Source organism: Somniosus microcephalus, chromosome 10 (genome assembly GCF_052327205.1).
Source record: "Somniosus microcephalus isolate GS21.2 chromosome 10, FLI_Smic_1.0, whole genome shotgun sequence".
Classification (NCBI taxonomy): Eukaryota; Metazoa; Chordata; class Chondrichthyes; order Squaliformes; family Somniosidae; genus Somniosus; species Somniosus microcephalus.
In genome coordinates this window covers 122,859,951-122,932,039 of record NC_140996.1, presented here as the reverse complement: position 1 = coordinate 122,932,039, position 72,089 = coordinate 122,859,951, and the positions used below count along the sequence as shown (strand labels likewise).

General features: G+C 47.0%; 1 protein-coding gene across 3 annotated transcripts; it reads left to right on the top strand.

Moving 5' to 3' along the window:
- Positions 1-25,903: 25,903 nt before the first annotated feature.
- On the top strand, positions 25,904-56,653 carry med17 (mediator complex subunit 17). Of its 3 annotated transcripts, none has more exons than XM_085998783.1 (12): positions 25,904-25,922; positions 30,503-30,669; positions 31,182-31,392; positions 38,539-38,675; positions 39,993-40,077; positions 41,892-42,044; positions 48,448-48,578; positions 49,093-49,277; positions 50,170-50,307; positions 50,800-50,917; positions 55,456-55,615; positions 56,124-56,653. In XM_085998783.1, exons 2-12 carry the CDS (start codon positions 30,577-30,579, stop codon positions 56,330-56,332), a joined length of 1,620 nt encoding a protein of 539 aa, XP_085854909.1. In that variant the 5' UTR covers positions 25,904-25,922; positions 30,503-30,576; the 3' UTR covers positions 56,333-56,653. The 3 variants fall into 3 exon arrangements, with proteins under 3 accessions (XP_085854909.1, XP_085854907.1, XP_085854908.1); XM_085998781.1 differs by lacking the exon at positions 25,904-25,922 and adding an exon at positions 25,958-26,241; XM_085998782.1 differs by lacking the exons at positions 25,904-25,922; positions 41,892-42,044 and adding an exon at positions 25,958-26,241.
- Positions 56,654-72,089: the final 15,436 nt, after the last annotated feature.

The window sequence follows — 72,089 nt, the reverse complement described above, 5'->3', positions numbered from 1 at the left end:
CAAGTAACACTGAGTCCCCGGAAACCCTTGCAGGACTTGTTCCATCGCTCTTTGCCATATCACCGGAGCCGATGCTACTCCGAATACCAATCGATGATACTGGTAAAGACCTTTGTGAGTGTTTATCGTGAGATACTTCCTAGAGGACTCTTCAACCTCCATCTGCAAATATGCTTGTGCTAGGTCAATTTTTGTAAAACGCTTCCCTCCAGACAGTGAGGCGAAGATGTCTTCTATCCTTGGAAGAGGATATTGTACTGTGTGAAGGACAGGGTTCACCGTCACCTTGAAATCCCCACAGATGCGAATCTTCCTTGGCTCTCCGGACTTATTGCTTAACGTTTTCTTCATGACAGGAACGATGGGTGTCGCCCACTCGCTCCAGTCGACCTTAGACAACACGCCCGCCTTCTCCAGATTCTCCAGCTCTGCCTCGACAGCTGGACGAATTGCATATGGTACCGGTCTCGCTTTGAAAAACTTGGGAACTGCATTCTCTTCTATTTTTAACGAGGCGGTTACGCCTTTAAGCGTGCCCAGTTCTTGTTGAAATACCTCTTTGGCGTTAGCTAAGATTGTTGACAATCGTCCAGGAGTGACGTCTTCATCTTTTTTACCGTCCACCGTCATTGCATGAATGGAATGCCAATCTAAGTTTATCTTCCTGATCCATTCCCGTCCCAATAATGGTGGTCCACCATTTGGCAGTATGTAGAGATACAATTTCCGTATTTTCTTGCCATTGTATTCGACAGGCACCCTTATTTTTCCTCTGGGGTATACTTTTTGCCCCGTATACGTCGTCAAGACGATGGATGTCTCTCTCAAGGGTATGTGTGAAAATAGCCGCTCATAGTCTCGTCGATTCATGACGGTTAGCGCTGATCCTGTATCCAATTCCATTTTAACTTGGGACCCTGCTATCGTGAGGGTGACCCAAATGGTTCAGTGATCCTCTTTTGCGATTACATTGTGAAGTTTGAGACAGCTTAATCTCCTGTTCTCGGATTCACTATCGCTCATCTGGTCTTCGGAACTACTGTCCGTCATCTTTTGTACTTTCTTGTACGGTTCCTTAGTAGCCTTTTTGTTGTCGCTGGTCTTCTTCCCAGACCTACAAACTCGTGCAATGTGTCCAATCTTCCTGCATTGTCTGCATATTTTGTCTTTGGACCAGCAGTCCTTCTGGTCATGGTTAGTTCTGCCGCAGCGATAACATTTTGCAAATCCCCGTGTCATTTCGTGGGTGCCGTATTCCTGTGGTTTTTGTTGAATTTCTGCAGCTCCCCTGGCTGCTGCTTCATACGATACTGCCACGCTGAAAGCCTTATCTAGCGTCAGCTCTTTTTCTGCGAGTAACTTCTTCTGTGTTCCTTCATTCAGGAATCCACAGACAAATTTGTCCCGTAGGGTATCTGCCAGTCCTGCTCCAAACTGGCAGTGCTTTGATAGCTTGCGTAGTTCCGTAAGATACTCAGCATTGCTCTCATCTTTGTGCTGAGTTCTCCTGTGGAATTTAAATCTTTCTGCTATCAACAGCGGTGCAGGGTTTAAGTGCTCCTGTAGAACAGCAACAATTTCATTAAAACTCTTCGCCTTCGGTTTGGCTGGAGTAATCAGATCCCGCAATAGGCCGTACGTTCTAGCGCCCATTACGTTTAGCAATATTGATGCCTTTTTCCCCTCCGCTATTTCATTTGTCTCGAAATATACCTCGACTCTTTCCACATACGTGGTCCAGTCCTCTAATGTATTATCAAAAGCAGTGATACAGCCAGTCTTCGGCATCTTGCAAATCTAAAATGGCGTCTCCCGCGCTTTGCCTTCTTCCCCGATTTAACAAAATGGCGCCTCCCGCGCTTTGTCTTCTTCCCCGCTGTTGTTAGTGCTGCTTTCCACGGTTTCCTGCGCGTTAAATATTAATTCGGTTTCGTTTATTATCTTCCCGTCGTGGAGCGGACCCTCTGGGACACTTCCCTCCCTCTTCTGAGGTCCGAACGCTGCCCAGCTTTGAAACACCGGCTCTCTCCTTGCTTCCCGACTCGCTGCCCGGCCCCGTTGCAGCCCAGGAAGGATCAGAGCACTACCTGCCACCAGCCCGATTAGCTGGGAAACCACGGACCGAGGAACCCAGCCTGGCTCTGGAAAGTCGCTCCTGCAAAGCCTTGAACCCGATGATTGACGGTCAACGCCCGTTCCTCGAGTTTCAATGGACTTTTTTTTTCTTCTTCCGACCTTCAACGTCGTCGGAGCTGCTGCTGAGTTGCAGGTAAGTTCGTTTCTTTACTCGTCACCAGTGTTAAGTCCGTGAATGATTTAGACACGGACTAGCAGGAGTGAAAACAACAGGGCCTAGAAATTGAGTTTGCGCTGCGCCAGGGCTTTAGCGCCGGAAGTTAGCGCCGGCGATAAGTCCCTTTGCGCGCGCCAAAAATTCAGTAGTGCCGCGCCCAAACGGCTGCCGGCGCTACTGAAGGGTTTTAGCGCCTGAAAACTGGCGCAACACGCCGCATTGCGGCGCTATTCCGGCGCTGCGGTGCCCGCTGCGGTGCGGCAGGCTCGGGACGTGCAGGCCTCCTCCTTCCGTTAAGGAGGAGCTGCCTGCACCCGGCCGCGGCCCGCGCAAATCTCTTCAAAAATGAGCCCGGCACCTCGGACAAGTGCCGGGCTTGCATCTGTTCCGGGGGGGGTGGGGGAGAAGTCCGGGGAGGGAGCTGCGGGCAGGCGGCCGGCGGGAAAGCGGCCGGCCGCCGCGCCTCCTTAAAGCGCCGGCGCAGACTCCGCCAACACTCGTTTGCCGGAGTCTTAGTTGCGGCTGCCACTGGCGAGGCGGCCGCAACTGAATTTCGGCTTGGGGCCGGGTTACCACGGCAACCGGGACGCTGTGCACACCGATGACGTCATCGGTGCCGGCGCAGCGCAACCGGTCTACCGCCGCGGAAGGGCCCCAGGCAATTTAGGAACCGGCGCCAATTGCAGCGCTAGGCCCTCTAGCGCCGCAAAATCGGTGCTAAGGGCACTGAATTTCTAGGCCCAGATGTTTACTGGTGGAAGTCCATAACGAATCTAAACAACAGAGGCTCTCTAGCGCCTTTTATACAGGGGTGGTCACTGCCGGTACTGCAGTCTGAGACCAGTTATTCTCTTAAAGGTACATACACAACAGTTCCTGTTTGATTTTTTTATTTTAACCTCTGACCTGACCCCAACCCACCATTTTTGGGGAGTTAAGATTCAGCCCATTATTTCTTGTAGGAATGGAAGAGTGGAGGGAGGCTAGGCTGGTCAAGTATCACAGGAGACATATGACACACCTACTGCTACTTCTCCAGAGTATACAGATCAACGAGTTTCTATCTCCAGCTGATCCAGGAGCCATGCTTGCGGAGGCTACACTTTATCAGGAAAGCTAATGAATTATGACATATACTGCCATGTAGTCAGTAGTCCATCGCAACCCTTGATATTGCACTGCCAGTGGCTGTGAGAGTCACCACTAATAGAATTTGTGTACTATGGGGTGATTCCAAGCTGAAACTAGAATTCTCACACAGCACATTATTGGAATTTTGAAGGCACACTTCAGATACCTGGATTGGTCTAGGGGTGCTCTGCAATAGAGTCTGGCTAGGGTCTCGAATCGTGATGGTCTGCTGTATAATTTTACCTTACAAAGAGCCTTTTTTCTGCAGCCTGCAATTCCTGTGCTGTTGCATAAGCAGCCTGGCCCTACCTTCTTTCTGTCACGTGCAGGCATCTGAGGGGGCTGGTGGGAGTGATACTGTCCTGAGATACAGCAGGATCATGAGTGTATTCTACAATCACACTAGTACTGGCTCTACCTAGACACTAATCAGTGGGGAAAGCAGGCTTAATGGTACCAATCAGATGAGCGAAGCACTGCAACCCTTTGAAGCTAGAAAAGATGATCCTTTCCAATCTTGGCCTAGGCACCCTAGGCCTATACGGCAGCAGTCTGAACATGCATAGCAGAAGGTAATTTGGTCAACTTGGCCCAGTGATGGCATGCTGGCCTTTGAGTAGATTGTAAATTCAAGCTTCACTCCAGAGATGAGCACGTAATCTCAGCTGGCACTTGAGTGCAGTACTGAAGGAGTGCTGCACTGTCTGAGATGCTGTCTTTCAGATGAGATGTTAAACTGAGGCCCCAGCTGCGTGGACAGTTGGATATATATGATCCCACAGCATTTTTGGAAGAAGAGTAGTGGAGCTCTCCTGGTGTGCTGGCCAGCATTTATCATAAGAACATAAGAAATAAGAACAGGAGTAGGCCAATCAGCCCCTCGAGCCTGCTCCGCCATTCAATAAGATCATGGCTGATCTGATCCTAACCGCCAATCTACTATCACAGAACCATCTCCTGAATCTAACAGAATTAGACACACAAAATAGGAGCAGGATCAGGCTACACGGCCCCTGGGCCCGCTCCGCTACCCACAGGGCCATGACCGATCCGAACCTAGACTCATGTCCAAATTCCTGCCCGCTCCCCATAACCCTTTATTCCCTTTACTTCTAGGAAACTGTCTATTTCTGTTTTAAATTTATGTAATGATGTAGCTTCTACAGCTTTTTGGGGCAGCATATTCCATGGACCTACCACCCTCTGAGTGAAGTAGTTCCTCCTCATCTCAGTTTTGAAAGAGCAGCCCCTTATTCTAAGACTATGCCCCCTAGTTCTAGTTTCACCCATCATCGGGAACATCCTCCCCGCATCCACCCGATCCAACCCCTTCACAATCTTATATGTTTCAATAAGATCGCCTCTCATTCTTCTGAACTCCAATGAGTAGAGTCCCAATCTACTCAGCCTCTCCTCATATGTCCATCCCCTCATCCCCGGGATTGACCGAGTGAACCTTCTTTGTACTGACTCGAGAGCAAGTATGTCTTTTCTTAAGTATGGACACCAAAACTGTATGCAGTATTCCAGGTGCGGTCTCACCAATACCTTGTACAACTGAAGCAATACCTCCCTATTTTTATATTCTATCCCCCTAGCAATGAAAGCCAACATTCCATTGGCCTTCTTAATCACTTGCTGCACCTGCATACTAACCTTTTGAGTTTCGTGCACCAGAACCCCCAGATCCCTTTGTACTTCAGTACTTTCCAGTTTCTTGCCATTAAGATAATAACTTGCTCTACGATTTTTCCTGCCAAAGTGCATAACCTCACACTTTCCAGCATTGTATTCCATCTGCCAAATCTCTGCCCACTTACTTAGCCTGTCTATGTCCCCTTGCAGGTTTTTTATGTCCTCCTCACTCACTACTTTCCCTCCCATCTTAGTATCATCTGCAAACTTTGATATGTTACACTCGGTCCCCTCCTCCAAATCGTTAATATAGATTGTAAAGAGTTGGGGACCCAGCACTGACCCCTGCGGAACACCACTAGTTACTGATTGCCAGTCTGAGAATGAACCATTTATCCCAACTCTCTGCCTTCTGTTAGATAGCCAATCCTCTATCCATGCCAGAATATTACCCCCAATCCTGTGATTTTTTATCTTAAGCAATAATCTTTTGTGTGGCACCTTGTCAAATGCCTTTTGGAAGTCTAAATACACTACGTCCACTGGTTCCCCTTTATCCACCCTATATGTTACTTCCTCAAAGAACTCCAGCAAATTTGTCAAACATGACTTCCCCTTCATAAAACCATGCTGACTTTGTCCTATTAAATTATGATTATCCAAATGTCCTGTTACTGTCTCCTTAATAATGGACTCCAATATTTTACCTACCACAGATGTTAGGCTAACCGGTCTATAGTTTCCAGCCTTCTGTCTACTGCCCTTTTTAAATAATGGCATTACATTAGCAGTTTTCCAGTCTGCCGGGACCTTTGCTGAGTCCAGGGAGTTTTGGAAAATTATTACCAATGCATCCACAATCCCTACCGCCACTTCCCTCAAGACCCTAGGATGTAAGCCATCAGGCCCAGGTGATTTATCCGCCTTGAGTCCCATTATTTTACCGAGTACCACTTCCTTAGTGATTTTGATCGTGTTTAGCTCCTCCCCCCCCTATAGCCCCCTGTTTGTCCAGTGTTGGGATATTCTTAGTGTCTTCTACTGTAAAGACTGATACAAAATATTCATTGTGTTTTTGCCATCTCCATATTTCCCACCATTAATTTCCCGGTCTCATCCTCTAAGGGACCAACATTTACTTTAGCCACCCTTTTTCTTTTTATATAACTATAAAAACTCTTACTATCTGTTTTTATATTTTTTGCTAATTTACTTTCATAATCTATCTTCCCTTTCTTAATCAATCTTTTTGTTATTTTTTGCTGTCTTTTAAAGTTTTCCCAATCCTCTATCCTCCCACTAGATTTGGCTATCTTATATGCCCTTGTTTTTAGTCGAATACTATCCTTAATTTCTTTACTTAGCCACGGATGGCTGTCTTTTCTTTTACACCCTTTTCTTCTCAGTGGAATATATTTTTTTTGGAAGTTGTAAAATAACTCCTTAAATGTACACCACTGATCATGTATCGTCTTACCCTTTAATCTATTTTCCCAATCCACTCTACTCAATTCCGCTCTCATACCTTCATAGTCTCCTTTATTCAAGCTCAGCATGCTTGTTTGAGATCCAACCTTCTCACCCTCTAATTGAATATGGAATTCAACCATGTTATGGTCACTCATTCCAAGTGGATCCTTTACTTGGACATTTTTAATTAATCCTATCTCGTTACACAGGACCAGATCTAAGGTTGCTTGCCCCCTGGTCAGTTCAGTTACATACTGCTCAAGAAACCCATCCCTAATACACTCAATGAACTCATCCTCAAGGCAGCCCTGCCCAATTTGATTTGTCCAATTAATATGATAGTTAAAATCCCCCATAATTATAGATGCTCCCTTATTACAAGCCTCAACTATTTCCTGATTGATACTCCATCCAACAGAGTTGCAACTGTTCGGAGGCCTATAGACTACGCCCACTAGTGTTTTTTTCCCCTTATTATTCCTTACCTCCACCCAAACTGTTTCATTATCCTGATCTTTTGATCCAATATCATTTCTCTGTATTACAGTGATTCCTTTTATTAACATAGCCACCCCACCTCCCCTTCCTTCCTGCCTGTCCTTCCTGATCGTTAAATAACCTGGTATGTTTAATTCCCAGGCATTGTCACCCTGCAGCCATGTTTCTGTAATGGCCGCAAGATCATACCCATATGTAGTTATTTGTGCCATTAATCATAATCATAATCAACTTTATTTTCATTGTTAGTGCACAAGTGCAGTACAACGAAATGTAGGCTTGCGGCTCCCGAGAGTGTACATTTAGATTAAGACATTTAAACATTCAACATTCATTTGGCTTGTAATACATTAACATAAACATAACCATAATAAAGTGCATTGGCAGATGTGCAGGCTTTAGAGTTTATTTGTGGAGTTCAGTAGGATGACAGCCCTGGGAAAGAAGCTGTTTCTAAATCTGGTCGTTCGGGTGTGAATGCATCTGTAGCGTCTCCCAGATGGCAGGAGGGTGAACAGACTGTGGCTGGGGTGGGTAGGGTCTTTGATGATGGTCCGTGACCTCCGTAAACAGCGTTTCTGGTATATGTGCTCTATGGTCGGTAGCCGGGTGCCGGTAATGCGTTGGGCAGTTTTGACTACCCGCTGCAGGGCTTTCCGGTCATAGTAGCTACAGCTGCCATACCATACTGTGATACAATTCGTCAGGATGCTCTCTATTGTGCAGCGGTAAAAGTTAGAGACTCGTCTATTTTGTTACAAATGCTACGTGCATTCAGATAGAGAACTTTCAAATATGTTTTGTGACACTTAGTTCCTGCTTTTGCCCTTTTTATTACTTTACCTTTTACTCCATACCTTCTGCCCCTTCCTGACACGCTCTGGTTTTTAATTTCCCCACTGTACCTAAGTCTAGGACCTTCTCTGTTGTCATTTTCATTATTTGCTCTCTCGGAACCTCCCCCCCACTAGTTAGTTTAAAGCCCTCTCTACAGCCCTAGTTATATGATCCACCAGGACTCTAGTCCCAGCACTGGCCAAGTGAAGCCCGTCCCAACGGAACAGCTCCCTCCTGCCCCAGTACTGGTGCCAGTGTCCCAGGAAGCAAAACCCATTTCTCCCACACCAGTCTTTGCGTCACGCATTTAACTCTCTAATTTTATTTGTCCTAGCCAAATTTGCTCGTGGCTCAGGTAATAATCCAGAGATTATTACCCTTGAGGTTCTGTTTTTTAATTTGACCCCTAGCTGCTCATACTCCTTTAACAGAATCAGCTTCCTAGTCCTATCTACGTTGTTTGTACCAACATGGACCATGACAACTGGATCCACCCCCCTCCCACTGCAAGTTTCTTTCCAGCCCAGAGGAGATGTCCTTAACTCTGGCACTGGGTAGGCAACACAGCCTTTGGGACTCTCGCTCTCGGCTGCAGAGAACTCTATCTATCCCCCTAATAATACTATCCCCTACCACTACAACATTTCTATTTACTCCCTCCTCTTGAATGGCCCCCCGTTCCACGGTGCTGTGGCCAGGTTGCTCATCCTCCCTGCAGTCCCTGCTCCTGTCCCCACAGGGAGTAAGAACCTCGAACCTGTTGGTCAAGAGCAAGGGCTGCGGCTCCTCCAGCTCTACCTCCTGGATCCCCGTACCTGCCTCACTCATAGTCGTATCGTCCTCTCCCTGACCATGGGCTACATCTGAATTAATTAACTGCATAGGTGTGACCACCTCCTGATACACAGAGTCCAGGTACTTCTCCCCCTTCCTGATGTGTCGCAGTGTCTGAAGCTCAGACTCCAGCTCATCAACACGGAGCTGAAGTTCCTGTAGCAGCAGACACTTGTCACAGACGTAATCACCGTGAGCCTCAATGGGGTTCACCGGCTCCCACATCTCGTAACAGTAACACATCACCTGCTCCATTCTATGTAATTAATTAAATTTTTTATTGTTAGTTATGGACACCCTCTGCCCGATTTTGGATGCTAGTATCCCCTTTAATTAATTGGATTTAAATTAAATCAATCCCTCTAGTTACACCAGTTAAATGGTTTACCAACAATCACTCTGCACCAGAAAGGCCTTATTAACTACAACCCACAGAGTTAAAGTTTGATAAGAGCACCTAACACCCCACTTACCCTAACTCACAGCACTCTTTGATGACTCGCACTCAGTGCTTGCTCGCACTAGGACTGGTCTTTTTATACTGTTTGTTTGTTTACAGCCAAATGAGTCACCCCTGCTGATTGGTTAGAAAACTGGTTTCCACTGCCTGCTGTGCCAATTTACTCCAACTGCAGTGTAACCTTGTTTTACTCTTCTTAAACCAACAGAATCCCAAATATTTAACTTTACCCCTTTACTTAAACTGCTTAAAGTAATCTTATCAAGAATGATTTAAAGAGAAATAACAATTAAAGAACTCTCACTCTTACCCAAACTCACAGCACTCTTTGATGACTCGCACTTACCCTTTAACTAATTAATTAAAATTAAATGAATCCCACCAATTTCACTACAGTTAAATGATATATTTAAGGGCCCTGGTTTACAAACTGTCCCTGGTACACCACAGCAACCTTAAAAACTATAAACCACAGACTTAAAGTTTTAAAACGAGAGAAATACTCCAACCAATCACCTACCTGTTTTGTGGTGACGTCACACCTTGAACACTTTTTACCTCTCTCCTTGCCGGAGATTGGTACGCCTACCTGAGCCTCTGGGGCCTCTTGTAGTCACTCTGCCGCGCTGTTCCGCCTCCACCCGCTGCCGATGCCGCACTGAGGCCTACCTGAGCCTCTGGGGCCTCTTGTAGTCGCTCTGCCGCTCGACCCCACCTCCAGCCGCTGCTGATGCTGCACTGAGGCCTACCTAAGCCTCTGGGGCCTCTTGTAGTCGCTCTGCCGCACAGCTCCGCCTCCACCCGCTGCCGATGCCGCACTGAGGCCTACCTGAGCCTCTGGGGCCTCTTGTAGTCCCTTAACCTACATTACTAAAAGAGGTTATCTGGTCATTTATCTCAATGGAATTAGTGGAACCTTGCTGTGCGCAAATTGGCTGCTGCGTTTGCCCACATTACAACAGTGACTACATTTCAAAAGTACTTAATGGGCTGTGAAGTACTTTGGGACATCCTGAGGATATGTAAGGCGCTATCCAAATGCAAGTTCTACCTACCTTCCGAGTAGGAGTGTCTGCTGCAGGTCAGCCTGGAGCTGCTACGCGCTCGAGTGGCCTGCAGTGCTGTGAAACCATCCATGTGGAAGCCGATGTTGGCTGTGAATTCCTTGACATTCCCTGCCATTTGCATGATGTTCTAAGAAACTAGCAAGAGAGAATACTCTGCAAGCATTCCTCTTAAAAGTAGACCTGTGGAGTCTGGGTCCTGAAGCTCCATCCCCAGCTTGACCTGCCCACTCTCCTCTGTGTTAGAACGGGATTCTGAGAGTATGATGTTTTTCAATAACCACACGGATGCTGTAACTTAACAATCAACAGGTATTTACTGGAGGAGGGTAGTCTCAAGACTGGGGGTACAGAGGCATGCGCAAGGCTTATATACAGGTGTGGTCACTGCCGGTACTACAGTATACAGGAGCTGTAAAAGTAGTTCTGTCTTAAAGGTACATACACTACAATTCCTCCCCTTTCAGATTAGTAGTACCCCTAATATTCAAATAACAATTAACACTTTAACATGTACATTAAACAACAATAGTCCATTTATAGATTCAGTCTTTGGGGTGGCTTCCTGATCCTTTCGGGATAGCGCCTTTCCTGAGGTTCTTGTTCTTGGTGCGGAGGCGATTCTGGCCCCTTTTCATGGGGTAGTTCATCGGTTTCCACTGCTACTGGTTCTGAGGTAGATGCTACCGGTATGTCGGGTTCATCCCCAGGTACTCGAGACATGGGGTTGACGCGTTCCTGTGACGCTAAGATCTGATCGACGTGGCGTCTCACAATGTTCTCCCCGACATCCACTGTGTACATTAATGGCCCCTGCCTTGTGCATATCGTTCCGGGTTGCCATTTCTCTGTTCGGTAGTCACGGGCCAAGACTGGTTGTCCTACATTGAAGCTCCTTGTCGGCTTCTCATTGATGTGCTGGAATTGTTTATCCTCAACATTTCTTCGCACATTTGGTCTGAGCAAGTCCAGACGAGATCTCAACCTTCGGTTAAAGAACATCATGGCCGGGGTCTGGTTGGTAACTGCATGTGTCACGTTTCGGTAGGCTAATAAGAAATTGTCCACCTTATGCTGTAGTGGAATTTCATCGTCGCACATGGCCTTTATCGCCTTCTTAAAGGTTTGTACGAACCTCTCAGCCAATCCATTTGTGGGTGGATGATACAGGGCGGATGTGTAATGCCTTACCCCATTCCTTCTCATAAATTTTCGAAACTCTTCGGACACAAACTGTGGTCCATTATCAGAGCAAATCTGCTCTGGCAAGCCGTTTCTGGCAAATATGGTCCGTAGGACTGCAATCATTTTTTCTGTAGTGGTTGAGGACATTTTTATCACCTCAGGCCACTTCGAATGAGCATCCACTGCTATTAAGAACATTGAGTCCATGAATGGACCAGCGAAATCAATATGCACCCGTTGCCATGGAGAGGAGGGCCACTCCCATGGGTGTAGAGGGGCATGTGGTGGTGCATTTTGGACCTTCTGGCATCCTGAGCAGCTCTTGGTTAGGTCTTCGATTTGTTGATCGATTCCCGGCCACCACACATAAGCCCTAGCAAGGCTTTTCATTTTCACTCCTCCCAGATGACCTTCATGTAGCTCATTTAGCACTCTCTCCCTTAACAGCTGTTCTCTTCTGGATGAGAATGCTGGCAACAGTGAGTCGCCATGTGTTGGCCATCCCCTCACCGTCAAATCATATACCCGAGACAGCGTCGGATCATTGCGGGTCTCCTTCTCTATATCCGCGTTCGTTACTGGCAATCATTCAATTATTGACGAATAAAATATCTCAATAGGGTCCACTGCTGGTGCTTCCTCCACAGTAGCCAGTGGCAGGCGCGATAGCCCATCAGCGTTTCCATGCTGTTTCGTGCCTTTATATTCTATTTCATATTGATTCGCCCCTAGAAACAGGGACCATCTTTGTAACCGTTGTGCAGTCATCACTGGAACGCCCTTCTTAGGATTAAAGATGGAGACAAGTGGTTGGTGGTCAGTCAGCAAGGTGAACTTCTGCCCATGCAGATAGTGGTTGAATTTTTTTACTCCCCATACTAGGCTGAGGGCCTCCCTGTCAATCTGGGCGTAGTTGCGCTCGGCTGAGGTTAGTGACCGAGACGCAAAGGCTACTGGCCTCTCCAACCCATCTGGGAATTTGTGTGACAGCACCGCTCCAATACCATAGGGTGATGCATCACATGCCAAACGAGTTGGTAGTGCTGGGTTGAAATGGGCCAACACCTCTTTTGATGTGATCAATTCTTTACACTTCTGGAAAGCTCGTCTACGTTCGTCATTCCACTTCCATGGTACCCCTGTTTGCAGTAGGGTGTTCAGTGGGTGTAATACCGTCGACAAATTCAGTAAGAACTTGTGGTAGTAGTTTACCAGCCCGAGGAACGACCTCAGTTGTGACACATTTTCCGGTGCTGGAGCCTTGACTACTGCCTCAATCTTTTCAGGGGACTTATGTAACCTCTCTTCATTGATGACGTGGCCACAATACGAGATCTGTTTCTGGAAAAACTCGCACTTGTGGCGATTAGCTCGTAGCCCATACTCCTTTAATCTGGTGAGCACCTTCGCCAAGTTGGCGAGGTGATCACTGTCATTTTCGCCCGTGACCAGGATGTCATCCAAATAACACTGGGTCCCTGGAATCCCTTGCAGGACTTGATCCATTGCCCTTTGCCAAATAGCCGGAGCCGATGCTACCCCGAACACCAGCCGGTTGTATTGATAGAGACCTTTATGAGTGTTAATCGTAAGGTATTGTTTCGAAGCTTCTTCTACCTCCATTTGCAAGTACGCCTGGGCTAGATCAATTTTGGTGAAGCGTTTACCTCCAGATAACGAGGCGAAAATATTCTCAATTCGTGGAAGCGGATATTGTACCGTGTGAAGGATTGGGTTCACTGTCACCTTAAAATCCCCACAGATGCGGACCTTCTTTGGTTCCCCAGGCGTATTACTCAACGACCTCTTCATTACAGGAACGATGGGTGTAGCCCACTCGCTCCAGTCTACTTTGGACAGTACTCCTGAACGTTCCAACCCTTCCAGCTCTGCTTCGACAGCTGGTCTGATCGCATAAGGCACTGGTCTGGCCTTAAGAAACTTTGGGCTTGCATTTTCCTCTATTTTAATCATTGCTGTTATGCCTTTCAGTGTTTCGAGTCCCTCCTGGAACACTTCTTTTGCGTCAGTTAGCATTTTTGACAGTCATCCATGTGTGACGTCGTCATCCTTTTTGGCCTCAACCTTCAGTGCCTGTATGGAATGCCAATCTAATTGTATCTTCCGGATCCATTCACGTCCTAGCAGTGGTGGTCCTCCATCTGGCAATACATATATATCCATTTTAGGTATTTCCTGGCCTTTATATATCACTTTCACCCTTATTTTTCCTTTGGGGTAGACTTTTTGCCCCGTGTACGTCTTCAAGACAATCTCTGTAGCTTTCAAGGGTATATGGGAAAATAGCCGCTTATAGTCCCTTTGGTTTATGACTGTTAGGGCTGATCTTGTGTCCAATTCCATTTTCACTTGGACTCCGTCTATCTTGAGTGTAACCCAGATAGTCTGGTGATCCTCCATTTTGGTTACCTTATGTAGTTTCAGACAACCCAGCTCCTTGCTTCCGGAGTCTGTGTCACTTTTCTGTTCGTCTGAACTACTGTCCATCACCTGGTATACCTTTTTGTACTTCTCCTGTGGAGATTTCTTACTGTTGGTTTTCTTCCCAGACCTGCAGACTCTTGCTATGTGTCCTGCTTTTCCACACTGTCTGCACACTTGGTCCTTGAACCAACAATCCTTCTGGTCATGTGTTGTTCTGCCGCAGCGATAGCACTTCCCTGTTCCATAGGACATTTCATTGGTGCCATATTCTTGCGGTCTCCGTTGTATCTCTGCAGCGCCCCTTGCGGCTGCTTCGTGTGATACTGCCATACTGAAAGCCTTGTCCAGCGTAAGATCCTTTTCTGATAGAAGCTGTTTCTGGGTTCCTTCACTTTGCAGCCCACACACAAACTTGTCCCTTAACGTATCTGCTAGTCCCGCTCCAAACTGGCAGTGTTTCGATAGCTTGTGCAGTTCTGTTAGGTACTCAGCATTGCTTTCGTCTTTGTGTTGGTTCCTTTTATGGAACTTAAATCGTTCTGCTATCAGCAGCGGTGTGGGGTTTAAGTGGTCCTGTAGGATTTCTACTATGCTTTCGAAATTCTTGCTCACCGGCTTCTCTGGGGTTATTAGGTTTCGCAGTAACCCATAAGTTTTTGCACCCATGGAATTTAACAAAACCAGTGCTTTCCTAGCATCTGGCACTTCATTCGCCCTGCAGTACTCCTCAATACGTTCCACATATGTCGCCCAATCTTCAACTTCATTGTTGAACGTAGAGATACTGCCACTCTTCAGCATCCCTGGGTGTGATTTAACTGTCAAAAATGGCGTCTCCCGCGCTTCCCCTTCTCCGCTGGCACAAAATGGCATCTCCCGCGCTTTCCTTCCTTCCTGCGCTCGCCCTGTTCAGCCCTTGAGCCCTGGCCATGCTCTGCGCGTTTTTTTTTTCCGTTTCCGCCGCTCGGTCCTGAACCCGGCTGTTGCTTTACCCTCTCTCTTTTTTTTTTTTTCTCGACGCCGCTCAATTTTCAACCCCCGGCTGCGCCCTGTGCACTTCACCCTCTGTCTTACCCCATCAACGCTGCTCGGCTTTGTCTCCGCCGTCGGTCGGCTCCAACCGCCGCTGTCCGGGAAGGGTCTGCACTGTACCTGTCGTCAGTCTCTTGCTGATCGTCGTGGTTGGGGAACCAAGCCCGGCTCTCCACAGCCTCCCCTGCGATGTTCACTCTCTGCCGGACAACTGGGCGGTTGCTCGTGGTCGACGCCCTTGTTTCTGGCCTCGACTTTCTTCCACTGCCCTCCCGGAGCGAATCCTCGAAGGGAAATGCAGAGTTGCAGGTAGATTCGAATCGACACTCGTCGCCACTGTTAGATCCGTGATTCTGAGAGTATGATGTTTTTCAATAACCACACGGATGCTGTAACTTAACAATCAACAGGTATTTACTGGAGGAGGGTAGTCTCAAGACTGGGGGTACAGAGGCATGTGCAAGGCTTATATACAGGTGTGGTCACTGCCGGTACTACAGTATACAGGAGCTGTAAAAGTAGTTCTGTCTTAAAGGTACATACACTACACTCTGGCTCACTTGTTTGCTGCCCCTCAGGTGCATAGCTATGGACTGATACATGGCAGGGAGAGTGTGAATGATGGTATTTGCAATGTAGTGCTGGAAAGGCTGCTAGCAGTGGTCCAAGGAGATTTTTGCTGATCATTTTTTCTTGCAATCTGACATTCAGCGGCTGCGTGACATGAAGTGCAGTCGAACCCAGGTGTCAGTATGCAGACTATAATGGGTGATGACAGGTGTGTGAAACAAGCAAAAATATTTCATGTAAAGCTTTCTGTGGAATCCATGCACGCAAGGCTCTGAGTGAAGGAGCACTTGAAGGTGAAGGTTGGTGGTGTAAGGGGCCTTGAGGAACTTCCTGGACATAAATGGTAAGATCTTGAAGCATTTAAGCACTGAGGGGAGAGGTGATTGTAAGTGGTTAGTACAGTGCATTCTTGGAAGGTGTGGCTGACTTTTCTTGCCTTGATCAGATCATTAAATTTCTTGTGACGCTGAGTAACCCTCCAGGGGATCTTTCATACAAATACGACCTCCCTCCACTATGCTGGATAATTCCCTTGACCAGCCTCCTTCCCTGAAGGATTCACAAGTTGAAATGTCAATGTTTGTTTTTGTTTCAGATTTCTAGCTTCTGCAGTTTTTTGTTCATCCAAATATTTATTTTCACAGAATCACAGAAACCCCACAGTGCAGATAGAGGCCATTTCGGCCCATCGAGCCTGCACCGACACATATCCCACCCGATCCCCGCAACCCCTACACCAACACATATCCCACCCTATCCCCGTAACCCCACGTATTTAATCCCCCTAACACTAAGGGTTAATTTATCATAGCCAATCAACCTAACCCGCACATCTTTGGACTGTGGGAGGAAACCGGAGCACCCGGAGGAAACCCACGCAAACACGGGGAGAATGTGCAAACTCCACACAGACAGTCACCCGAGGCCGGATTCGAACCCGGGTCCCTGGCGCTGTGAGGCAACAGTGCTAACCACTATGCCACTGTGCATTGTTTAAGAAAATGCTGGAAATCTGAAATAAATGTTGAAAGTGAGCAGCAGATGAGGTAGTAACTGAAACAAGATAAATTAACGTGTAGGACAAAATCCTTTTATTAAAAATGGCGCAGACTTGGTCAAGCCGAAGAGTCTCTTTATAGCAGAAGCTCTCCTGCCTCACTGGGCATGGAGGTCATCATCTCGTCTTATGCTGATGGTATGCTCCTTATGATGGGGGATTGTGTTGACTTGTGGAAGATGTGTGCATGCCAACGAGCAGCTTGCAAAGATCAACTGGGATAAGTGCTCTGGAATTTTGGTGGGTCAGCGGCAGGTAGACTCCTTACGAGAGGAGATCTGATGCATTCAGCTGGAGCACCTTTTACTTCCTATACCTGGGCGTCTACCTGAGCCATGCTGAGGATGTCTGGATGACCAACTGGACCAAGTTGCAGACAAAAGTCTGCATGTCTCAAGATGCTGCAAGGAATGTTCCAAATGCTTCCTACAGGGCAACAGTCCTTGTCATCAACCAGCTGGTGACTGCCATGTTATGATACTGGCTGATCATTTTGACCCTTCTGTTATGTTCATTAATAACTAGACATTCTTATTATGAACACAGCTAGCTTTTGCTAGTTACTTTATTGAGCCATGTGGACTAGGTACAGCATCTTGTAGAGGCTTCCATCTTGACTGCTGCCTTGTGGGTAGCCTAGCCTCATGGGTAGTGTAGTCTTATACATACAGCTCTACTGCTCCACCTAGTGTCCACCACAGAATGACATGTTATTGATCACTACACCTTCTGTGTCAATAAGTTTCTGGAGCAATTGATTTATGTCTTCTGGGACAAAAGAACATAATGAGTGCCTGAGTTACTGCCATGCCTGCGTATACAGTTAGTGACTTTCTGCCTTCAGACCCTATGAGATACCGTTATGTTGAGAATCCTCCCAAGTAGTGTATACTGGTGACATCTTTTGTTTTCTAGCTGTGGGCATGAATTATGACAGGCAGCTCTTTGACATAAAGATTTCCTCACCTGAGCTGGCTGTCTTCAATTTGGATCTGCTGTCATTCTAGAGCCCGGTTGTTTCCATTTGAGGCTTTCTTGTGACTTAGAAGGCAGCGATATTCATAGAACCGCTGCACTGGATCCTCTACATATCCATGCCATGTACTGGCACGAGAGGAGGGAAGGGTAGAGTCATAGCAGCACAGAAGGAGGCCACTCGGCCCATTGAGTCCATGCTGGCTCTCTGTAGAGCAATCCAGTCAGTCCCATTCCCCCGCTCTATCCCCGTAGCCCTACACGTTTATTTCCTTCAAGTGCCTATCCAGTCTCCCCTTGAAAACATCGAGGCCTAGAAATTCAGGTGGTAGCGCCAGCCGCTAGCACCTTAAGAGGGCGATAAGTGGGGCGCGAAGCGGCTAGCGCCCGGGCGCGGCGTGATCTGTGCCTCTCGCGAACTTGAGTGAAGATTTAGCAGCGGCGCAAAACCGCAACGCCCACTCAGCTGCATGCGCAGATCATGACGTCATTTCATGGTGCAACGCCCTTGGTGCGCCCCAAACCGTAACTTCAGTGGCGCCCCCCTTCTTTCCGCCTGGTGCTCGCGGCGACTGGTTGAGTGGAACGGTTCCCAGTCGCTGTGGGGCTGGGGGGGTGCTATTTAAAGGGGATTCTTCCTGCATTCTTTGTGGTAGCCATTTTGAACCACTCCTTCTGTGTGAGAGAGAGATTTGGAAAGAGACAAAGGGAGAGCGCTTTCTGCTTTGACTCAGCGCTTGCACAGGTACTTCTGGCTTCAGGCCAGAGCTTTGCAGTTGGATAGATTTTTCAGTGCCATAGCCTTGAGTGGCCACATATAATGGGGGCTGCAATGGGTGGAAACGTTGGGTTTCTGCATTGCATTGAAAGGGCTCAGAGACGCCGAGAGAGAGTGCCAATCATGGCCAGACGGAGAAGGGCCAACAGGCGTCGGCACAGGAGGCCTTACCCTCCCAGGGTATACCGCCAGCACTTCTCCTACCTCAACATGTCTGAGGAGCAGTGCATTCGGGGGCTTCGATTCAGAAGGGAGGTGGTCACTGAGATCTGCCACCTGCTTCAGAGAGATCTGCAGTCTCAGCTGAGGAGCAGGACGTCTCTGTCAGTGGCAGTGAAGGTGACAGTGGCTCTCAACTTCTATGTGACCGGCTCTTCCAATCCGCTACTGGGAACATTGCCAATGTCTCCCAGTTTGCGGTGCATTGCTGCATCCGCCAGGTCACGAATGCCCTCTTCAGAAGGAGACGTCAGTACATTTCCTTCCCCATGACCCTAGACAAGCAGCAAGAGCGTGCAATGGGATTTGCAAGAATAGCGGGCTTCCCCATGGAGCAGAGCGCCATTGACTGCATGCATGTGGCTTTGCGGACGCCTCTAGAGAATGCCGAGGATTACTGCAACCGGAAGGGGTACCATTCGCTGAACGTGCAGTTGGTGTGTGACCACAGGCAGCTCATACTAGCTGTCAATGCCCGCTTTCCAGGCAGCAGCCATAACGCCTTCATCCTGCGCCAGACTTCAGTGGCAGACTTTTTCGATGCCCCAACTCACCCAGGAGGCTGGCTTCTTGGGGACAAGGGCTATCCTTTGTGCACCTGGCTGATGACCCCGCTCCGTGCGCCCACCACCCCTGCTGAAGAACGATACAATGACAGCCATCAAGCGACCAGGAACATCATTGAGCACACAATCGGCATGCTGAAGCAACGGTTCCGCTGTCTGGACCATTCCGGGGGAGCCCTACAGTACTCGCCTGAGCGAGTCTCCCATTTCGTTGTAGTGTGCTGCATGCTGCACAACCTGGCTATCCTCAGGACTCAGCCACTGCCAGCAGACATTGGAGCACCACCAGAGGAGGAGGAGGAGCACCAAGACGGGAGGGAGGCACAAGGTTCAAGGGCCGTCCGTCGGCGGCTTATTGCAAGTCGGTTCTAGGCCCCCTCTGAGGAAATGGCTTGTGCCATTGAAAGAACATGAATGGAGCCGCTCCGCAAACCCTGAGGCAGTCAAGGCAACAAATAGTCCAAAGTGCAAACATGCACAATCTGAATAAAGACAATTTTTTATTTAACAAACTCTGGGCCCTTCCCGCATGACAAACAAATACAGAGAAACCCCCCAAAAAACAGTCAGACACATAACTGGCTCTCACAACCTGGAGACAATGAACAAAACAGTAAAACAAAAATGACCATGATCCTCGGCCTTCATAAAAAACAAAAACAACATCGTCGGCCTTCATAAAAAACAAACACAACATTGTTGGCCTTCATAAAAAACAAACACAACATCCTCGGCCTTCAGAAAAACGAACACAACATTTTGCCACACCTCCTACATTTTGGCCTGCGAGGGTGATCTGCCTCGCTTACGGGGTTAGCCCCTTCCCGCCCTGCAGCTCCTTCGCAATGGGACCCCAGTGGCTGCAGCAAGGCTGGGGGAAGGCTGCTGAGGGTCAGATAGTGAGTCGGCAGATGCCCTTGGGGGACAGCCTGGACCAGCTCTGGGCCTGGAGGGCCCGGCTGCTGACTGCTCCAACTCTGCTTGGGCTCCTCTGCGCTCACTGTAGCAGGACTGGAGGCCACACTCACCCTCTGGGGAGAAGGCCGCCAAGCTTCCCTACCCCTCCCGCATTGCTGCAGCCCGCTGGGCCCCGGAGCTTCACCCTCCTCAGACCCTTCCCCCCTGCTCCCCTCCAGGGAAGACGTGTCCCCATCATGGCCATGGGCTGCCTCGGCTGAGGGTGGCACTGATGGTCCGGCTTCCTCTTCCTCCTCCTCGCCTTCCGATTCACTCACAGTGCCAGCTTGAGGGCCCGCCTCCTCGCCTGGTGAATCAGCATCTGAAAGCAGGGACGCACAAGAGTTGCTTTAGAGTGAGGACAGGGCGGCAGCGAGGGAGGCATGAGTGCTGCTATGCACTGCATTGGCTTCGAGAGTGACAAAGGATGCTGGTATGAGGTACAAGTGGAAAGAGAGAGGTCAAAAAGGTGATGACCTTACCATTGCTGTCCAAAACGGGGTCGGCATCTCCAGTGGCGACGGGGCCAATCAGCCGGCCTACCATGATCCACTCCACTCGCCGCTCCAGGTCGCTGAGGTCTTTAAGTTCAGCACGGCCTCCCCCGGTCCGTTGCTGCTGCCTCCTATTGTGGGCCAGCTTGCACTGCAAGAGAAAGGATGGGCTCTGAGTGCAGTGTGAAGCCCTGATCTTGCCTGCACTGCCTCCCATGGTCAAATAGCCCTGACAGTGTCAAGCCCTCATCTTGCCTGCACTGCCTCCCATGGTCGAATAGCCCTGACAGTGTCAAGCCCTCATCTTGCCTGCACTGCCTCCCATGGTCGAATAGCCCTGACAGTGTCAAGCCCTCATCTTGCCTGCGCTGCCTCCCATGGTCGAATAGCCCTGACAGTGTGTAAAGTGGTGATTGTGCATGTGATTTTCATGAAAGTCCCATAGGTGTTGGATGAGGGCTGGGCATTGGGGCTTTCAGGACCCTTTGGCCATAAAGTGAGGTGCACATGCAGGAATGAAGAGGATACTGGAAAGGGTACTCGCCCTGACAACCCGAGTGAGGTCGTTGAACTTCTTTCTACATTGCGTTGGTGTCCTGGGGACCATGCTGCTGGAGGTCACTCTGTGTGCCACCTCCCTCCAAGCTTTTCTATATTCGCTGGGCAGCGGCCTCCTGCCACTGTCAGGAAAGAGGATAGATCGCCTGCGCTCCACTGCACCAACCAGGACCTTCAGGGCACCCTCACTGAAGCGCTGCGCTCGCTCCCTAGCCTTCTCCATTGTCCTGGGTGTAGCGTTGTCGAAGCAGGTCTGTCCAGGCCTAGAATCAGGGCTCCAGTGTGCAGGGCGTGGCTGCAAACCAAATCGAACCTCCCCCTTTAAGAGCAGACCGGCGCCAGCATGTCTGCCTGCAATCGATAACTCGCCGCACCTGCGCTGTGCCCGCCCTCGGTGGTAGCGCCTCGGCCCGCCGGCTTAGCGCCTTATGATAGTCGTGCACCGCCTGCTTTAGCGCAGCAGCAACCTCTTGGGGCGATACAACTCAATTTTGGCGAAGGTGGCGCTAAGTTGCGCCGGGTGCTAAATTTAGCGAACGCCCGGCTGTAGCGCCCCAAATGTGGCAATACTGAATTTCTAGGCCTGAGTGTCTCTGCTTCCACCACTTCCGTCGGCAGTGAATTCCAGGTCATCACCACTCGCTGCGTAAAAAAGTTTTTCCTCACGTCCCCCCTGTATCTCTTGCCCAATACCTTAAATCTGTGTCCCCTAGTCCTTGTACCATCAACTAGTGGGAACAGCCTTTCCCCGTCTAGCCTATCCAAGCCCGTCATAATCTTGTACACCTCTATCAAATCACCCCTCAACCACATTTGCTCTAATGAAAACAAATCCAGCTTCTCCAACCTGTCCTTGTAGCTAAGATGCCCCATCCCCAGAACCATTCTGGTAAATCTCCTCTGCACCCTCTCAAGGGCCTTCACACCCTTCCTAAAGTGTGGTGACCAGAACTGGACGCAATACTCCAGTTGTGGCTGAACCAGCATAACCTCTCTACTTTTGTACTCTACCTCTATTTATGAAGCCCAAGGTCCCATATGCTTTGTTAACCACTCTCTCAATATGTCCCACCACCTTCAGGGACCTATGCACATTAACACCCAGGTCCCTCTGTCCCTGCACACTCTAAATCTGTGCCATTAAGTGTATATTGCCTCTCCCTGTTCCTTCTGCCAAAATGCATCACCTCACACTTCTGTGTATTAAATTCCATCTGCCATTTGTCTGCCCATTCTGCTAGTCTTTCTATGTCCTGTTGCAGTCGATTGGTATCATCATCACTGTTTGCTACACCCCTAAGTTTGGTGTCATCGGCAAATTTAGAAATTCTACTCTGTATTCTAATATCCAGGTCATTTTTATATATCAAAAAAAGCAGTTGGCCCAACACTGACCCTTGGGGAACACCACTGTCTACCATCCTCCAGTCTGAAAAACAGCCATTTACCACAACTCGCAGTTTTCTGTCCTTAAGCCAATTCCTTATCCAAGCTGCCACTGACTCACCTATTCCAAAATCCATGTAGACAACATCCATTGCATTCCCTTCATCAATTCTCTCTGTTACTTCATCAAAAAATTCAACTAGATTAGTCAAACATTATCTGCCTTTTACAAATCCGTGTTGGCTCTCCTTAATTAGCTTAAACCTCTCCAAGTGCCTGTTAATTTTTTCCTTGATTATTGTGGGGGAAGATGAGCCTTTACTGCAATATTCACAAGAGTTAGAGCCATACTGGCTAGTGACGATTCTGGCTGGATGTCACTAGATGCATTCACTGGATGTATTCCCAACGACCTCCTGAAAATCAAATTTGCAAATGGCCTTGACTGTTGGGTGTCTTGAGGTGTATAAAGTGGTTCTATTTCATTTCACCTCCATTCAGACAGACCTGCACAAGACCTCAAAAGCCCTGTTGAATACCTCTGTTTTACTCTGTACTATTCCATGTTGTATGGAAGGAATTCCTGCTGTTGCATACTCTTCACTTCCTCACCTTCATTTTCCATCAGGCTAGTTTTTGGCAGAAGGTTCTGCCACCTGACGTGGGTAAGCATTCCCAGTGGAAGGCTCTGTGGTTGGGAATCCTTCCTGGGACCTGAGCCCACGGGGTGTAGCATATGGCATAGCGTGGTGGCTTCCAACCATTATTTGAGAAAATGCACAAACATCCTGGTCACCTGCTTGTGGGGAAAATGCTAGAGTCCATTATAAAGGATGTAATAGCAGAGCAGCTGGAAAACAGTGATAGGATCGGACAAAGTCAACATGGATTTACAAAAGGTAAATCGTGCTTGACTAATCTACTGGAATTTTTTGAGGATGTAACTGGTAAAATAGATAAGGGAGAACCAGTGGATGTGGTGTATTTGGACTTTCAAAAGGCTTTCGATAAGGGCCCGCATAAGGGATTAGCTTGTAAAGTTAAAGCACATGGGATTGGGGGCAAGGTATTGACTTGGATAGAAAACTGGTTGGCAGACAGAAAGCAAAGAGTTGGAATAAACGGGTCTTTTTCCGAGTGGCAGGCAGTGACTAGTGGGGTACCGCAGGGATCGGTCCTTGGACCCCAGCTATTCACAATATATATTAATGATCTAGACGAGGGAACTAGATGTAATATCTCCAAGTTTGCAGACGACACAAAGCTGGGTGACTGTGTGTGCTGTGAGGAGGATGCCGAGAAACTCCAGTATGATTTGGACAGGTTGGGTGATTGGGCAGATGCAATATAACGTGGATAAATGCGAGGTTATCCACTTTGGTGTCAAAAACAGGAAGGCAGGTTGGCCCAGAAATTCGGGTCCCAACGCGTGAGTACGGACGGAGTACTCACGCGTGGACCCGATGGAAGTGCCGGTTTCTTGCATGCACTACGCATGCGCGGGAAACCGGCATTTCCGATCCTCTGAACAAAGGGGTTCAGAGGTCGAACGCGTGCGCGCAGGAGTCTGTGTGTGTGCGTTGAACTTCCTCTTTTTTTAAAGGTTTGCCCGTGCGTGAAGGCCTCTACATTTTACACATTAAAAAACCAGACGTAAGGACTTCATTTTAAAAGGTAAGTGGTCAATTAATTAAAATTAGAACATTTTTTCCACAGGTTTATTATTTTTAAATACTTTACAGTAAGGTAAGTGTATTTTTAGCCCCGATTTTTTATAAAATTATTTTTTTCAAAAATTTAAATTATTGTTTAAAATAGTTATTTAATGTTATTTATAGTTGATTTAAATAGTGTGATTTTTTTTCAAATTTATTTTAAGGTTAAGTACTGCTTTGGGCGCCCGGAGTTTTCATGAGTTTGACAGGTCTTTCTGTCAAACTCATGAATGGACTTTTCCCTCCTCCGATTGGTTGCCCAGTGCTCACGTGATCCCAGCCGACGCATCGCACTAACTACGCCGCTGGATCACGCAAGCACAGCGCGCTGGGAGCTGGACCGGGCCACAGGGAGCAAATGCACGCAGGCCCAGGCCTCAACTGCCGGCGCGCTAGGTAAGTGTAGGTCGGGGGCTTGCACCCGCGGGAAGCCCCCGACACGAATTTCTGGGCCATTATTATCTGAATGGCAATAGATTGGGAGAAGGGGAAGTGCAACGAGACCTGGGTGTCCTTGTGTACCAGTCGCTGATGGTAAGCATGCAGGTGCAGCAGGCGGTTAAGAAGGCAAATGGTATGTTGGCCTTCGTAGCGAGAGGGTTTGAGTACAGGAACAAGGATGTCTTGCTGCAGTTGTACAGGGCCTTGGTGAGACCACATCTTGAGTATTGTATGCAGTTTTGGTCGCCTTATCTGAGGAAGGATGTTCTTGCCATGGAGGGAGTGCAGCGAAGATTCACCAGGCTGATACCTGGGATGGCAGGAATGACGTATGAGGAGAGATTGGGTCGATTGGGCTTATACTCGCTGGAGTTTAGAAGAATGAGAGGGGCTCTCATTGAAACTTATAAAATTCTAACAGGACTGGACAGACTAGATGCAGGAAGGATGTTCCCGTTGGTCGGGGAGTCCAGAACCAGGGGTCACAGTCTAAGGATAAGGGGTAAGCCATTTAGGACAGAGATGAGGAGGAATTTCTTCACCCAGAGAGTGGTGAACCTGTGGAATTCTCTACCACAGAAGGCAGTAGAGACCAATTCATTAAATATATTCAAGAAGGAGTTGGATATATTTCTTAAGGCTAAAGGGATCAAGAGATATGGAGAGAAGGCAGGGACAGGGTACTGAATTTGGATGATCAGCCATGATCTCATTGAATGGCGGAGCAGGCTTGAGGGGGCGAATGGCCTACTCCTGCTCCTATCTTCTATGTTTCTATGTTTGAGGTTGCAGCATCTATTTCATTATTTGAAGGGGCTGCTTCTCAATTTTTGGCTGCAATTTTCTGCCATAGTGCTCGTCATTGGTCTCCCAGTGCATGGGTGAGCAAGTTGGAGGACCCCTTGGTGGGTCTGCTCCTAGGGCTGGCGGAAACTGCCATATGTAGGCCACGATGTGTGGCATTGCTGGGTCTGATCTCCATACTGCTTGCCCATCTTAGGTGACCACAGAATACAGTATCCACTGGTTGGCCTGAAGCTTTCCGTAACAGGTCAGCACTGCAGGATGCCAATTGCCTGAGCGACCCAAACTGGAGAATGGTGTTTTAAATTTAGGGGAATGTAAATTTTAGTGTGGATTATCTGATATGTAATTAGTGACAGTCTCCCAAATCTATATGGCTACTTATAGAATGTTTAGTGTCATTTGGCATAATACTGTGACTCCATCGGCTTTTTAAAAATAGGCTCTCCTGATGTAGCCTACAACTGGATGTCTTGCAGATGCTGACTGGGGGCTTTGTTGTCTTTCACGTTAATGAGGTGGGTTCAGGCTGGGCTTTAGTGACGTCACGGGGAGAGCCGCTTGTGGATGGTGCGCAGGCGCTGCCTGGCGGTGCAGAGATGGCGGCCGGTCCACCAGTCACCATCAGCATCGAGGCGGCCTGTGAGAACCAGGTGCAGGAGGTGGCTCTAGATGGGACGGAGGCCTATGTGCAGCCGCTTTCTATGTCGGAGAATCTGGCCAAACTGGCGCAGAAAATCGACTTCAACCGGAGCGACTCGGAGGGCGAGGAGCAGGAGGCCGGGGCTCAGGTCGGGGAGGAGTGGGGGCAACAGGACAGCGACGACGAGGAGGAGGGTGAGTGAGTGAGCCTGGGGGAGGAACTGCAGGGGCGGGGGTTGAGGGGAAGGAACTGCCGGGGGGGTTGAGGGGAAGGAACTGCCGGGGGGGGGGTTGAGGGGAAGGAACTGCCGGGGGGGGGGTTGAGGGGAAGGAACTGCCGGGGGGGGGGTTGAGGGGAAGGAACTGCCGGGGGGGGGGGGTGTTGAGGGGAAGGAACTGCCGGGGGGGGGGCTGAGGGGAAGGAATTGCCGGGGGGGGGGGTGCTGAGGGGAAGGAACTGCCGGGGGGGGGGGTGCTGAGGGGAAGGAACTGCCGGGGGGGGGGGTGTTGAGGGGAAGGAACTGCCGGGGGGGGGGTGTTGAGGGGAAGGAACTGCCGGGGGGGGGGGGTGTTGAGGGGAAGGAACTGCCGGGGGGGGGGGTGTTGAGGGGAAGGAACTGCCGGGGGGGGGGGTGTTGAGGGGAAGGAACTGCCGGGGGGGGGTGTTGAGGGGAAGGAACTGCCGGGGGGCGGGGGTGAGGGGGAAGGACCTGGGGGGAGGGGGTGGTGGGGGGGGAGGCAAGGACCGTGGGGGGTGAGGGGGGTCAAGGACCGTGGGGGGTGAGGGGGAGGACGGGGTGAGGGGTGTGTGTGGGGGGGGGAAGACCTGGGGAGGGGTTGAGACTGGGGGGGGGTAGGACCTGGGGAGGTGAGTGGGGTGGAGTGAGAAGAGGAAAGGGATCTGGGGGGGCGGGAGAGAAGAGGGAAAGGGATCTGGGGTGGGGGCGCGAAGAGGAAAGGGACTGGGGGCAAAGAGACCAGGTGGCAAAGAGGAAAAGGACTGGGTTGGGGGGGGAGAAGGGAAGGGGAAGGGACTGGGGTGGGGAGCGAAGGGGACTGGGAGAGTTTGGGAGAGGAATTCCGCTCTCTGTGGGGTTACGGTTGTCTGCGGGCTTTGCAGTTACGGTAACTCTGTCTCTTTGATTTTGCGCTTATTTCATTCAGTTCGTGCTGTGCCCGAGACTTGGCAGCAACTCGGCCTGTAGGGAAACACATCATTCAGCTGCAGAAACATAGAAACATAGGAGCAGGAGTAGGCCATTCGGCCCTTTGAGCCTGCTCTGCCATTCAATGAGATCATGGCTGATCATCCAAATTCAGTACCCTGTCCCTGCCTTCTCCCCATATCCCTTGATCCCTTTAGCCTTAAGAAATATATCTAACTCCTCCTTGAATATATTTAATGAACTGGCCTCCACCGCCCTCTGTGGCAGAGAATTCCACAGGTTCACCACTCTCTGGGTGAAGAAATTCCTCCTCATTTCAGTCCTAAATGGCTTACGCCTTATCCTTAGACTATGACCCCTGGTTCTGGACTCTCCGGCCATCAGAAACATCCTTCCTGCATCTAGTCTGTCCAGGCCTGACAGAATTTTATAGGTTTCGATGAGATCCCCTCTCAATCTTCTAAACTCCAGTGAGTATAAGCCCAATCGACACAATCTCTCCTCATATGTCATTCCTGCCATCCCAGGTATCAGCCTGGTGAATCTTCGCTGCACTCCTTCCATGGCAAGAACGTCCTTCCTCAGATAAGGCGACCAAAACTGCACACAATACTCAAGGTGCGGTCTCACCAAGGCCCTGCAGAACTGCAGCAAGACATCCTTGTTCCTGTCCTCGAACCCTCTTGCTACGAAGGCCAACATACCATTTGCCTTCTTAACCGCCTGCTGCACCTGCATGCTTACCTTCAGCGACTGGTGCACAAGAACACCCAGGTCTCTTTGCACTTCCCCTTCTCCCAATCTATTGCCATTCAAATAATAATCTGCCTTCCTGTTTTTGCCACCAAAGTGGATAACCTCACATTTATCCACATTATACTGCATTTGCCATGTTTCTGCCCAATCACCCAACCTGTCCAAATCGTACTGGAGTTTCATGACATCCTCCTCACAGCATGCCCTCCCACCCAGCTTTGTGTTGTCTGCAAATTTGGAGATATTACATCCAATTCCCTCGTCCAGATCATTAATATATATATGTATTATGAACAGCTGGGGTCCTAGGACCGATCCTTGCGGTACCCCACTAGTCAATGCCTGCCACTCAGAAAACGACCCGTTTATTCCAACTCTTTGCTTTCTGTCCGCCAACCAGTTCTCTATCCAAGTCAATACCTTGCCCCCAATCCCACGTGCCTTAATTTTGCACGCTAATCTCTTATGCGGGACCTTATCGAAAGCCTTCTGAAAGTCCAAATACACCACATCCACTGGTTCTCCCTTATCTATTTTACCAGTTACATCCTCAAAAAATTCCAGTAGATTAGTCAAGCATGATTTACCTTTTGTAAATCTGTGTTGACTTTGTCCGATCGGTCACTGCTTTCCAAGTGCTCTGCTATTACATCTTTTATAATAATGGACTCCAGCATTTTCCCCACTACCGATGTCAAGCTTACTGGTCTCTAATTCCCCGCTTTTTCTCCACCACCTTTTTTGAATAGTGGGGTAACATTAGCTACCCTCCAATCCATGGGTACTGTTCCAGAGTCTATCGAGTTCTGGAAGATGACCAGCAATCCATCTACTATTTCTAGGGCCACTTCCTTAAGTACCCTGGGATGTAGATTATCAGGCCCTGGGGATTTATCGGCCTTCAGTCCTATCAATTTTCCTAACACCATTTCCCTACAAATACTGATTTCTTTCAGTTCCACCCTTTCATCAGACCCTATGTTCCCCGGCATCTCTGGGAGGTTATTTGTGTCCTCCTTTGTGAAGACAGAACCAAAGTATGAATTTAGTTGGTCTGCCATTTCTTTGTTTCCCATTATAAATTCCCCTGATTCTGACTGCAAGGGACCTACGCTTGACTTCACCAATCTTTTTCTCTTCACATATCTATAAAAGCTTTTACAGTCAGTTTTTATGTTCCCTGCAAGCTTACTCATTCTATTTTCCCCTTCCTAATTAATTCCTTTGTCCTCCTTTGTTGAATCCTAAACTGCTCCCAATCCTCAGGATTATTGCTTTTTCTGGCCAATTTATATGCCCTCTCCTTGGATCTTATGCTATCCCTAATTTCCCTTGTTAGCCACGGTTGAGTCACCTTTTTTGTTTTATTTTTATGCCAAACTGGGATGAACAAATTCTGTAGTTCATCCATTTGGTCTTTGAATGTTTGCCATTGCCCATCCACCATCAACCCTTTGAGTGCCATTCCCCAATCAATCTTACCCAACTCACTCCTTAGAGCATCATAGTTTCCTTTATTTAAATTCAGGACCCTAGTCTCTGAGTCAACTACTTCATTCTCCATCTTAATGAAGAATTCGATCATATTATCGCTCCGACCCAAGGGGCCTCGTACAACAAGATTGCTAATTAATCCTTTTCTCGTTACATGATACCCAGTCTAAGATGGCCTGATCTCTGGTTGGTTCCTCGACATATTGGTCCAGGAAACCATCCCGTAAACACTCCAGGAATTCCTCCTCCACAGTATTGTTACTAATTTGGTTAGCCCAATCTATATGTAGATTAAAGTCACCCATAATGACTGCTGTGCCCTTATTGAACGCTTCTTTAATTTCCCTTTTAATGCCATCCCCAACCTCCACATTACTGTTGGGAGGTCTATATACCACTCCCACTAATGTTTTTTTCCCCTTAGTATTTCTCAATTCAAAACTTTGTTCTCCTCTTTGTATTAGTGTTGCCTGTGATAGTATAAATAAGGCAGCACACCTGTTCTCTTTCTGTGCTAAAGCATTCTATGATTCTTTGATCATTTATTAGGTGTCAGTTTTGGCTCCGTGGTAATATTCCCACCTCTGTGAGACACAAGGTCGTGGGTTCAAGCCCCACTCAATACTTGATCACATAATCTAGCTGACAATTCAGTGCAGTACTATGGGAGTGCTGCACTGTCAGAGGTGCTGTGTTTCGAATGCAATGTTAAACTGAGGTCCTATCTGCCCTCTCTGGTTGATGTGAAAAATCTCGCCGCACTATTTGGAGAGAGCAGAGGAGTGCTCTTGGTTTCCTGGCAAACATTTATCCCTTGACCAGCAGCACTGAAACAGCTGAAATGGTCATATATCTCATTGTTGCTTGTGGGACCTTGTGTGCGCAAGTTGGCTGCTGCGTTTCCTACATTACAACAGTGACTACACTTCAAAAGCACTTAATTGACTGAAGCACCTTGGAACATCCTGAGCTAGTGAAAAGTGCTATATAAATGCAAGTTCTTGCTTTCTTGAATATGTTTGTTTTCTTGTGACTTTTAGAAATACTGAAGTTTCAGCCCTCCTTGTGGCCTTGGGATGCAGTCAGAAATAACTTGAGAAGCACACTGACAGAGATGTGTGTGCTTTATGATGTACTGAATGTCCTCAAGGAGAAAAAGTATATGACCTTAGACCCTGTCTCTCAGGAACCACCCCCTTCAAAACAGGTATTTACACTTTACAATGCAGCAAAATGACAGCAATTGCCTGACTGAATAAAGTTATATTTTAGTTTTTGACTCCAAGTCACATTAATACAAGTGGTTTTCCAGTCAGGCAGTGAAGTATCAATTTGCTACCTTTACTGTATAATAAAAGGTGAGATGAGCTTCTGCAACAAAAAAAGATATATTGTATGATATCAGATTTTTGATGGTTGAGGTAAAAATCTGTAGATAGTAAAAGTGTTCGGTATTTTCCGTTGAGAGCATTTTCTCTTCTGTACATTCCTCGAAGTGATTTAAAAACTTTTCTGAAATGCTTATCCCCTTTAATCTCAATTGGTTGTCTTTTAGTTATACAATATTTGAACATTTTAAACGTCATGAAAGGTCTGGCCTTAAAGGGTATCAATTTTTTAAGGGCAATTTCTCGCATGAGTGCTTTTCTCCTTGATGCATATTGTCTCACCCTTAACTGCTATGTCATCAGTAGCCCTATTTTGCTGCTTTCCCATCAGGGTTTGCAACTGTGTGGGAAAAAGAAATCCTTAGCAGGAGCTGCTCAGATTCTTTTGAAAGGAGCAGAAAGATTGAATAAATCTGTAGCTGAAAACCAGGAGCATAAACGTCAAAGAGACTTCAACTCGGAGCTGCTCAGATTACGGCAACACTGGAAGCTAAGAAAAGTGGGTGACAAGATCCTTGGGGACTTGAGTTATAGAAGTGCAGGTATGCAGAATTTCAGTATGTAAATAATTCATCTATTCAATATGGAAGGTATTTGTCTTTTCTTCAAAACCAGAACTATGAGATGTGCAATAATTCTAAGAAATAATAAGCCTAAAGGAGTAAAATACCAGAAAACACAAGTGTAAACTGTCAAAGTCCTAGCTTGTGACGAGGTACCTCACACGCCACAAGTGTGTATCAGAAAGTGCTGGCTAATTTATATTAATGGACAATAAATTGCAGACACGGCACATGATTTCCTGATGTTCACACACATAACTTGCACCATGTGAGGATTCTGAAAATCTACTCTATAGACTATTATGGAGAGATGGGTATGATGGGAGTGTGTAAGGGTATTTGTCGGGTAAGTGGTGAGTTCCTGGTATTTGATTTTATTTCTTATTCTTCCACTCTGATTTTTTTTCCCCCTGCCATATATAAATAAAATACTTTTATTGATTCATACTTCCAGACCACTCGAGCCAAATTCCCCAACCTACACTCGTCCTACTGTCATAAATCCAACTTAACACTTGTATTTCAACCAGCACGGAAACTGGCACTTGCACAAATATAAAACTTTCTTAAATATTTTTAGGATATTCATATGCAAGATACTCCAAACAACTTATGTTCCGTACTTTATATGTACAGGTAAACTACCCTTTATCCGAACTTCCGAAAACCGAAACCCTCTAAAAACCGAAGGTTTTTTCGTTCAGTGTAAGTCGTGCGCACGACTTTACGCTGAACGAAAAAACCTTCGGTTTTTAGAGGGTTCCGGTTTCGGAAGTTCGGATAAAGGGTAAGTCGTGCGCGCGGACCCCCCCCCCCCCCCCCCCCCCGCAGACCCCGACCCCCACTGACTTACGCTGAGCGTCAGCGTAAGTCGTGCGCACGGCCGACCGCGGACCCCCCCCCGGCCCCGACCCCCGCGGACCCCGCCGACTTACGCCGTGCGCACGACCCCCCCCCCCCGCCGACCCACCTTCCGAAATCCGAAATTCTCCGAAAACCGAAACACGGCTGGTCCCGAGGTTTTTGGATAAAGGATAGTCTACCTGTATTATTAAATATTTACATTTTTGTATCGATACATTTTAATATTAATTAATTTTATTCATAAACCTCCACATTTATATAGCAATCTTCCAGTATGCAGTTGTTTGATTTCCTAATTACTTGAATTCATTTTATTATTTCAATATAATTTCACTATCCTTCGCACTATTTTACATTAATTTTCCTTTTTAACCAACATTCTCGTTATTCCTAACAAGTTAAATATATCAACACAATAGTAGACTATTACCTGACATCGGAAGATGAGATTAGAAATGATATAACCACATTTAAAATAAAAAGAGGAGAAATATTAAATAAACTAATCAAACTCAAATAGGATAAAACCCTTGGTCCGGACGGATTACTTCCGCACATTTAAAAAAATCTAGGAAAGATAGCAGAGGCACTATTAGACATATTTAATAATTTGTTAGAAAAAGCTGTAGTGCCAGAGGACTAGTGGATAGCTAAGGTAATACATATATTTAAGAAGGGAGATGGAACATGTCCAGGTAACTATAGACCAGTCAGCTTGGCATCGGTGGTAGGAAAAATAATGGAATCCCTACTAAAGGAAAAAATAGAAGAACATCTAGAAACAAAAAATATGAATAGTCAGCATGCATTTCAAAATGGAAAGTCTTGCTTGACCAACCTCATTGAATTCTTTGAAGAGGTAACAGGGAGTGTAGTCAAGGTTAATGCAGTAGATGTAACTTATCTAGATTTCCAAAAGGTCTTCTACAATAAGGTGCTACATAATAGACTAATGAATAAGGACAGAAAATACCGAGTCGGGGACAAGTAGCAGAATGGATAGCTAGCTGGCTTCAAGACAGAAAGCAGAGAGTAGGGGTAAAGGGTAGCTATTCAGAGTGGCAGAAGGTGGAAAGTGGGGTCCCACAAGGACCAGTGCTGGGACCAGTGTTCACAATTTATATTAATGATTTAGACTTTATTTCTGTATTTCTATTAGTATTTTTATCATTGCTATGCCATATTTATTCCAATGTTGGGAGGACCCGTAATAATCAACATTTTCATTGTGCAGTACACACGTTTGCTGCATATATGACAAATAAAATTGAATTGAATCAAAAACACAATTTCTAAATTTGCGAATGACATCAAATTGGTGAGGATAGTCAATACTGAGGAGGACTGCAACAAATTACAGGAAGGCAGGCCAAGCTAGGAAGGAGGCATTGCTGGATCTGGTGCTAGGAAATGAGGTGGACCAGGTCGACCAAGTGTCTGTGGGCGAACACTTGGGTACGAGTGATCATCGTATCATAAGATTTAGATTAGCAATGGAGAGGAGCAAGGAACAATCTAGAGTGGAACTTCTAAACTGGAATCGGGCTAACTTCACTGAGATGTGAAAGGATCTAGCCAGGGTAAAATGGAACCAAAGACTGACAGGAAAAACCAGACCAAATACAATAAGTTGAGCGGGGAAGTGAAGATGAAAATAAGATTGGCAAAGAGAGAATATGAGAGTAGAATGGCAGTTAACATAAAAGGGAACCCAAAAATCTTCTACCGGCATGTAAAGAGTAAGTGGGTAGTAAGAGGCGGGTGGGACCTATTCAGGACAAAGGAGGTGATATATGCTTAGAGGCGCAGGGCAAGGCTAGAATACTCAAGTACTTTGTATCGGTGTTTACTAAGGAGGTGGATGCTGACAAAATATCGGTAGAAGTGGAAAAGGTAGAAGCAATGGAACGGGTGAAAATTGATAGACAGGATGTACTAGAAAGACTGGGTATGCTTAGAGTGGCTAAGTCGCCTGATCCAGATGGCTTGCATCCCAGATTGCTAAGGGAATTGGGGGAGGAGATAGCAGAAGCGCTTGCCATAATTTTCCAATCTTCCCTAGATGCGGGGGAGGTGCCTGAGGATTGGAAAGTGGCAAATGTGACACCATTGTTCAAGAAAGGGAGTAAGGACAATCTTAGTAACTACAGGCTGGTCAGTTTAACATCAGTGGTGGGAAAAGTTTTAGAAACAATAATCAAGGAAAAAATTAACAGGCACTTGGAGAGGTTTAAGCTAATTAAGGAGAGCCAACACGGATTTGTAAAAGGCAGATTGTGTTTGACTAATCTAATTCAATTTTTTGATGAAGGGAATGCAGTGGATGTTGTCTACATGGGTTTTAGGAAGGTGTTTGACAAAGTACCACATAGAAGGCTGGTTAACAAAATTGAGGCCAATGGAATAGGTGGATCAGTGGCAGCTTGGATAAGGAATTGGCTTAAGAACAGAAAACAGCAAGTTGTGGTAAATGGCTATTTTTCAGACTGGAGGATGGTAGACAGTGGTGTTCCCCAAGGGTCAGTGCTGGGGCCACTGCTTTTTTTGTTAAACATAAATGACCTGAATATTGGAATGCAGTAGAATTTCTAAATTTGCTGATGACACCAAACTTGGGGGGGGTGTCAAACTGTGATGATACCAATCGACTGCAACAGGACATAGAAAGGCCAGCAGAATGGGCAGACAAGTGGCAGATGGAATTTAATACAGAAGTGTGAGGTGATGCATTTTGGCAGAAGGAACAGGGAGAGGCAATATACACTTAATGGCACAGATGTAGTGTGCAGGGACAGAGGGACCTGGGAATTAATGTGCATAGGTCCCTGAGGGTGGCGGGACATATTGAGAGAGTGGTTAGCAAAGCATATGGGATCTTGGGCTTCATAAATAGAGGTATTGAGTACAAAAGTAGAGAAGTTATGCTAAACCTTTATAAAGCGCTGGTTTGGCCGCAACTGGAGTATTGTGTCCAGTTCTGGTCACCACACTTTAGGAAGGATGTGAAGGCCCTTGAGAGGGTGCAGAGGAGATTTACCAGAATGGTTCTGGAGATTGGGGGATCTTAGCTACAAGGACAGGTTGGAGAAGCAGGATTTGTTTTCATTAGAGCAAAGGAGGTTGAGGGGTGATTTGATAGAGGTGTACAAGATTATGTCAGGTTTCGATAGGCTAGACAGGGAAAGGCTGTTCCCACTAGTTGATGGTACAAGGACTAGGGGACACAGATTTAAGGTTTTGGGCAAAAGATACAGGGAGAATGTGAGGAAAAACTTTTTTACGCAGCGAGTGGTGAGGACCTGGAACTCGCTCTCGACGGAAGTGGTGGAAGCGGAGACACTCAATGTTTTCAAGGGGAGACTGGATAGACACTTGAGAGAAATAAACTTGCAGGGTTACGGGGATAGAGCGGGGGAATGGGACTTACTGGATTGCACTGCAGAGAGCTGGCAAGGACTTTAGGGCCGAATGGCCTCTTCTGTGCCGTTATGACTGACATTAATAAACTTACAGAATGGGCATATAATTGGCAAATAAATTTCAACGCAGATAAATGTGAGATTATATTTTGATAAAAATAAGGAGATCACATTACTTGGAAAATAAGAATGAAAATGCAAAGGAGAGCAAAGGGATCTCCGAGTACTAATACACAAATCACTAAAAGTAGCGTTGCAGGTTAATAAGGCCATAAAAAAGGCAAACCAAGCACTAGGGCTTATTTCTAGAGGGATAGTATTGAAAAGTAGAGAAGTTATGCTAAACTTGTATCGAACCTTGGTTAGACCACTCCTGGAGTACTACGTAAAATTCTGGTCGCCATATTATGAAAAGGATATAGAGGCACTGGAGAGGGTGCAGAGAAGATTTACAAGGATGAACAGAAAGAGAAGGCTGAGGGGTGACCTAATCGAGGTCTTTAAAATTATGAAAGGTTTTGATAGAGTAAACCGAGAGAGTGTTTCTACTTGTGGGGAAAAGCAAAACTAGAGGCTGTCAATATAAGATAGTCACCAAGAAATCAAATAGGGAATTCAGAAGAAACTTCTTTACCCAGAAAATGTGGAACTCGCTACCACAATGGTAGTGGGAGTGGTTGAAGCGAATAGTATAGATGCATTTATGGGGAGGCTTGATAAGCATATGAGGGAGAAGGGAATAGAGGGTTATGCTAATAGTTAGATCAGGAAAGGTGGGAGGAGGCTCGAGTGGAGCATAAACGCTGGCATGGACTGGTTGGGCCGACTAGTCTGCTTCTGTGCTGTATATCCTATGTAATCTCAGTCTTAAACGGCCGACCCCATATCCTGAGACTATGCTCCCTAGTTCTAGACTCTCCAGCCAGGGGAAACAACCTCTCGGCATCTACCCTGTCAATTCCCCTCAGAATCTTGTTTCAATGAGATCACCTCTCATTCTTCTAGTCTTCAGAGAGTATAGGAACAATCTACTCAATCTCTCCTCATAGGACAACCCTCTCATCCCAGGAAACAATCTAGTGAACCTCATTGCACTGCCTCTAAGGCAAGTATATCCTCCTTTAGATAAGGAGACCAAAACTGTGCACAGTACTCCAGGTGTGGTCTCACCAAAGCCCTGTACAATTGTAACAAGACTTCATTACTGTTGTACTCCAACCCCCTTGCAATAAAGGCCGACATGCCATTTGCCTTCCTAATTACTTGCTGTACCTGCATGTTTCTTGTACGAGGACACCTAAATCTCTCTCAACACCAGCAGTCTCACCATTCAAAAAAATTCTGTTTTTCTGTTCTTCCTACCAATGTGAATACCCTCACATTTCACATTATACTCCATCTGCCACCTTATTGCCCACTGACTTAACTTGTTTATATCCTTTTGCAGGCTCTTTGTGTCCTCCTCACCGCTTACTTTCCCACCTAGCTTTGTATCATCAGCAAACCTGGATACATTGTACTTGGTCCCTTCATCTAAATCATTAATATAAATTGTAAATAGCTGAGGCCCAGCACTGATCCTTGCGACACCCCACAAGTTGCAGCTTGCCCACCTGAAAATGACCCGCTTATCCCTACTCTGTTTTCTGTCTGTTAACCAATTCTCTGTCCATGCTAATATATTACCTCCAACCCCATGAGCCCTTATCTTGTGTAACAACCTTTTATGTAGCAATTTATTGAATGCCTTTTGGAAATCCAAATATACTACATCCACTGGTTCCCCTTGCCAGTTACATTCTCAAAAAACTCTAATAAATTTGTTAAACACTATTTCCCTTTCATAAAACCATGTTGACTCTGCCTAGTCATATTGGCCCAGAAATTTGGGTCCCAACGCGTGAGTGCGCACGGGGTACTCACGCGTGGACCCGATGGAAGTGCCGGTTTCTTGCATGCGCGGGAAACCGGCACTTCCGTTCATCTGAACGAAGGGGTTCAGAGGTCGAATGCGTGCGCGTTGAACTTACGTTTTTTTTACAGGTTTTTCCGTGAGGGTAAGTCTTTAGATTTTAGAAATGTAAAAACCAGGCGTAGGGCCTGCATTTTAAAAGGTAAGTGGTCAATTAACTAAAATTAAAACATTTTTTCCACAGGTTTATTATTTTTAAATACTTTAAAGCAAGGTAAGTTTATTTTTAGCCTTTTTTTTAATAAAATTATTTTTTTCAAAAATTTAAATTATTGTTTAAAATAGTTATTTAATGTAATTTATAGTTTATTTAAAAAGTGATTTAAAAAAAAAAAAAAAAAAAAAAATTATTTGAAGGTTTACTGTTATTTTGGGGCCGTATATTCATAAGTTTAGACAGGTCTTCCTGTCAATCTTATGAATGGGCTTTTCCCTCCTCCGATTGGCTGCCCATGGCTCACGTGATCCCAGGGGACGCATCGCACTAACTACGCCCCTGGGACACGCAAGCACAGCGCGCTGGGAGCTGGAGCAGGCCCCGGAGCGGAATTCCACGGGAGCCCAGAGCCCAACTGCCGGCGCGCAAGGTAAGTGCAGGTTGGGGGCTTGCACCCGCGGGAAGCCCCCGACCCAAATTTCTGGGCCATTATGATTTTCTAAGTGCCCTGTTGCCACTTCATTAATAACGGATTCCAGCATTTTCCTGACAACTGATGTCAGGCTAACTGACCTTGTTTTCTCTCTCCCTCCTCTCTTGAATAGAGGGGTTACATTTGCATGTATTCTAAAATATGTTGACTTAAGTCATAAAATGCCTATGAAGGATGGTTAAAAGCACTTTTATTAAACTTGAATTATTTTTTTCCAAAGGGTCCCTCTTCCCTCACCACGGGACATTTGAAGTATTAAAGAATACTGATCTGGATCCAGATAAGAAAATTCCAGATGATTATTGCCCTCTTGACATAATGATTCCGAGTGATCTGGAGGGATCAGCGTATATTAAGGTAAATACAAACTGCTTGTGCAGCATCTAGTCCTGGTTGAGCTGCAATATCCTACAATTAACCATTGGGAAGACTGAAACCTTTGTCCTCCGTCCCCGCCACCAGCTCCATTTCTTTGCCACCAATTCTGTCCCTCTCCCTGGCCTCTGTCTGACGCTGAGCCAGACTGTTCGCAGTGTTATTTAACGCCGAGGTGAGCTTCCAGCCCCCTCCCTCCATCACAAAGACTGCCTACTTCTACCTCCCTAACATTGTCCATCTTGGCCACTGCCTCGGCTCATCTCCTGCTGAAACCCCCATCCATGCCTCTGTTAGCTCCAGAATCGGCTATTCCATTGCTCTCCTGGCCAACCTCCCAACTTCCCCCCTCCATAAACATGAGCTCATCCAAAACTCTGTTGCCCGTATTCTAACTCTCACCCATCGCCCCTGTGCCCGATACCCTACATTGGCTCCTGGTCCACCAATGCCTCAATTTAAAATTCTCATCCTCGTGTTCAACTCCCCATCATGTCCAAGTCCATTTTCCCCTCCCCATCTCTGTAACCTCCTCCACCCTACTACCAATATTCCCGTTAATTACTGGGTCTAGAGGTTCTGCGCAGGCTGCTCACTGACTTTTAAATGGGAAAAACCGCACGTGTGGAAATTTGAATGGGCTGCGCATAAAGGGGCCATGCACCCAAAAAAAAATTAGAGGCAACATTGCCTACAACCCTCCCAAGAACCCTGTGTCCCTCCAACTCTAGCCTCTTGTGTATACCCCACTCCCTTCGCCCCATCATTGCCGGCTGGGCCTTCAGTCATCTAGGCCCAAAGCTCTGGAATTCCCTCCCTAAGGCTGTCCACCTCTCTCTCCTCTAAGACCCTCTTTAAAAACTACCTCTGACCAATCCTTTCCTATTATTGCTTTCCTTGGCTCAGTGTCAATTTGATGTAATTTATGCTCCTGTGAAGCACCTTGGGATGTTTTCTTACATTAAAAAGGTGCAAGTAGTTGTTGTAAATGTAATCCCCATTTAGATGACTTGATTTGTATTACTTGTCCAACTTGTAAAATGAATTCAATTCAACTAACAAGGTTAACTGGCATTATTCATTCAGTTAAGAAAATCTTCTGTGTTGTATTTTCTTAAACACTGTAATCTGCTTTTGAATTTCTCAAGTATAAATGATGTATTAACTGTTTGAAAGGATGTTAGTATAACTGCAGTGTCAGATGGCTTGTTTAATTATTTTGAGTGATTTCAATAACATTTCTTCAAGACTACTCGATACATTAGTTTATAGTTATGATGAATGTTGTGTTTTTTTAAGGTTTCTATTCAGAAGCAGGCTCATGACATTGGGGATCTTGGCACAGTCAATCTCTTTAGACAACCTACACAAAAACCCAACCCAGGTACTTGAGTTCAGAAGCAAGAATTGGTTTATACTTGGGATTACCGCTTGCCCGTTATAATAGAAAGTAGGAAATCTTAGCTATAAACTGCACATTTTCCTATGTTTTGTAATTGGCATAGCTCCTGGAATGGTTCCAGGAGTTTTATTTGCTTTCTTGTAAACTTTACAATACAGCGTTTCACCCATTAGCTGTCTTTGGCAAGACTGAAGGTGGAGGAAATTAAGATATGACAGGCATAAAAGGAAAGGAAACCCAAGGCGCTGGCAAGTGACAGAGCAACCCAGCACCTAAGCGCCTGTGATGGCTGCTGAAACACAGGTGTGCTGCATTAGATGGTGGTGAGGAAGACTGTACTCTTTCATTTCGTGTAGGCCAGCATATACCTGCAAGGAGGTGAAATCAAGCTTCAGGTCACAAGTAACTGGTTGTGTCAGTCCTATGCTGCAGGTGATCTTGCAGCAGATTGTACGGTTCTGCACCTGATTATCTGCTGGTCCGCACCCCGTCAAGATAGTACCCCACAGTCATGGTCAGGTGTGCACGCTAGGGTCTCCAGATATGCTATCGTGGAGGGTGTGTCCAATTATCCTGGTATGCCTGGTTTCATGCATTACCACTTAAAGCAGGATGTACTATAAACTGAGTCATTTCAAGGATACATCCAACATTAAGGTTAGTCAGACATTGACATATCTTCATGATGCCATGTATGTTGTCCCAGGTTCTCTTCGAAATAAGCACTGCATTCAATAATTACCTGCCAAAACGAGGTCTGGCCATCTCTGTAAGCAGGTGTGGAGGTGCCAGCAGGTGGGCACAGAGCACTTTTTATGCAACCTTGCATGTTTCAGTAGGGGGTCCTCCTCTTCCAAACACCTCAGGTAGGGGGATTTTCACTGGGAAACCCATTGGAGCAAGTAATAATGCCAGAGGTGCAAAATATCCAGAAATTGAAACAATTAATACTAAGGCTCATGTAAACCTAAGTGCTAGCAGAGAAGAAACAAAAAAAAAGTCAAGAAATGACTGAATTTGCAATTTTTTCAACTTGTACTCTTTAAATCAGCTACCACCACAGCTGATTCCCCAGTAATCCTGGATACCCATGTCACATTGGTAGCTTTGCAAGTGACATCCTGCACACCCCAATGTCAGAAATGTGTTGCAGGACCATCCCATTCCCAAATGATTATTGAAAATGATGCTTATGCCTGTTTGAAGTACATTCTTCTGACCCCATTGGTTCACACCTCCCAAAAACTTGAAACACAGCATAAAAGTGTCGAGGGAGTCTAATTCCAGCCTATTTTCTGCTCTCGGCTGCTTGAGTGACAACATAACAGGTTTCTGGAGGTGGAAAATCCAGGCTTGAGTGTCCAAAATGGGAAAACGTCCACCCAATAACACTAATACACCTCATGTTGAATGCTTAATTGTCTGAACAGAAGTTGTCTTCGGAGGGGAAGAATTAAATTACATTTATAATCTGAAAGAAATGTACATTTTTATTTTGCCTAGTTAAGGATCCTGTTTGCCGAATTCTGCTTTCAAGCAGGGGTGAATGTCAAATTTGCAACCAGAAACAAAATCTTCTGCAAGAATGTTATGACAGCATTGCATATCAATAATTTGAGTCTTCTGTAATGGGTGGGGGGGGAGGGGGCCTGGAAGGGAAAATATTCTATACTTCCATAATAAAATGAAGGACCAAGCTGACTTGAAATAATTGTCTTAAGTGTGCAGCTTGACCGTGATTAAACTTTGCAGTAAATGTTTTGAGAAGCTGTTGTTAAACTGCACTTCGTTTGCAGGTACTGCACACTGGCAGACCAAGCTAGAAGCAGCACAGAATGTTCTCTTGTGTAAAGAAATCTTTGCACAGCTGTCTCGTGAAGCAGTGCAGATTAAATCACAGATACCTCACATTGTGGTGAAAAATCAGATCATCTCTCAACCATTTCCTGGTAAGGAATATGGATTATTTAGTATTTATTTTCAGCACCATGCACTATGAATTATTCTTGTGATTTGTACACTGCAAAAGTGCAAGATTTTGGGCCATATATAACATTTATTTTCAGCTAATTTCAGCGTTCACATATTTTGGCACTGCAGTACAGGAAACTTTCTGGTATCCGGCACTGACGGGACCGAGCTGGTGCCGTACCATCAAAACTGCCGTAGAAACCAGCGCTAATGTTAAAACATACGGAGCTTTTGAGCTCCGTGTGAATCAACAAACCCTGTTGCTTAGCAACAGCTTCAAAACAGTCGGCCGCAGCTTAAAAGTGTCTCTGTAGCTAAGCAACAGCTTCAGCTAGACCTTGCAGAGCCTGACTGGAAAAAAAAAAAAGCAATGAGAAGTAAAAAAAAAACTTATAGGAAACGGCTCCTGAATTTTGCCGGTAGATAGAGCTTTCCGGACATTTAACCTCCGAAAGTTTCCTGTATTACTGAATCTGTTTCAATTTCTGCTCCTCATACAATTTTTCCAAACTAGTGGCAAATAATAATTCATTATCTTTTCATTTCATTTAACCTTTCAATTTCTACATTGCTACCTCAACTGGGCTAGTGTTTTATATATTTTATTTTTCCTTTTCCAAGTTTTGTCATGTGACTGCATATAAGGCAGAAACTTTTAAAAGAATGTAAACTAGGATTGCAATAGCATGAACTGACAGGAAGTGTTGAACTACAAATAAACTCTTATGTATATTATAATGTATAGAGGGTAGTTAAGTCATTGAGTACAGAATTATCCTTGCTGTGGAATAAATTCTCTGTTTTTCTGTCGTGCACTGAATTTGTCCATATGTTTGGTGCTACAGAAACCATGATGTGTCTTTTTGAAGATTGTGACTGACTTAACTTTTTAAGGAGTTATCCCGAATTCTCCCCGTAGTGTAAATCATTGCTTAAACATCAAAACAAAAATCTCGATTTGCAGAACCTATTGTGTTGTCCCTTCTTCAGATATATGCTTATTAATAGGGTTGAACAAGATATTTTCAGAATGACATGGCTCTCTAGAATTTGTATTGCACCAATATTTTGAAGGTTCTCTAAATTTGCCAAGTTTCCTGCTTTAAATGAACAAGTTACTGTCTCTTCTGCAGTATGTTTTGGAAATTGTAGAACTTGCATGAGTGAGTTTATTCTTCTGCAGTCTCTATTTAAAAAATCTCAAGATTTTATTGACTTGACATTTATAAAATTAATTTTGTTAATTATCCTGAAGTAAATGGGTGCTGGGATCACGATGCGCGATCACCCCCCACGTTTGGAGGACTGCTGGCAGCAGGCAAACTTCGTGCTGCTTGCTCTTTTCCATGACTGGCATTCAGCCCAGCGCTGAACGCACTGCTGAGTTGCTGAATGCTCAGCAGAGGACCCAAGTTCGTGCGAGGCTAGCACCAATTAATGCCAGTCTGCACCTCTTTAAAGGGGAGGTGCATTCTGCCTGCAGCAGATCATTGAACTGGCTGGGGAAGACAGTGGAAAAGAACAATTAATGTTGGCACAGCAGGGGAGAGAGCGTGCACCAAGGTTCTCCGATGCAGCATTGGAAGCCTAGGAGAAGAGAGGTCCTCTTTCCACAGGGGACCAGGAGGCCTTCCAGGCAACAGAGCAAAGTGCAGTGGGAGCAGGTAGCCACTGGTGAATGCCAGTAGTGTAGCCCCGAGGACGTGGATGAAGTGCAGGAAGAAGTTTAATGACCTCGCACGAGTCGACCAGGTCCGTAAATTCATCTTCAAATGCCATATCCCACCATCTGCACCTCTAGCCTCACACACTGCTCAATGCACCACACTTCCATCACTCGCCTACCAACAATCTCTACCAAACACGACGCATACTTCACGTTCATAGCTTCAGCTCACCCTCACACACTTGCCACTGTTGCAAGCCTCACACCCACATCTCAGCTTGCACGCAATGTCAGCTATTTAGCCATGACCGGCACATCACCCAAACATAATGCACCACACTCACTGACACACTTCCCTTTCTCTTGCAAGAAACAATGGTGCATAACGATGATATAGATGGGTTGGTCAGATGGGCGGAACAGTGGCAAATGGAATTTAACCCGGAAAAGTGCGAGGTGATGCACTTTGGGGGGGACTAACAAGGCAAGGGAATACACAATGAATGGTAAGACCCTAGGCAAGACGGAGGGTCAGAGGGATCTGGGTGTGCAAGTACACAGATCCCTGAAGGCGGCGGAACAGGTGGATAAGGTGGTAAAAAAGGCATATGGGATACTTGCCTTCATTAGCCGAGGCATAGAATATAAGAGCAAGGAGGTTATGATGGAGCTGTATAAAACACTGGTTAGGCCACAGCTGGAATACTGTGTGCAGTTCTGGCCGCCACACTACAGGAAGGATGTGATAGCTTTGGAGAGGGTGCAGAGGAGATTCACCAAGATGTTACCAGGGCTGGAGCGCTTCAGTTATGAAGAGAGACTGGGCAGATTGGGTTTGTTTTCCTTGGAGCAGAGGAGGCTGAGGGGGGACATGATTGAGGTGTACAAAATTATGAGGGGCATAGATAGGATGGATACTAAGGAGCTTTTTCCCTTAGTAGAAGGGTCAATAACTAGGGGGCATAGATTCAAGGTAAAGGGCGGGAGGTTTAGAGGGGATTTGAGAAAGAACTTTTTCACCCAGAGGGTGGTTGGAGTCTGGAACTCACTGCCTGAAAGGGTTGTGGAGGCTGGAACCCTCACAACATTCAAGAAGCATTTGGATGAGCACTTGAAATGCCATAGCATACAAGGCTACGGACCAAATGCTGGAATATGGGATTAGATTAGACAGGGCTTGATGGCCGGCGTGGACACGATGGGCCGAAGGGCCTCTATCCGTGCTGTATAACTCTATGACTCTATAACTGACACCAGCAGAACCTAGCTGGCAGGGAAAGGCTTGCCTGCATCACTACGCCCCCGTGGATGGAGGAGACGGTGCTCTCCATTCTTGGGAGGGGCATGGCTAAGCTCCTGGCCAGCGGAGGGGGTGAAAGAATACAAGATGCTTATATCCTCATACATTATCCTTCTCACATCCCACTTCCCCCTCATCCCATAATTTCGTCTGATTTACAAGCTGCACATGGTGTAAGCATGCACCTCTTGCTTTCATGCCACCCCCACCACCACCACAACCCTTGTGCCTTTCTCATTTCACGGACTCAAGAAATCCAACCTGTCCAGCCAGTGGCTCAAGAGGAGGGAGAGAAGAGAAACAGTCACTCAATCTGACACTCGCAGCCACCAGCTCAGATACTGACACTGCACAGACTTGAGGGTAGCTTAGAGGTGGGATCTGCATATGGTGAGCCACCGGGCACGATTGGGCTGCAGCCAGGGCAGGGGAAAGGGTAGTGCAGGTGCCAGCTCCCTGGAGGGTGAGGTAGCTCACTCTTTCTGCTGCAGATGACCCCTACAGAAGAATGCTGATGGGTATGCACAATGAGATGCTTGTGCATTGGCAGGCCTGCCAGAAAGCCTGAGTTCATTGTCAAGGAGCATGGAGGAGTTCAGCACCAGCAGCACGGTGGCATAGTGGTTAGCACTGTTGCCTCACAGCGCCAGGGACCCGGGTTCGAATCCGGCCTCGGGCGACTGTCTGTGTGGAGTTTGCACATTCTCCCCGTGTTTGCGTGGGTTTCCTCCGGGTGCTCCGGTTTCTTCCCACAGTCCAAAGATGTGCGGGTTAGGTTGATTGGCTATGATAAATTGACCCTTAGTGTTAGGGGGATTAAATACGTGGGGTTACGGGGATAGGGTGGGATATGTGTTGGTGTAGGGGTTACGGGGATCGGGTGGGATATGTGTCGGTGCAGGCTCGATGGGCCGAAATGGCCTCTATCTGCACTGTGGGGTTTCTGTGATTTCTGTGAACCTTCCACAGGGCTTTGTGCAGAGCTTGGAGCCCATGGTTTCCAGTGTGAAAGGTGTGGGCAGATCCATTAGCACACTTGTAGACCCAACCATCATGCAGCATCTGATGGCCGATGTCTCCGCTTCCATTGAAGCGCAAGTAGAAGCCACCCAACATCTGAGTGCTGCAATAGAAGCTCAGACTGAAGCCATGCAAGCTCCGACTGCTCTCTTAGACTGCTGCGATAGTGGTTGGGTTTACCAGTGTGGAAAGGTGCCTGCAGGATGTCACAGCAGTCCAGCAATCTCTCCTCCCAACAGGTGGCTAGGAATGGCAGTGGCAGTGGCTCCATGGAGCAAGAACCTGCTGTCCTCTCTCAGGATGACAGTATTCATCCTGCCAGTGCCCTTGCTGTTGCCTGTCAGCCAGCAAACCCTGACTGCTGCCACCATGCCGAGGTGGTGCAGTCCACAGCCGAGCCTTCTGAGCCCCGATGTGTTCGAGGCCATCTGCAGTCTCACCCACTGAAAGTCATCAGCCTTCCACCAACCATGCTGCAGCCACTAGGGTAGTACTTCGTAGGAGCGCTAGGACAAGCAAAGGCACACTGAAGACAGGCACTAAGGAAATGCACAAGGGTGATGGTTCACTTTATGTAATATTGGATGGATTGATAGATAAAGTTGGATTGGAATGTTTCTTTTATGGTGGCTTTTATTTCAGCAGTGTGGCCAAGAGGACGCTGTGATGGTCAGTGACAGAGGGAAGGCAAGGTGTGGGACTATTGTTGAATGGGTAATTGGGGCTGCATTCACTTGTACCGCAGCCGGATGAGTCGATCACAGACAGCCCGGCCATAAAGGGGCTGTCTGGGTTGCCGCCTCCTCTTCCGCAGCCTCTTCTGCCAGTCGCCATATGTCTGGTGGCATATTTATGATGGCGAGGTTGCGGAGCAGACCACAATGAATCTTAAGACGCGTTCTGGTGAGTACTTCAGGGCTCCTCCAGAGTGGTCCAGGTAGCGGAAGCGTTGTTTAAGGATGCCAATGGTCTGCTCCATCAGATTCTGTGTGGCAGCATGGCTCTCATTGTATGCATGCTGCCCACGTGTGGTTGGGTTGCGGAGCAGAGTCATGAGCCAAGTAGTCAGTGGCTAGCCCTTGTCGCCCAGTAGCCACCCTCTGATTTGTCTTGGTTACTCAAGGGCTGTGGTAACAGCGGACTGGCGCAGAATAAAAGCTGCTAGGATACTGGGCATTCACCATCGTGATGTGCCCGAGCATGTTCACGCACCACATTCAGCCTGTGACAACCTTTGCGGTTGCGGTACATCTCGGCATTTAGATGTGCTCACAAAGCAACGTGCGTGCGGTCAATGGCGCCCTGCACCATGGGGAAGCCCGCTATCCTGGCAAAGCCGCATGAACGCTCTGTCTGTTTCTCTCTTGTCAGAGCGAAGACAGTGCAGTCCCCTGTCTTGGGATAAATGGCGTCAGTCACCTCTCTTATGCAGCAGTGGATGGTGAACTGGAAGATGTTAGAGATGTCGCTCGCCTGCTCCAGCCTGGAAGGGTCCCGGCGCGAAGAAATTCAGGGCCACAGTCACCTTCACAGCCACTGGCAGCACTGTCCTTGCCCTGGTGTGAGTCTGTGGGTCTGGTTGCAAGAAGTGGCAGAGTTCTGTGAGCGCCTCCTTCTTTATGTGTAGACGCCTCACACACTGCTGGCTCAGGTTGAGGTAAGAGAATTGCTCTCGGAAGACCCTAGATGGGTAAGGCCTCCTGCCGAGAGCCCTTCTCCCCCTCCTTCCCCCACTGCGAGCAGCTTGTCCTCTTATTTGCTGCCTCTGCTCCATTTCCCTGTCATGCTGCAGGCCAAGGGGAATGACAACTAGAGCACCCTTGACCAGAACACTTGAAGTCAGAACCAAGGCCTTCTCCACTTGCATCACTGTTACCTCACCAACTTTAAATCACTCTGGAAAGCTGCAAACACATCCACAAACTTACACAGCCAGTAGAAATTAATCATTATCTCGCCTTGATCCTTTTAAATATCGCTGATCGGGGTTTCTTGCAGCTGCTGAATGCATGTTCAGCTGTGCGAGGTTAAGACAGGGCATTAGTTTCAGTGTTGAATACGAAAATGGCAGCGCTGACATCAAATCGGTGTTGGACACTGATTGATGTCACGATCTGCCTATTCTACATACTTCTGGCGCATGCTCCCGACGCTAACGCTCTCACCAAGGTGCCATCTGGCGCGGCCCGCATCAGAATTGTGCGGCTTGAACACCATTTTCGACTAAAAGGCACCAGTAGTGACCAAACAACGGGCGCTACGCAACCGAATTTTTAGCCCAGAATGTTTATAAAACTGGAACAGTACAATTTTTCTTTTAAACGGCTTTATGGTATAAGCTGCATTTTTTGGATAATGTACATAATCATCAGTTCATGTAATGACATTATTTTAGGTTTGCAGTTATCCATTTCCTTGTGCCACTTTGTGAATGATAAGAAGACCCAGAAAAAATCCATTGAGAAGCAGCGGCCAGATGACCATCTGTATGTGCTGGAACACAACCTTCACCAGCTAATGAGAGAGGTATTGAAAGACTTCAAAAATATATTAGCTATTTCTTTTAGAGCAGACTAATAAACATAACAGCTTGCATTTATGTAGCACCTTTAATGTAGATAAACATCCCAAGGCACTTCGCAGGAGTATAATCAGGCAGGCATTAACATTGAACCAAAGTAGGAACTATTTGGAGAGCTGACAAAATGCTTGGTGAAAGAGGTGGGTTTTAAGAAGGGCCTTAAAGGAGGAGAGGGTTAAGATCTGTTCTCGATGAGGCTAAAGGAGGATCATTGCTTCTAGGTGCACTTGGTTCAGATACAGTACTGAGGGGCAGAATTGCCCCTTCTCCCCTCTGTCCCCTCCCTACGTCTCTCCCAACCCCCTTCCCTGCCTCTTCTAGCCCTGCTTGATCTGAAAAATTCTAATTGGCCTTGACTACCCATATGCAACGTTCCAGGAAATTGATTAGTAGTGTTTGTTTAAAAACTGCTTTCTGCAGCATTAACTACTGAAAACTAGTTTAAACTTTATCTTGCAGTTCCATAAACAGACCTTGAGTTCTTCAGTGATGCCTCACCCAGCAACTGTACCTTTTGGGCTGAAGAGAATGAGGTTAGCAGGACCTCAGGCATATGACAAAGGAGAGATCAGTGCTTTACAGCAGAATGAAGGATTGCTGGAGAAAATAATCAAACAGGCAAAGCACATCTTTTTGAGACGTAGGTGAGTAATGCTGGAATGAATTGTGCAAGTAGGAAAGCAACATATTGGCATTCTTGGAAAGTGCCAGGAGCAGTACATTTTGCTATTGCATCTTTCAGTATAAATCACTTGAATGCATTCTTTAGGTTAAGTTACAGAAGCGAGATAAAACTTAACATCCTAATAGAGATTATAGTTAGATCTGAAAATATGTAAATTTTCCAGGCGTAGAACAAATGTCAGTACAGGTAGACTACCCTTTATCCGGACTTCCGAAAACCGAAACCCTCTAAAAACCGAAGGTTTTTTCGTTCAGCGTAAGTCGCGCGTACGACTTACGCTGAACGAAAAAACCTTCGGTTTTTAGAGGGTTCCGGTTGCGGAAGTTCGGATAAAGGGTAAGTCATGCGCACGACCCACCGCCAGCCCCGACAACCGCCAACCCCGCCAGCCCCGACAACCGCCGACCCCCCCCCGCGGGCCCCGACAACCGCCGACCCCGCCCCCCGCCGACCCCGACTGACTTACGCTGAGCGTCAGCGTAAGTCGTGCGCACGACCCCCCGCCGACCCACCTTCCGAAATCCGAAATTCTCCTTTATCCGAAACTCGGCTGGTCCCGAGGTTTTCGGATAAAGGATAGTCTACCTGTAGTATACCAGAGATCAATACTTGGGTATAGTATGTTTGTCTAGAATTCTCTAACGCAGATGTAACTTGTTGTTCAGCAGTACAGCAACTTGCATTTACATAGCGCCTTTAATGTAGAAAAACATCCCAAAGTACTTCAAGCGTAATCATTTAAAAAGTAGACAATTGCAACAGGCTATTCTATAATATGCTTTGGTTATATGGGGCAGTGTAAGAATTTATCAAAGGTACAAGCAAATGTGTATTTCTGCTTTTAATTTTAGAACTGCCAGGACAATTGACAGCTTGGCCAGTCGTATTGAGGATCCACAGATACAAGCTCATTGGTCAAACATTAATGATGTGTATGAATCTAGTGTTAAAGTGTTAATAACCTCTCAAGGCTATGAGCAGATTTGCAAGTGAGTAATGATGGAGTAGATCCAATGTTAAAATTAATGTGTATTTTTCAAACCAGTTACATTTGTGTTTTTGTAACTTTCTTTTTAACACTTTACATAAGGATCTTTATATTAGTATGATATGTGTTACTTTCCAAGTATCTGATGTAAACCCTCGAGGAATGACTTTTCTGATCCTAAAATCCTTCTGGTAAATCTTTGGTGGCAACCGGCTGGTGGATCAGCCTCCTATTAATTGTCCCACTGTGAGGTTTTAATATGTAACTTTTGGCAAGAAATATTTTGCTTGGGATTGATTATATTCTGTTTTCAGATTAACACTAATATGACCAGGGCGCAGCCCTCCTGTTTATCCCAAATATTTCTTCTATTCCTCACATTCTCGGCACCTGAACTTTATCAGAATATCTCATTTTACACATGGGAAGGTATGTTGCGCAATACAAATATTGTACTTCTGTTTTGACGTGACTTTTTTCCCTCCCTCCTCAGATCAATCCAGCTACAGTTGAACATTGGCGTTGAACAGATTAGGGTGGTGCACAGAGATGGGAGAGTAATTACACTCTCTCACCAGGAGCAGGAATTGCAGGACTTCCTTCTATCTCAGGTAACCAGATGAGGGAAACAATATAATGGGGAGTAGTTAGACGCTTTCAAACCCATGAATAAGCAAGTCATGGTGAATGGAATAGTCATAAGACTTATAAAATATCCAATTTAACTGTGTGGAAAGACGTCTGTTCTGAAGAGAGCTGAGGGGCTTTTTTAACAAGGAAATTGTTTTTAATTCACTATAGTAGCATAGCACGTATATCCTATAGGTTTAGTGGCTATTCCTGTCTTGAATTAAACCAAAATTGTACATTTAATTTCTGATGCTAGCTGTGTAAAACTTATTTTTTACTCATTTGTGTAAGGGGAAAATATATCTGAAAACTTGTGTAAAGTGTTTCACTGATTTCTTCTGTACCTGATTTTGCAGTTATGTTTTTACAATTAACGTGCGAATGTCTCGTTAATTAAAACTACCAGTAATTTGGCACTTGAAGCCAAAATGCAGGATATAGTCCCACAATGCTCTTATTTTTGGATTTTTCACAACACAAGTATAGGCACATAATTTTATTTAGTTATTTACAACTTACCATTTTTTAAAAATATGCTTGCTGGCCTCCTGATCAAAACCATCATTATAGTACTGATTCCTTACTTGTATGGAGGCTTAAGTGTGAGCCCTTGGACCTGAGCCCAAAGCTCTCCACTACTGTTTATAATCAGTAGATTGTCTTCAACTGTTGAGATGCCCCAGCTTTCCAACCTGTTCATATTCATAAATATCAGATTGCGTTTAGAATTCTTAACGAGTCCCCAAATTGTTGATTCTAACTAGTAATTTTAAAACATTGTGTACCGTTTTAAATATATTTAAAGCTCATTGCTTAGCATTATGTTCTATGCTGAGCAGAATACTGTCCGCTAAATAAAATGTAACTTATCAGGACTTGATCACAGTGGTTTTTGTCTGACCAATTCTCCCATTTTTTTTCCCCCATTGAGGATAGAAACACAGTTTCCATGCTATGTAATATATAACTTATCTACATGGTCCTTCATTCCACTGCACTTGAAATACTGCACACAAAATGGCCAGATTATGTGATGAATCCCTTCTCCATCACTTTGTGCCTCATACATTCCCATGTCTCAGACAGTATTAAGTTGTGTCTGATCTTTGTTGGTGTATATCATAGGGTCATAGAAATTTACAGCACAGAAGGAGACCATTCAGCCCATCGTGTCTGTGCCGGCAGAAAAAGAGCTATCCAGCCTAATCCCACTTTCCAGCTCTTGGTCCGTAGCTTTGTAGGTTACAGCACTTCAAGTGCATATCCAAGTACTTTTTAAATGTGGTGAGGGTTTCTGCCTCTGCCACCCTTTCAGGCAGTGAGTTCCAGATCCCCACCACCACCTGGGTGAAAAAAGTTTTCCTCAACTCCCCTCTAATTCTTCTACGAATTACTTTAAATCTATGCTCCCTGGTTATTGACCTCTCTGCTGAGGGAAATCGGTCCTTCCTATCCATTCTATCTAGGCCCCTCATAATTTTATACACCTCAATCAAGTCTCCCCTCAGCCTCTTCTGTTCCAAAGAAAACAACCCCAGCCTATCCAATCATTCCTCATAGCTAAAATTCTTCAGTCCTGTACACAGTACTCTAGCTGTGGCCTAACTAGTGTTTTATACCGTTCAAGCATAACCTCCCTGCTCTTGTATTCTATGCCTCGACTAATAAAGGAAGGTATCCCATATGCCGCCTTAATCACCTTATCTACCAGTCAAGCTACCTTCAGGGATCGGTGGACATGCACTCCAAGGTCTCTCTGTTCCGCTACACTTCTCAGCATCCGACCATTTATTGTGTATTCCCTTGTCTTGTTAGCCCTCCCAAAATTTATCACCTCACACGTCTCTGGATTGAATTCAAATTGCCACTTTTCTGTCTACCTGACCAGTCCATTGATATCTTCTTGCAGTCTGCAGCTTTCGTCCTCACTATCACTCATGCTGCCAATTTATGTAACATCTGCAAACTTCTTAATCATGCCCCCTACATTGAAGTCTAAATCATTGATATATACCACAAAAAACAAGGGACCTAGTACTGAGCTCTGCGAAACCTCACTGGAAATAGCCTTCAAGTCATAAGAACACCCGTGGACCATTACCCTTTGTTTACTGCCACTGAGACAATTTTGGATTTAATTTGCCACTTTCCTTTGGATCCCATGGGCTTTTACTTTTCTGACCTGTCTACCATATGGGACCTTATCAAAAGCCTTGCTAAAATCCACGTAGACTACATCAAACGCACTACCCTCATTGTTGCCACCTTAAAAAATTCAATCATGTTAGTCAGACATGACATTCCCGTAACAAATCCACGCTGGCTGTCCTAATTAATCCGTGCCTTTCTAAATGACGATTAATACTGTCCCTCAGAATTTTTCCTAATAATTTGCCCACCACTGAGGTTAGGCTGACGGGCCTGTAATTACTCGGTCTATTCCTTGTTCCCTTTTTAAACAGTGGTACAATGTTGGCAGTCCTCCGGCACCGCACCTATAGCCAGAGGCGATTGGAAAATGATGGTCAGATCCTCCGCTATATTCTCCTTTGCTTCTCTTAACAGCCTGGGATATATTTCACCCGGGCCTGGCGATTTATCTACTTTCAAAGATGCTAAACACCTTAATACTACTTCTCTCACTTTATCTCATCCAATGTTTCACATTCCTCCTCCTTAACTACAACATCTGCATCGTTCCTCTCTTTTTGTGAAGAGAGGCAAAATATTCATTAGGAACCATACCCACGTCTTCTGCCTCCACACACAGGTTACTTTTTTGGTCTCTAATAGACCCTACTCTTTCCTTAGTTATCCTCTTGCTTTTTATGTATTTATAAAACATCTTTGGGTTTTCCTTGATGTTACTTGCCAATATTTTTTCATGCCCTCTCTTTGCTTTCCAATTTCCTTTTTAATTGCACCCCTGCACTTTCTGTATCCTCTAGGCTTTCTGCAGTATTTAGCTCTTGGTATCTGACATAAGCTTCTCTTTTTTGCCTCATCTTACCCTGTATGCCCCTTGACATCCAGGGAGCTCTAGATTTGGGGGTCCCACCCTTTTTCTTTGTGGGAACATACTTGCTTTGGACCCTCACTATCCCCTCCTTGAATGCCTCCCACTGATTTACCTTCAAGTAGCTGTTTCCAGTCCACCTTTGCTAAAATACATCTCGGCTTAGTAAAATTGGCCAATTGAGAACTTTTACTCCTGGTCTATCTTTGTTCTTTTTCATAACTACGCTAAATCTAACTGAATTATGATCACTACCACCAATATGCTCTCCCACAGATACCCCTTCCACCTGCCCAGTTACATTCCCTAAAACTAAGTCCACAACTGTCCCGTCTCTTGTTGGACTTGCTACGTATTGGCTAAAAATGTTCTCCAGAATGCATTTTAAGAATTCTGTACCCTCTATACCTTTTTACACTGATTCTCTCCCAGTTAATATTAGGGTAGTTGAAATCCCCTACAATTACTGCCCTATTGATTTTGCACTTCTCAGAAATTTGCCTGCATATTTGCTCTTCTATCTCCCGCTAACTATTTGGAGGTTTGTAGTACACTCCCAGCATTGTGATTGCCCCTTTTTTGTTCTTCCGTTCAACCCATATAGCCTCATTTGATGATCCTTCGAACATATCCGTCCTCACAGCTGTAATTATTTCTTTAACCAATATTGCAATCCCCCTCTCTATCTCTTCTGTAAACCCTGTAACCAGGAATGTTGAGCTGCTGTTCAGTCATGTTTCAGTAATAGCTATGATATCATACTTCACACGTCTCTGTGCCCTCATCTCACCTGCCTTATTTACTAGACTCCTTGCATTGAAGTATATACCATTAAGCACTGCCAAACCCCTTTTATTATCTATTTTCTAGCCTTTTTTCCTCTACCTTCCAAACTTGCTTACTCATTTTCTGCCTTCCATTTCCAGCTTGCATTCTCTCCCTTCTGAATCTATGCTGAAGTTCCCATACCCCCTGCCAAGCTAGTTTAACCCCTCCCTAAGAGCACTTGCAAACCTCCCCGCGAAGGTAATTGGTCCCAGCCCTGTTGAGGTGGTACAGATCCCACCACCTCCAGAACTGGTCCCAATGCCTCCGGAACCTAAAGCCCTCCCTTCTGTGCCATCTCTCCAGCCATACATTCAGCTGCTCTATTCTCTTATAATCTGTACTCACTTGCGCATGGCACCAAGAGTAATCCGGAGATGACTACTTTTGAGGTCCTCCTTATCTGTCTGCAGGACCTCCTACCTCTTTCTACCTATGTCATTGGTACTGATATGGACCACGACCTCTGGCTCTTCACCCTCCCCCCTCAATGTCCTGCAGCCGCTCAGTGACATCCTTGACCCTGGCACCAGGGAGGTAACATACCATCCTGGAGTCAAACCTGCTGCTGCAGAAACGCCTGTCTGTTCCCCTAACTATTGAATCCCCTATCACTATTGCTTTTCTAACGTTCCTCCATCATCAGACATGATCCTTTTTCTTTGGTGTCTCCAATAGATGTCGCAGCATCAGGTACATGCAGTTCAGCAGTTGGCCAAAGTAATGGGTTGGCATCTGTTGAGCTTCAGCAACCATGTGGGCTTGGGTCCAGTGGAGAGTATTGGAAATGCTTCTGCGATAACTGTGGCTTCACCCAATGGCGAGTATTCAATTTCAGGTAAGTGTATCCTGAACAGTGAATGATGAATCAACCTGTTTGAGTGCAGGTCTGGATACTTTTTACAGCTTAAGAGCATTTTGTGTGATACTTGATGTATTCCTACTTCATTTTATATTCATTTCTACACTTACACTATCTCCAGTAGAAGAAGGTAAGCAGAGCCATGGCTGGTGGTCTGTAACTGGCCACTTGGAGTGGCTTTAGTCATAATAGATTAATCACAAGAGCACTATGCTGTCTGCAACAGTGATCCAAATTCATGTTTCCTTTTACATTTTTTAAGTTAATATAATACAAATAACAAGTGATTAATTGTATTTCCACATTTCACATACCACCGCAGCATACCAACTGAAACTTTGTTTATGTTGAGCAGGAAGAAAACTTACCTGTTAATTAATAAGCAACGTTTTCAAATGGTCCTGATTCTGACAACTGTTTTCATGAATAATATAGAAGTGATTCGTTATAAAAGTCTATCTTATGACACCCCTTTTCGTTACAGTACGGAATGGACCTGAAAGTGGCTGTAGGGTGGTGGTCCAGTTTCCTAGAAGTCAGTGCAAAGATCTTCCCAAGAGTGATGTGATGCAAGACAGTAAATGGAATCACCTTCGAGGACCATACAAGGAAGTATTGTGGAGTAAGATGGAAGGACGCAACTTTGTTTATAAAATGGAACTCTTGATGGCAGCTCTTGCTCCTTGCCCATAATTGATGGCTTTTGTATGAATCAGCATCTTTCTGCAGATACCTCCTACTTAGAAGTTTCTCCAGACAGTTCCACTGAATTTTAAGCGATGGGATATAAATTTGAGACTGTGGTAAAAAATGTACTTTTTGTATTGCTGAAATTTCCAAAATGTTATGTTGCATTGATAAATGCAGATGGGTGAAAGCTTTAATGGCTTCCTAACATTGTCCATAACTGGCGATTAAACGCTTCACTTGCTGTGATGCAGATGTATTTTTTTAATTTTTCATTTTTGTATAGAAATTTCTATTGTCTGTAAATAAAATGAGGTAATGTTTCAATTGCAGATTTCCACATTAATCAAAAATGCCATATCATAGTGCCCTGAAACTGAACCGTTAAAAGTATCTCTGATCACAACAGTAGAAATACTATTCATGAGGGATAGTTGAGCTAAAAATTTGTCTAATTTTTTTTTCCTTCAGGGTAAGTCCTCAAAGTGCAAGTCGTACTCACAAAGAGGTCATACTAACATTACGAATAGGTGATAAACAAGAGTAGTGTCAACTCATGAGAAAGGGGAACTTCCCTTTTACTAAAAATGTTACTAATGACCAAAATCTTGATAAAAGGTTCTTGATCAATGGTGCCACAGTAGCTATTCGGAGCAATGTTCTGTGATCTTCATTTGTTACCCTTTACTTACAACAGAAGAAATGCTTCTTACATGGTTTAAAGATATTTTGCATCTCAGCTTCTACTTTGAACATTTGGACTAAAGCATTTAAAAAATAATTTACAGTATTTCAACCCAAATTCTTGATCTTTTATTTGAGTCCTGATATATGCATAAAACTGAAATAACAGAAAATGCTGGAAACACTCAGCAGGTCAGGCAGCATCCGTGGGGAGAAAAACAAACGTTTCAGGTCTGTGACCCTTCGTCAGAACGGGAAAAAGTTAGAGATGTAACAGGTTTTAAGCAGGTGCAGGGAAAGGGGGAGGGAGGAAAAAACAAAAGGGACGGTTTGTGATAGGGTGGGAGGCAGGAGTGGTTAAATGTTGCAAATGGGGATCAACAGCTGCCGCCTGAAAAAATAGGGGCAGGGGTTATAGTCTGAAATTGTTGATCTCGATGTTGAATCCGGAAAGCTGTAAAGTGCCTAATAGAAAGATGAGCTGCTGTTCCTCGAGCTTACGTTGAGCTTCATTGAAACAGTGTAAGAGACTGCGGACAGAGGTCAGAGTGGGAGTGGAGCAAAGAATTAAAGTAACAAGCGACCAGAAGCTCGGGGGGTCACCCTTACGGACTGAGCGGAGGTGTTCCGCAAAGCGGTCACCCAATCTGCATTTGGTCTCCCCAATGTAGAGGAGACCGTACTGTGAGCAGTGTATCAAATTGCAAGAAATACAAGTAAATCGCTGTTTCAGCTGGAAGGAGTGTTTGGGGCCCTGGATAATGGGAAGGGAGGAGGTAAAAGGGCAGGTGTTGCATCTCCTGCGCTTGCACGGGAAGGTGGGGAGGGGGTGATTGAGGAGTGGACCAGGGTGTTGTGGAGGGAGCGGTCTCTTCGGCTTGCTGAAAGAGGAGGGGAGGGGAAGATGTGTTTGGTGGTGGGATTGCGCTGCATAAAACTGAAGTTTATAATGTCATCACAACTCTTGACTATTACTGTCTGCAATGCTTTTCTGTTCATCTTTTATCTTTATAGAGTCCTGATGTCTTAATTTGGAATGAGGAAGCATGTAGATTGAATAGAGATGTTGTTTCTGCACTTCTGGTTAACAGTTCACCCCCGTCAGTGTAAATATTCTGTCAATGCAGCTACTGCATTGAGTAAAATGAAATTACTACTGGAAAAATTTGCCAAGATTATACAACTTGCCACCAGAAAATTAATCCCAGCAGGAACCTATTCCTAGTTATTGATTTGCTTATGCACACAAATTTGCAGCATTTACACAGGGAAGCCTAGGTGGATATTGAATATGCTTCAGTGTCATATGTATGTGTGGTTTTCTTCAAGCCATTTTTCCCATCCTTCCAAAATAGTGGATGCATTGCTGGTCATCTTCCAAAATTCTATAGCCTCTGGAATCATTCCCATGGATTGGAGGGTAGCTAATGTAACCCCACTATTTAAAAAAAGGTGGTAGAGAAAAAACGGGGAATTATAGACCGGTAAGCCTGACACCGGTAGTGGGGAAAATGCTAGAGTTCATTATAAAAGATGTAATGCACTTGGAAAACAGTGACAGGATCAGACAAAGTCACCATTGATTTACAAAAGATAAATCTTGCTTGACTAATCTGGAATTTTTTGAGGATGTAACTGGTAGAATAGATAAGGAAGAACCAGTGGATGTGGTGTATTTGGATTTTCAGAAGGCTTTCGATAAGGTCCCGCACAAGAGATTAGCGTGCAAAGTTAAAGCACACGGGATTGGGGGTAAGGTACTGACTTGGATAGAGAACTGGTTGGCAGACGGGAAGCAGAGAGTTGGAATAAATGGGTACTTTTTCGAGTGGCAGGTAGTGACTAGTGGGGTACCGCAGGGATCGGTGCGATTACCCCAGCTATTCGCAATATATATTAATGATCTAGACGAGGGAACCAGATGTAATATCTCCATGTTTGCAGATGAGACAAAGCTGGGTGAGCGTGTGTGCTGAGAGGAGGATGCAGAGAAACTCCAGTATGATTTGGGCAGGTTGGGTGATTGGGCAGATGCAGTATAATGTGGATAAATGCAAGGTTATCCACTTTGGTGGCAAAAACAGATTATTATCTGAATGGCAATAGATTGGGAAAAGGGGAAGTGCAACGAGATCTGGGTGTCCTTGTGCACCAGTCGCTGAAGGTAAGCATGCAGGTACAGCAGGCGGTTAAGAAGGCAAATGGTATGTTGGCCTCCATAAGGAGAGGATTCGAGTACAGGAGCAAGAATGTCTTGCTGCAGTTGTACAGGGCCTTGGTGAGACCACACCTTGAGTATTGTGTGCAGTTTTGGTCGCCTTATCTGAGGAAGGATGTTCTTGCCATGGAGGGAGTGCAGCGAAGATTCACCAGACTGATACCTGGGATGGCAGGAATGACGTATGAAGAGAGATTGGGTCGATTAAGCTTATATTTGCTAGAGTTTAGAAGAAAGAGGGGATCTCATTGAAACTTAAAATTCTAACAGGACTAGATGCAGGAATAATGTTCCCGATGGCGGGGAGTCCAGAACCAGGGGTCACAGTCTAAGGATAAGGGGTAAGCCATTTAGGACTGAGATGAGGAGGAATTTCTTCACCCAGAGAGTGGTGAACCTGTGGAATTCTCTACCACAGAAGGCAGTTGAGGCCAACTTATTTAAATATATTCAAGAAGGAGTTAGATATATTTCTAAAGGCTAAAGGGATACGGGGAGAAAGCAGGGACGGTACTGAATTTGGATGATCAGCCATGATCTCATTAAATGGCGGAACAGGCTTGAGGGGCCGAATGGCCTACTCCTCCTATCTTCTATTTTTTTTAAGGTATTACTTTTCTAGGATATTGCAACATAGGTACTGGCAGTATCTCCAAGTAATCATTCTTCATGTTTAGCTTCAGCTGTTGAGTGTCAGTAAGATGTTCAATCGCTGGCTGTCAATCAAGCTTAGTCCCGTCATCACCTACTATTCATTAGAGGCTACTGGATAGTGATTGACACTGGGAACCTTTGTTGATCATTTTGTTCTCTTCCTTACCCAGGAGCAATGGTTTAAAACATTGCTTCAAATAACACAGCTGTAATGGATCCGATTAGAATTGGAGCACTAACCGTATACCATCTAATCTCAAACAAAATCCTATGTGCTCCAGGAACTTTACATTTGGAAAGCAGATTTCCTGGAGAGGCACAGAGGGGTGTAAATCAATACGGTTAGATGAACTATACTTCATGGGGTGGGTGGGGGGCGCACAGTGAGGATACGTGTGAAGCGATAATGGTCAGCACTGAACATTGGATGTCTTCAGACTGATTGAAAATGGGCAAAAGTAGCCTTGTATTCAAAAAGATCAGTCATACCTAGCAGCTATATATTTATTAGCAAGACCACAGTAATCAGATATAATAGGGTAAATAATCAGAAGCAAATGGAAGAATATCTGCAAGAAAATAGCCTGATAATCACAGCCACCATGATTTCAGATGGTGCAGATCTTGCCTGGAATGCCCACCTTGAAGTTCTGCTCTTCTCTCTGACGGGATTTCCGTTTGTCTCTTTTACCTTGTTCATCTTCATTGCTTTCCGTCTCCCTTCTCATGTTTGATCAGGTAGCTACCAAAACTCGCTTTCACAGCCACATACCTTAGCAACTGTCTCCTGCTGCGACTTACTCCATGTGGATTCCAACTAAAATTCCACCCTTTTGTGTTTTGGGTCCACGCAGGACTACAGATATCCCCAAGATATTCAGCGTTCCTCGAACCACTGGTCTCACCATATCCTAAGATCCACATTGAATGCCATGCGCCGCCACATGGACACTCTTGACCTCTCTCTTCAGCAGCACCGACTCTATCTCAAAGCTGTCCTGGTCCGCAGTTCCATTTCATCCTTCGCCTCATCCGGCACTTAAAGGAAGAAAAAAGTTTTTTTTTTTTTTTTTTTTTTAAAACAGGTGTCAAGGATCGCAAGCTTCAACAACTCTTGGAACCACCTTCCACTTCACTTTCCTCTGACCCCATCCCTTCTCCCAATCTCATCCCCTGCCGCGTTTTCACTATCCACTCTGGCCTTCCCCTCTCTGACCCCGAATGATCAGTCCTTAGCAAAGGCCTGAGATTCATCCCCTTACACCCCCACCTCACTGAATTTTGAGCTCGGCACGATGCTGAGCTCTTTTTCCGCTGCCTTCGTCTCTGTGCCCACTACTTTGGCCAGGAGTCTTTCTCCCGCTTTCAGAATTCTCGTTCTACCTAGACCCCTCTGGCCTCTTAACCTCTCTAGATCTTTTCCTTTCAAACTGCTGGCATAACATCGGCCGTCTCAATTGCTCTGCTCCCCTCACTCACTCCAACCTACCTCCCTCTGAACTTGCAGCATTCCATTCTCTCAGATCCAACCCCAACATTGTCATTAAACCTGCTGACAAGGGTGGTGCTGTTGTTTGGCGAACCGACCTCTACCTAGCGGAAGCCGAACGCCAACTCTCCGACACCTCTTACCTCTGCCTGGACCAGGACCCCACTACCGAACATCAAGCCACCATTTCCAAGACTGTCACTGACCTCATCTCCTCTGGAGATTGTGCCCCCATGGCCGCCAACCTCGTAGTTCCCCAACCCCGCACAGCCCGCTTCTACCTCCTTCACAAGATCCACAAACGGGACTGCCCTGGTAGACTCATCGGGGACGATTTTAACTCGGGTGTGGGGAATTGGCGGGTTCCCCGAATTTAGTGTTTCCCACACGATTCTAAATGGGCCTGAGATTGATGCAATTTTAACTCAATTGGCCAATTGATTTCCAACGTGTGGGAAGCCTTGGCAATTGAGTATTTCCAGTCAGAAAGTCGCAGAATATGACGTCATCATTGCTGCTGCTTTTAAGGTCCACAGCAAGCCTTGCTTCTTCTGCAGGCTTCCAAACTTCACCATTAAGATGGCACAGGAGCCTGCAGGAGCAACGGCCAGCGGGAGGGCAAGATCTGCCCCCAAATTTGATGAGGCTTCACTCCAGGCATTGCTGGATGGTGCTAGGGCCCACAGGAAGGTCCTGTTCCCTTCTTCAGGGAGGAAGAGGCCTCCTAGTCAGACCAAGGCTGTGTGGCTACAGGTCAACTCCTTGGGGCTCACACGAAGAACTTAGATGCAGTGCAGGAAAAGATTCCATGACCTTCATCGCACTGGAAAAGTAAGTACTGTATGAAGTTTCCATCACCCTCAATCTGATCCCCATTGCCTTTTCTCACCAGCACTCAGCTTTAGCAATCTCTTCCTGCACACCCCACTAGACACTCACATCCATGCACCCTTACCCATTCCCTCTCTATGCTCACATTCACAGAACTATTCCATCATGCAGCCCTCACACTCCCTCTCACTCTGATGCATTGAACACAACTGACAACACACAGGGAGGACCCTTGGTCTTGCAACCTCACTCCATATTCGTCTCCTTCTAAGTATCTATGCTATGCAATCTCTGCACTCACTCCTTCATTCTCACTCAACCTCCACTTGTCTCCCTCATTGCAGGAAAAGAGAACTTACAACAGGAGAGAGCGAGCCAGGACAGGAGGAGGGCCGCCCTCATTAGCCCAGCTCACCCCCTGGGAGGAAGGCGTCCTGGAGATTGCCGGGGCTGACCGAGATGTGGAATTTGGGGAAGGACAGATAGGAGCATCCCCGCAAGCTGGTGACAGAATAGTTTTCCATCTCTCTCATTGGCATTGCATAAGTCGCTGATAATGATTCTGAAGCTACACCATATGGACTTATGATCATCTGCAAAATGCAATGTGCATGTAACCTTGGCATCACATCTCTAACTTTTTCCTTGACTCCCCCACAGGACCATCGAGAGCCCCCATCCCCAGTGTGCAGGAGGAAGAACCTGAGCAGCCAGACTCCTCAGAGGAATCTGCAACCTCTGAGGGCGCAGCGTCAGCAGAAATAAGCGCACCCAGCACCAGCGCAGACACTCACACCTCGGTGGGACCCTCGGGACATAGAGTAGAGTTGTCACCTGGTGTATCACAGCTCACAAGTGAGCATCAGCAGATTGTGGAGACAGGGACAGCAGTGGAGAGTCCTCGTCGGAGGGCGCAGGACTCTGCCAGCTCGGCTCAGCTGCATGTCGACCCTCTGCCTTTGGGTCCATCCGTAAGATCAGAGGTGATGGAACTCCATGCACAGATGCAGGAGTCTCTGGCAGGTTTTGTATCCAGGGTCACTGTGAGCGTGGAGCGAATGGAGGAGTCCATAGCGAACATGAGCAGAGCCTTTGTGGAGTCAGTGGCGCATGAACGCATCAACACGGAAAAGATGGCTATTGCTGCCTCCATGGTAAGGCTGGCTACCGTAGAGGAGAGGAGGGCTATGGCCATGGAGGAGGTGAGTGTTCAGAATAGAATGACACCTCTTGAGGAGCGATGGGCATTTATTGAACAGAAAAACCAGACCTTCATGGAAGTCCTCCTGAGTAGGACTGCCATTGCAGATACGGGTCCCCATGGCCCCCCTGATGTGCAGCAAGCTGCTCTCAAGCCACTTGCAGGCACTGAGGGGGACCTGACCCATGAGAGGGAGGTTGGTGGCAGACCTCAAGGAAGTGGGGGCACGTCTCCAAGCGCTCACACTTCCATGCCACTGCAGAGCCCTCGGTTAGAGCCCCGCCAGAGTCCACACCCAACAGGGAAAGAGGTCTCAACCCCTGCACAGCCGCAGGAGCAGCAGACTGCTGGCGAGCCCTCACAGGCTCGCCACCCCAGAGGACGCCCGCCAAAGATGTCGAGACAGGAGCAGCAGGAAACTGAGCAAGGGGCCTCCACATCTGCTGAAGCCACAGGGGAACCACTACGTAGAAGCACGCGTAAGAGGAAAATAAAGCACAAATAGTCACAAGGGTAGTCACTTTGGTGAAATGTGTAATTTGTAAAAATGCCATCAGTTTGTTTTGCATAAAAATTCTGATGGCAACTTCTGCAGTTGTGGCGTGTGTCATTTCGCGAATGGGGCTGGAGGTCCTCTAATGTCAAGAAGGGAAGGAAAAAAAGGCCTCCCATGCTTCTGGTAGATGCCTCAGTTGAGGAAGCGCTGAGTGAGGGGGGTGAGAGGGGTCTCGCAAGAGGTCACACTGGAGAAGTGTGTGAGGCTCCAATCTTCCACAGGTGTGGTTAAGCCTGGTGAAAGTTGCCCCAGGCCTGACACAACAAAGTCCTGCTACCTGCAAATGATGACTGATCAAATATCCTCTTTAATGTTTGACCTGCAGCTGATAGTCAGCAAGCCAATAGTGCTCACGCCAGGTTTCACAGGCGCGATCCCCACCAGGCATGTTATACGTGGGAAAAGGGTTAAACAGGCAAGGGCCTGTTAAAATAGGATTATAAAGGCCAATGAGTGCTGTTTAAGGGCCCTAAAGACCAGTCCTGCCTGTTGCAGGCAGGACTGATTCGGGTCCATCAGACATACCTGGGTTAAAATGGCTAGGTGTCGGGAACCAGGCGGTGGGGGGGGTCCCGACCCCCAGGTTTTGTGATTTTAACCCCCCACACACCTAAAAGCCCGCCTGTCGGCTGAGTTAAAATTGAGCATTGTTTCAGCCTGTTCTTGCCCCACGGAACTTATCTCTTCCTATCTCAACTCTTTTTTCTCCCCTTGTCCAGTCTCTTCCCACCTACATCTGCAACTCTTCCGACGCCCTCCGCCACTTTAACAGTTTCCAGTTTCCTGGCCCCAATCACCTCCTTTTCATTATGGACATCCAATCCCTCTACACCTCCATCCCCCACCAGGATGGCCTGAGGGTGCTTCGCTTCTTCCTTGAACAGAGGCCCACCAGTCCCCATCCACCACCACCCTCCTCCGCCTGGCTGAACTTGTTCTCACATTGAACAACTTCTTCTTTGACTCCACTCACTTCCTCCAAATCAAAGATGTTGCTATGAGAACCCGCATGGGTCCTACCAAGCCTGCCTTTTCATGGGATATGTGGAACATTCTTTATTCCAGTCCTACTTGTAGTGTCCGTGTGTTGATAAAGACACTGAAGACAGGAGTTGGTTCATAGGTGTTTACTAAGCAAAGTCTGGGGGGTGTTCTAACGGATATACACAATATACAGGCTTATATAGCCCGAGTGGCCATTACTGGCATTACAGCACACCTGGGGTTCTTAAAGGCACATACACTACAATTCCTCCCCTTTTAGCTAACCAGTACATCATATTTTAAGTAATTATTAATTACATGTTATAAGAAAAATAATATACACATTGCTGTAGTTAATTAATTATAAGTCAGTCTCTCAGGAGGCTTCCTGACTCGGTCCGGATAATGCCTCGGTGGTGTAGTAGTTTCTGGTGGTGTAGTAGGTTCTTTTGGCAAGGCTGATTCGGCTTGAATGCCAGTGTCGGGTTCATCGGGTTCCAGTATCACCGGATCGGAGGTAGATATGGGTATCTCTACTTCATCGTTAGACGTATAGAGTTGTGGTGTAGGTTGTCCCTTTTCGGATGACTCTATGATTTGGTCAGCATGGCGCCTTATTATGCTTTCTCCGATGTCCACGGTATACATCAGTGGTCCTAGTCGTGTGCAGATAGTTCCAGGCTGCCATTTCTCGGTACGGTAGACCCGGGCCAAAACTTGTTGACCTATCTGGAAGGTTCTAGTTGGCCTTTCATTCATGCCTTGAAACTGCCGGTTCTCCACGTCCCTTCTGATGTTGGGCTTGACCAAATCCAGCCGGCATCTTAGGTTTCTATTGAAGAACATCATGGCGGGAGTTTGGTTGGTAACCATATGTGTTGCATTCCTGTATGCGAATAAGAAGTTATCCACCTTGTGCTGAAGTTTTATGTCTTCATTACCCATGGCCTTTATGGCCTTCTTGAAGGTCTGGACAAACCTTTCAGCCAATCCATTGGTGGCGGGATGGTATGGGGCGGACGTGTAGTGCTTAACCCCATTGTTTTTTAAGAACTTCCTGAATTCTTCGGACACAAATTGCGGTCCATTATCAGAACAGATCTGTTCCGGCAGCCCATTCCTGGCAAATATGGTCCTTAATACTGTGATGGTTTTTTCCGTGGTGGTGGAGGACATCTTTATTACCTCCGGCCACTTGGAGTGTGCATCAACCGCGATTAAGAACATTGAGTCCATAAATGGACCAGCAAAGTCGATGTGTACCCTTTGCCAGGGGGATGAGGGCCACTCCCATGGATGTAGAGGGGCTTGTGGTGGAGCGTTTTGGACCTTCTGGCATCCTAGGCAGCTCTTGGTCATTTCTTCAATGTCTCCATCGATACCTGGCCACCATACAAACGCCCTGGCTAGGTTCTTCATTTTCACTCCACCCAGATGCCCCTCATGAAGCTCCTTTAGCACTTTATCCTGGAGTTTGGGTGGAATCACCACTCTGGATCCACACATCAAGGTTCCTCGGCATACTGACAGCTGTTCTCTTCTTTGCGAGAATGCTGGCAACAGTGGTTCGTCATGTGCTGGCCATCCATTCACTGTTAAATCGTAGACCCGTGAGAGAGTCGGGTCATTTCTCGTCTCCCTTTCAATGGCAGAATTTGTTACTGGTAGACATTCTACTATGGTAGAGTGGAACATCTCCACTGGGTCTACTGTAGGTGCCTCTTCTACCGTTGGCAACGGTAGGCGCAATAACCCGTCAGCATTCCCATGCTGTTTTGATCCTTTGTATTCTATGTTGTATTGGTGTGCCCCTAGAAAAAGGGACCACCTCTGTAGCCTTTGCGCTGTCATAATGGGAACACCCTTTTTAGGGTTGAATATGGAGATGAGGGGTTGATGGTCAGTCAACAAGGTAAATTTTTGTCCATGTAGGTAATGGTTGAATTTCTTCACTCCCCATACCAGGCTGAGTGCTTCCCTGTCGATTTGGGCATAGTTACGCTCAGCTGAGTTTAATGAGCGTGACGCAAAAGCTATCGGCCGTTCTGAGCCATCAGGGAATTTATGCGATAATACTGCTCCTAGGCCGTAAGGGGATGCATCGCACGCCAGTCTGATTGGCAGTGATGGGTTGTAATGAGCCAAAACTTCTTCGGATGTGATTAAGTCTTTGCATTTATGGAAGGCACGTTTACAGTCTTCGTTCCATTTCCAAATCACTCCTGTTTGTAGCAGTTCATTAAGAGGATGTAGAAGAGTTGATAAGTTCGGTAAAAATTTATGATAGTAATTTATTAATCCCAGGAACGATCTTAATTGTGAAACATTTTCAGGTGCTGGGGCTTTTATGACCGCTTCAATTTTTTCAGGTGACTTATGCAACCCTTCCTTATTAATTATGTGGCCACAATAGGATATTTGATTTTGGAAAAATTCGCACTTGGGCCGATTTGCTCGTAGGCCCCGTTCTCTCAGCCTAGTGAGCACCTGCTCCAAATTGGCAAGGTGCTCATTGTCGTTTTCTCCTGTTACAAGGATGTCGTCTAGGTAGCATTGAGTACCCGGAATCCCTTGGAGGACTTGCTCCATAGCTCTTTGCCAGATAGCTGGAGCAAATGCTACTCCGAAAACCAGTCGATTGTACTGGTATAGACCTTTGTGTGTATTTATCGTGAGATATTTTTTAGAGGCCTCTTCAACCTCCATCTGTAGATATGCCTGTGCCAAGTCAATTTTGGTGAAACGTTTCCCTCCGGATAGTGAGGCGAAAATATCTTCTATCCTCGGAAGAGGATACTGTACTGTGTGAAGGACTGGGTTTACAGTCACCTTGAAGTCTCCACAGATGCGAATTTTTCTCTGTTCTTCAGATTTATCATTATTCAATGCTTTCTTCATGACTGGAACGATGGGTGTTGCCCACTCGCTCCAATCTATTTTGGATAATACGCCTGCCTTTTCCAAATTCTCCAGCTCTGCCTCGACTGCTGGACGAATTGCATATGGCACCGGTCTTGCCTTAAAAAACTTGGGAATTGCTGCATCTTCTACTTTTATTGAGGCGGTGATGCCTTTCAAGGTTCCTAGGCCTAGAATTTCAGTATAGCCAGTTTTGGGGCGCTAACCTTAGCGCCCGCCCGAAGTTAGCGCCCGCCCCAAAGTAGCGCCCCGTTGCCGGAAATTCAGTGGCTTCGCCCTAAGAGGTTGTTGGAGCGCTAAAAGAGGCGTTCCACTACTATCTTTAGGCGCTAAGCCGGCGGTCCAGAGGGATAGCGCCCAGGCGGGGCGCAGCACGGGTGCGGTCATTTTTTGACTGACAGCAGACCCCGTGGCGCCGACCAGCTCTTAAAGGGGGAAGGGACGAATTGGTCTGCTGCCACGCCCTGCACACTGCAGCCTTGCAAAGAGGCCTCAACACTGCTGCTCAGCCCCAGGGAGTCATGGCAACGCCAGAGAAGGCCCGTGAGCGTGCCCTGCACTTCTCAGAGGGTGATCTGGACATAATAGTCACAGCTCTGGAGCAGAGGCGCAGGATCTTGTTCCCAGAGAGTGGGAGGAATCCGAACCACCACGACTACACCAGAGCCTGGAAGCAGATCGCCCAGAGGGTGACGTTCACCGGCGATGCCCCCAGGACCCACAAACAATGTCGTAAAAAATACAACGACCTGACCAGGATTGTTAGGGTGAGTACCCTTTCCAGTCGCCTCCTCATTCTTGCATGTACACCTGACATGATGGGCAAAGGGAGCTGAAAGTCCTAATGGCCAGCCCTCAGCCAGCAGCATTGGGACAGTCATGAGCATCAATTGGCCATTCTGCACTCTACACTCTGGCCCAGTTATTCCACCATGGGAGGCAGTGCACACGACATCAGGGCTACACTCTGGCCAAGCTATTCCACCATGGGAGGCAGTGCACACTACATCAGGGCTACACTCTGGCCAAGCTATTCCACCATGGGAGGCAGTGCACACTACATCAGGGCTACACTCTGGCCAAGCTATCCCACCATGGGAGGCAGTGCACACTACATCAGGGCTACACTGCGCACTTACAGCCCGTCCTTTCTCTTGCAGGCTAAAGTTGCGTATAATCGCCAGGCCCGTGCCAGGGCCAGGGGAGGCCGCGCAAAGCTGCAGAAGCTCACTCGGCTGGAGGAGCACGTGTGTGTGCTCATGGGAGCCCGTCTGATCGTGCGCACAGCGTGCGGAGTAGCCGACCCTCCACTGCCCGGCAATGGTAAGGACCTCGCCTTTTGGCCCTCTCGCGTCGCACTTGCGCATCCGAGCTACCTCCTTTGCCACTGTCCCACCAATGCGCTGAATGCCACCAGTCCTAACTCCCTCGCTGACGCTGTCTCCTCACTCTGAAGCTACTCTTGTGCATTCCTGCTTTCAGCTGGTGACGACCAGGACCCTGAAGCTGCCAGTGACAGCCCCTCCGAGCAGGAGGAGGAGGAGGAGGAGGAGCAAGCCGGACCATCGGGGGAACACTCAGGTCCCGCCGGAGAGGACGAAAGGCTTGACACGTCCTCACTGGATGAGTGCCTGGAGGAACTGTCGCAGGGGAATGCAGCTTCTGGGACCAGTGGCGTCCAGCCACCCAGGAGCCGTGCGCGTGGCCCGCGGCCCGCGGCCTTCCCCCCAAAGGGGGGAAGGATCAGAGGGGAGTGCTGCTGATCGGCACACTCGCCGCCACCAACGTGGCAAGGTTCCCCTAGTTCGGCCCCCTCCTCCCCAGCGGGAGAGTCGCGACTCCAGTCCGGACACCTTCACCTCGGAGGAGGTGCGGAAGCTGGATAAGATGGCCGAGGATTCGGACCGGCGCCACATGGAGCTCATGAGCGTGGTGGGGCGCATGCCTGAGGCCATCGAGTCGCTGGCGACCAGTGTGCGCGAGTTCGGGGCAGCAACTGCCGCGAGTGGCCGCATGCTGACTGATGCCGTCAAGACCCTGGCGGGTGTGATGCGGGCGCACACCAGGACAACAGGGGCACTCACTGCTGCCACACGCGCTGTCTCAGGCAGGCATCGCCAGGGCAGCCGCCGCGCTGGAGCATCCCAGCGAGCCGCCCCTCGGCTGATTGTTGCGGATCCTGCAGTGCGGGCCCGGCCGAGTGCCAGCGCGCCACAGCACCAGCCAGCCCATCCCAGACGCCAGCTAGCCCACATTGCGCCATCCGTCGCCGCCATTCCCCCACTGGGGCGTCAAAGGCAAGCGGCTGGAGCTGATGTTGGCCAGGCTCAGGTGCGCCACTCAGCAGACGGCCCCTCGAGGCCCAAAGGCCGCGTAGGCCGCCCCCCAGCGGCATCTGGCGGAAGGACATCTGAGCCTCAGGCGCCTTCCCCCAGCCTCGCAGCAGCCACTGGGCAGAGCTTGCAAAGGAGCAGCAGGCCGGGCAGGGGAGGCAAAAGGCTGGGCAAGGTCTCGCCCTCGCGGGCCACTCAGTAGAGGGTGTGGCCAGCTTTCGTTTTATATGGCGGTGGCCATCTTTCTTTTGCCCATGGTTGTTTGGTTCGTGGGCTTTTTTTTTGCGTTAGGCCGAGGTTGAGGCCAGGTTTGTACAAATGTGGAGTGACTCCTCCCCAGTTTGTGGGAGTGAGTCGTTTGTTGGGCTTTTTGTTGGGCCCGTTGATTGTTTTTGGGGGTTCATGTGGGAAGGGCTTTTCATTTTTGTGTAATAAAAATTTATCTTTATTCATGCAGTCTCCATGGTTGTTCTTCTTAGTGTTTGTTGGCTTCGCCGGCTGAGGGCTTGCGGAGCGGCTGCATTCATCTTCCCTCATGGCCCCAAGGCATTCCCTGACAGGGGGCTTAGAAGTACCGTGTAATAAGGTGGCGTCGTGCGGCCCTTGGCCCTGGTCGCTCCCTCCTGGGAACGTACTCCTGCTCCTCCTCCTCCTCCTCATGCTCCTCCTGCTCCTCCTCCTGAGGTGCTGCTCCAACGTCAGGTGGCAGTGCCTGAGTCCTGCGGATAGCCAGGTTGTGTAGCATGCAGCAAACTACCACAAATTGGGAGACCCGGTCCGGCGAATACTGGAGAGCTCCTCCAGAGCGATCAAAGCAGCGGAACCGCTGCTTGAGGACCCCAATAGTTTGCTCGATGATGTTGCGGGTGGTTTGATGGCTCTCGTTGTAGGCCTCTTCAGCAGCGGCCCTGGGCGCGCGGAGCGGGGTCATGAGCCAGGTACACAAAGGATAGCCTTTGTCCCCGAGTAGCCATCCTCTTGGGGGAGGCTGTGCCTCGAACATGTCATGCACAGTACTCTGCCGCAGGATAAAGGCATCGTGGCTGCTGCCTGGGAAGCTGGCATTGACAGCCATGATGCGCTGCTTGTGGTCACACACCAGCTGCACATTCAGAGAATGGTAGCCCTTCCTGTTGCGATACTGCTCGCCATGCTCCAGAGGGGCCCGCAAAGCCACATGCGTACAGTCAATGGCGCCCTGCACCAAGGGGAAGTCCCCGAGTCTGGCAAATCCCAATGCGCGCTGATGCTGGCTCTCCAGGGCCATGGGGAAGGAGATGAATTGGCTTCTCCTTCTGAACAGTGCTTCGGTCACCTGGCAGATGCAGTGATGCGCGCCGTACTGGGAGATGTTTGCTATGTCCCCAGCAGCGGATTGGAAGGAGCCGGTGGCATAGAAGTTCAATGCCACCGTCACCTTCACTTCCACCGACAGAGACGTCCTGCACCTGAGCTTTGGCCGCAGATCTCTGTGAAGCAGGTGGCAGATCTCTGCAATCACCTCCTTTCGGAATCGGAGCCTTCTAACACATCGCGTGGCACTCATGTTTAGGTAGGAGCGCTGCTGGCGGTATAGCCTGACTGGGTAAGGCCTACGTGGCCGACGCCTGTAGCCCCCTCTGCCTCTAGCCAGGGCTGCCCCTCTCACAATGCGTCTGCGAGCCCTACGGACATGGCGCTGCAGCTCCGCGTTGGCACCCCATGCAACCCCCATCAAATCCTGGCAAACACTCAAATTTCCAAAAGGCCACTTGCAGCGCTCTGGCCTGAGTCCAAAAATACCTGAGCTGTTGCTGCTTGAAACCAATTAGCTATCCTCCTTGTTGTGTGTCCAGAAATGCGTTGCACTAGAGTGTTTGCTGAAAAATGGCTGGCCTTTATACTGGAGGGCACA

Coding starts and splice junctions, on each gene's coding strand:
- med17 (XM_085998781.1), top strand. CDS start 26,004: ATGGCGGCCGGTCCACCAGTCACCATCAGCATCGAGGCGGCCTGTGAG. Junction 26,242..30,502: donor CAGCGACGACGAGGAGGAGG/GTGAGTGAGTGA, acceptor TGTGACTTTTAG/AAATACTGAAGTTTCAGCCC. Junction 48,579..49,092: donor TTCACCAGCTAATGAGAGAG/GTATTGAAAGAC, acceptor TTTATCTTGCAG/TTCCATAAACAGACCTTGAG.